This window comes from Acinonyx jubatus, chromosome D1 (genome assembly GCF_027475565.1).
Source record: "Acinonyx jubatus isolate Ajub_Pintada_27869175 chromosome D1, VMU_Ajub_asm_v1.0, whole genome shotgun sequence".
NCBI lineage: Eukaryota > Metazoa > Chordata > Mammalia > Carnivora > Felidae > Acinonyx > Acinonyx jubatus.
Window position 1 is genome coordinate 70,625,788 of NC_069390.1, and position 71,349 is coordinate 70,697,136.

The window sequence follows — 71,349 nt, forward strand, 5'->3', positions numbered from 1 at the left end:
GGAGCATAATAGGTTTGATTTTGTAGAGGACACACAAATGGAAAACCAAGACTCAAGAGAGCTCTGAGATCTGTAGAAAACTGTCTTGGCTGCCTAGCCAAAACTATCCACTTCCAGCTCCCCTTCCTTTGCTCCTAAATTGAGAGAGGGACAGAGAATAGGAGAGGGAGAGCACACACAGTAACCCCAGTCTTGCTGAGGTCTCATTTTTCACCAAAGAGATGGAACTGGAGGAGGTTGACATAATTTGTAGCTCCAGTAAAGGGTCCCGAATGCTATTAAAAAAAAAATGGTAATGCTCATTACCAGTCATTGATTTAGTTCAGGGTATCTAAGCCTGCATTTCCATTACCTTATGTAATTGTCAGGCAATTCTCCTAGTATGCCCTTCTCTTAATTAGAACCCACGTGTCACATCTGTCTTTCCACAACAATTTCTGAATGTTAAGTTAATGAAGAGGAACTAAACATTGTTGAGTGGGGCCTGATCCTAAATACAGTCTGCCTTCATAAATAGACTCACCATGTGAAATTTTCCACCCTCATATTTTTGTTATCTGTACCACTCTAATAAAGCAAATGGAGAATTAAACAGAATGGCTATCTCTTCCAGGTCTTTAAGACTATTGCCAAACAGCCCTTCACATTGTGATAAGATATAATCTAAATGAAACAATAATCAGTACCAAAAACAAATCCTTCCCCATGAAATTTATTCTGCATAAAATTTGGGTCCTTCTGTCTATATCAGTCAAATACAGATGTTCTTCAAATTTCTCATATTTCTATATACTCACCAATATCACTTTTCTATTTACCCAATCCTTTCCTAACTTCTTGAACATCAAAGTCAAGAGAACTCATATGTTTCTTAAGAGACAAGCATTTACTTCACTTAAAAACAATATTCTCTTACAAATCATTGAATGCCCCATCTAGTCCCATATTATAGACTATTACCTCTGTTGTGAATCCAGGCATGCAGCAGAGTAGACCATCATAGGTACTCCATGTCTAATCAAACACTCCTAAGACCCTTTTTAGCATCCACCCAAGTACAAAACTACAAGACAGGTACAGCTTGGCAACTACTTTCTTAGTCTTTCTAGTATGTATAAATGACTAACGGATGCATAAATTAACAGAACTAAAACTAATCATCATATTAACTCCATATTAACACCCATAATGAGGCTAATAGAACACGGATGGCTCTAAGTAGGCAAACATCACTTCACAGATACACCTCAGGTCCCTCATAGGAAAACAGGAAATCTGATTTGTTTTCCTTTGGGAAAGTCGCTGCAACCAGCCAACCCTCTTCTGCTACCTTGTGTACTCACTTATAGAGCATGCCTCTGATCTCACAGATGCTTGCTGTAGCAGTGCTGATAGGAAGTCAGCTTGAGGACCAGGGCTTCCAGGTGAGAGCTTTCAGAGGTCTCCACAGCCAGGTGAGCTCCAAACATATTCTCCTAGTTCTGGAGGAGAATGAGTCTGGCCCCTAGAATCTCCTCATAGTGAGTCTCTGAAGACCACCAATTTCTTCCAAGTGATAGCACTTCAGAGGTCTTCAGAGGAGTGTTCCTATGGATGATGGGATTTCTTCAAACCAGAGGAAAAAATGGATTTAACATCCTGGCTAATCTCCTCCTGGCTAATCTCCATAAACCCATCTCCCCAAATGTCATCTCACCAAGGGCCACCTGATTTCACAACAAGCCAACTGGTAAATGTGGTCTTCATATCTAAATTTCTGTACACCAATGGCTTTTGTCCTCAACTTGCAAAGAGATAGAGAGGATTAGTTTCATCAGTTGGTGATTTCATCCAATGTCTTTGAAAACTGGTTTGAAATTGGTTTCATGAGGTGTGTGCAAATATCTTCCTTTCCTCATGGAGGTAGTGCTTTGTTTCATTGATTGATTTACTGTTGTTGTTGTTTTTTAAGGTCAGACTTTCATGTAGAACATCTCTGGCCACCGCTCCAGGATGGATGTTTCTTCTGTCCCTTACACTCCAGATCAAGCCCCCCAAGTCCTCCCAGCCGCAGCAGGACGGGAGCACTCTGCCTAGTGCTCCCCAGTCCAGTTCAAGGGAGACAGTAAAGAATGGCCCCAGATCAGACACCCCCTTAGGTCAACTTCATTCATAACTTGCATTGCAACAGAACAGAAAAAACAACCAGGATGGATGGGAAAAGGACAGTAAAAAGAAATTTCTTCTTTTTTTAAAATGTTTGTTTATTTTTGAGAGGGAGAGACAGAGTGTGAGCAGGGGAGAGGCAGAGAGAGAGGCACAGAATCTGAAGCAAGCTCCAGGCTCCAAGCTGTCAGCACAGAGCATGACCCAGTGCTCGAAGTCAGGAGCCCTGAGATCATGACCTGAGCCAAAGTTGGAGGCTTAATGGACTGAGCCACCCAGGTGCTCCAAGACGAAATTTCTTTTTAAGGAATAACTGATAGCCCCACTCTATCAGAACTGGATCATTCAATCTGAAAACCTAGCTTTCCTGATGTATTTCCCACCTAACAATCAGCCCCGCGATGCATTTCTGGAAAGAGTGGCAACTATGACCCAGTCTTCAAGTCTTACAAAGTATATGTTTATATACATGTGAAGTGGATGATGCTCCAAAGTGTTCATATGCATGGTTTTTAAAAATCATCTTGAATTCCAAAAGCACATGCACTCTCTCACTGGGGCCCACTATTGTCAAAAGCACCCCTAAGGGCTTAATTTCTCACTGCTTCACCAATTTGACAGCGCCCTCCAGTGCTCCCGGCAGCATCGAAACATACGTCACTTAGGGCAATAATATCTCTTTACCCCAAACGGTCATAAAATGTTGCCAGGAATGAGGACGTTAAAGGGATTTTGTTTTATTGTGGGTTCTTGCATGCTTCCCATGCTGGAAATGGTGAAGACACTGGGGGCGCCCACACTGGCCCAGGCACACCCCTGCAGAAACTGGCGCTGTGCGGGGAGGCACGGGGGTGCCACCAAAATCACTTGCCCTAGCCCTGCAGGTCCACAGAGAACATTAACCCTCTGCCCCTCAGGCAGCAGCTCTGCAGATCTGCTAGTTGAAACTCAGCAGTTTAACTGCAAATCTGCAGAATCTGTCAAGGTAGCCCTTACATTAGCAGCTGGATTCAATAACCAGGGGAAACTGGGTGTAGGCTAGGAAATGGCTGCCACCCTCTTTTCCCTCGGGGTAGTTTAGCCTAAGCCCCCTGGTATGTCAGAAAACCAGCATGATGTCCATGCCATTAAACCTGCAAAATATGAAAAGAGGACTCCTCCTTCTATTCCAGGTTGACCAGGCAGCAGCACCTACAGGGTGAATGCCCTGGATATATATTCTCTTTAATTCAACAGATCTCCATGTCAGTCAACATTTCAGATTCTCTGGTCAGAAATGGAAACTTTGGCCTTTAAGATCACTCACTGTGAACTTGAACTGAGGTCAGTGAATCTTTATTTTTCATGTTTTCTCAGTGGTGTGAATTGGCTTGGAGTGGTTTTGGGTTGTCAGGTGGAAGCATTTGTTTTTGAGTATTCATTGAATCCGTAACTAAGAACACATGAGATAGTGTGGGCCGAGCTTCTAATGACAGAATGTCATCACTTAATGAGTTGAACGATTTGTAGCCTATCTTATCAAATGATACCCCGAATTTCAGAACGTCTGTTTACTGTTTATTTATTTAGCCTTCGGAAATGCTCCACAGTACACCCTTGTGTGTATATCATTGTTTGTGAGAGAGATTGCTAGACGTGATGTTGCTCTGGTAAAGGACATGTGAATGCAAGATTTTGAGCGTTACCACTGCACTGTCCTCTTACGGAGTGGGATGGTCTGCTCTGGCTGGATGGATAGGGATGGGGGACGCTGAGCAGGTTTCCTAAACCACCCACTGAATGAGAAGTGTGTTGGGATGGACACAGCTCAGACCAGGGAAGGGGTGGGGCTACAGGGCTACTGAGGTTCTCTCACAGGGGCCCACTATTGTCCAAAGCAACCCCAAGGGCTTTATTTTCCTCCCAATGCTTCACAATTTCCCTGTTACCTCTGAGATTTTGGCATTTCCTCATTCTGCTCCTTTCTCAACTTTTTAAATAAGGTTCCTTTTTTTAACTATTGTCCCAGCCTTGCTCAATATGTTTGTCATTCCCAATAAGGGAAGATTTTGGAAGGTTCTGGAAGGGAGTTCTGGCTGGTGATGTTTGAGAGTCAAAGGAAGCAAATGGTTCAAACCCCTTCACACATTATCATTAACTCCTTGCTTTTAAAGTGTGCAAACTACCCTCTTCCCTAGTTTCAGCAGCTGTCCTTAAATTGACTTACCACACTTCCTAATGAATCCCTGTTGATGACTTTTGGGGTTCTCAAGTTCATTTGATAGCCTTGTTTCCTTCTTCTGTTTCCCCCTACACTGAATTTGGTACCCTACAGATCATGTAGAGGTCTTGGCTTGTCTGTACCAGTTCCTTCTGGACATCACTGCTCCTTCCCCTTTTCTTATGTAACACTTATTTTTAAGACCAAACTCTGGAATAATTTCCTTCCAGTAAATTTTTTACATTTTAAATAATGTGCTTCACTTCCTATCAAGTGCTTCACAGCCAAGGACCTTTCCTGCTGTTATTACCTACAAGGATATATTAAAACAGAGCCGATGATATTAAAAAAAAATTGTTAGTGATATTTTGGGTGAAAGTTGCATCCAAATTCCAGCACGATTATAGACCTCTTTGATATATGCACTCTATATATATTTTAGAGAGAGAGGGAAAGGGGCAGAGAGAGAGGTGGACAGATAGAATCCCAAGCAGGCTCCATGCTGTCACTGCCAGGGGGCTCAAACTTACAAACCTCGAGATCATGACCAGTGCCAAAATCAGGAGGCAGACGCTTAACCAACTGAGCAACCCAGGTGCCCCTGATATGTACACTCTAGAGTAATTTTGTTAGTTTAACTTTTATTCATTTTAAAGTTATTAATTTTGTTATAAAAATTTCATTACATAAAGACTTTTTATTGGACTTAAAGAAAAATATAGCTGGGTAGAAAAAATAAAAGACAAAAATTAACCCACCAGTATTCAAAAGTTCCTAGGAGGCATTTTATTTTTTTAATTTTATTATTATTTATTTTGTATACATGGTTCCATTTAATTATTTATTTATTTTTATTTATTTTCAGGAGTAGAATTTAGTGATTCATCACTTACATATAACACCCAGTGCTTATCCCAACAAGTGCCCTCATTAATGCCTGTCACCCATTTAGCCCACCCCCACCCATCTCCCCTTCCAGCAACTCTCAGTTTGTTCTCTGTATTTAAGAGTCTCTTATGGTTTATCTTCCTCTTTGTTTTTTATCTTATTTTTGCTTCCCTTTCCCATGTTCATCTGTTGTGTTTCTTAAATTCCATATATGAGTGAAATCATATGATATTTGTCTTTCTCTGACTCATTTAACTTAGCACAATACACTCTAGTTCTATCCACATTGTTGCAAATGACAAGATTTCATTATTTTTTATCACCAAGTAGTATTCCATTGTGTATGTGTTTGTTTGTGTGTGTGTGTGTGTGTGTGTGTGTGTGTGTGTGTGTGTATACATATACATACCACATCTTCTTTATCCATTCATCAGTTGATGGACATTTGGGCTTTTTCCATAATTTGGGCTATTATTCATTGCACTTCTATAAACATTGGGGTGTATGTGCTCCTTCAAATCAGCATTTTTGTATTCTTTGAATAAATACCTAGTAGTGCAAGTGCTGGGTCGTAGGGTAGTTCTATTTTTAATTTTTTGAGGAAACTCCATACTGTTTTCTAGAATGGCTGCACCAGTTTGCATTCCCACCAGCAGTGCAAAAAATGTTCCCCTTCCTCTGCATGCTGGCCAACATCTTTTGTTTCCTGAGTTGTTAATTTTAGCCATTCTGACAGGTATGAGGTGGTATTTCATTGTAGTTTTGGTTTGTATTTCCCTGATAATGAGTGATGTTGAGTATCTTTTCATGTGTCTATTAGCCATCTGGATGTCTTCTTTGGAAAAGTGTCTATTCATGTCTTCTGCCCATTTCTTCACTTGATTATTTGTTTATTGGGTGTTGAGTTTGATAAGTTCTTTATAAGTTTTGGATACTAGCCCTTTATCTGATACATCATTTGCAAATATCTTCTCCCATTTCATCAGTTGTCTTTTAGTTTTCTTGATTGTTTCCTTCACTGGGAGGCATTTTATAAGTGCTAACTGCAATATTCACTTATAAGCTACATGAATGTATAAACAATGAAATGGATATACAAAGAGATAATTGTTTTTTTGTTTTGTTTTTTGTTGTTTGTTTGTTTGTTTTGAGAGAGAGAGGTAATCTCTCTGGAGAATCTAGCTGGAGCAGGGGAGGAGCAGAGGAAGAAGGAGAGAATCTTAAGCAGGCTCCATGCCCAGTGCCAAGCCCTGTGTGAGGCTCAATCTTATCACCATGAAATCATGACCTTAGCAGTAATCAAGAGTTGGATGCCTAACTGATTGAGCCACCTTACATGCCCCAACAGGTAATTGTTTTAACTAGTGCCATCATATTTTAGGAGAAAATTCAGAATTCCACTCCACTTTTGTTGAAATCCAGTATTATTGCTTTTCTTGACCAAATTATGTAGCCTCTTGACATTTCCTGGTCAGTCTTTCCTGCTAGACTATGAGTGTCATGAAGTCAAGAATTGTAATTTTCATCTGTTACCCATGTAATTAGGACAAAGGTTAGAAAAAAGTATTAATTCAATTAATGTTAATACAAACTAGATTGTTATGAACTAAATATTAATTATAATCCCCAGGACACCACCAAGGGAAATAACTCAAACATATGTAGCAAAAGAAACAATAAGGAAATTAAAATGGTACACTAGAAAATTTTTACCATCTGAATAGATGCAGTAAAATACATTTGACAAAATTCCGGAAACCATTAATGATAAGAACTTGTACCTGGCAAACTAGCAATAGAAAAGGAACTTCCTCAATGCAATAAAGGGAAACTTTAAAAAAACTACAGCTAACATAATAAAGATGAAATATTGAAGACTTTTCCTTGAAAAACAAGAATAAGACAAAGATGTAAGTTGTATTTTCTTTTTTTAGTTGGCTATACACCCAATAAGGGGCCTAAAGTCACAACCCCTAGTTCAAGAGTCACACACTCCACCAACTGAGCCAGCCAAGCACTCCAAAGGTGTAAGTTTTCACCAGTTTTATTTAATAGCATACCAGATTTCCTAGACATTGAAAAAAGGAATAAAAGAAAAGAAACAAAGATAGAACAAAAATAAATCATTTTTAATTATAATTGGCATGATTGTATACATTGAAAATATAGAGTATTCAAAAAACTTACTAGAATTAGTGTATAGAGTCAATATATGTAAAAAAAAATTTTTTTCTCCCACTCCAACACAAAAATCATTTGTGTTTCTATAGACCAGCAGGAAAAATGGGGGAAAATGTAAAAATTTTAAAATAACATCAAAAAGCATGAAACACTTAGGAGTAAATGAAACAAAAGACATGTAAGCCCTCTACTTTTACAATAAAAATTATTAAACATTACTAAAAATAATCAACGAACATCTAAATTAATGGAGATACCATGTTCATGCTTTGGAATACTCAATGTTGTTGTCATTCTCCCCCAAAATAATCTATATGAATTCAATACAAATGTAGACAAAAATCTTGAAATCTTTATTGTACACATATATGTAAAAAAAATTGTGGGAGGGGTGCCTGGATGGCTCAGTTGGTTAAGTGTCCAACTCTTGATTTCAGCTCAGGTCATAATCTCATGATTCATGAGATTGAGCCCTGCATTAGGCTCTGTGCTGACAGTGTGGAGCCTGCTTGGAGCCTGGTGGTTTTTATATTATTTTTGCTTCCCTTCCCTTATGTTCATCTGTTTTGTCTCTTAAAGTCCTCATATGAGTGAAGTCATATGATATTTTTGTCTTTTTCTGACTAATTTTGCTTAGCATAACACCCTCTAGTTAATTCCACATAGTTGCAAATTGCAAGATTTCATTCTTTTTTATTGCCAAGTAATACTCCATTGTATACATATACCACATCTTCTTTATCCATTATCCATCGATGGACATATGGGCTCTTTCCATACTTTTGTTATTGTTGATAGTGCTGCTATAAACATTGGGGTGCATGTGCCCCTTTGAAATAGCACACCTGTATCCTTTGGGTAAATACCTAGCAGTACAATTGCTGGGTCACAGAGTAGTTCTATTTTCAACTTTTTGAGGAACTTCCATACTGTTTTCCACAGTGGCTGCACCAGTTTGCATTCCCACCAGCAGTGCAAAAGAGATCCTCTTTTTCTGCATCCCCGCCAGCATCTGTTGTTGCCTGAGTTCTTAGTATTAGCCATTCTGACAGGTGTGAGGTGGTATGTCATTGTGGTTTCAATTTGTATTTCCCTGATGATGAGTGATGTGGAGCATTTTTTCGTGTGTCAGTTGGCCATCTGGATGTCTGCTTTGGAGAAGTGTCTATTAATGTCTTTTGCCCATTTCTTCACTGGATTATTTGTCTTTTGGGTGTTGAGTTTGGTAAGTTCTTTATAGATTTTGGATACTAACCCTTTATCTGATATGTCGTTTGCAAATATCTTCTCCCATTCTGTCAGTTGCCTTTTAGTTTTGCTGATTGTTTCCTTCGCTGTGCAGAAGCTTTTTATTTTGATGAGGTCCCAATAGTTCATTTTTGCTTTTGTTTCCCTGGCCTCTGGAGACATATTGAGTAAGAAATTGCTGCAGCCAATGTCAAAGAGGTTTTTGCCTGCTTTCTCCTTGAGGATTTTGATGGCTACCTGTCTTACATTGAGGTCTTTCATCCATTTTGAGTTTATTTTTGTGTATGCAGTAAGAAAGTGGTCCAGGTTGATTCTTCTGCCTGTTGCTGTCCAGTTTTCCCAGCACCACTTGTCTTTATTCTGTTGGATATTCTTCTTTATTTCCAATTTTAAATACAGTTTTAAGACATTGCATTTTCCACTTAACAATACAGTGCTTATAAAGTGCAATGTTGTATTTCCTTTTCTTGTGCACATATTCCATATTCAAGTATCAAGAATTCCCAGTTTATTAACTATATCAGCTCAACTTCATTGCCATAGCATTTGTTACAAATTTGGGTCCTTCAAATGTTTTGTGTGGAACAATGCTAGACCTATTCTCAGGTTGGCCTAATCAACCTCTTCAATGGTGGGCCCAGAGGAGGCACCACCAGAGGGGGGAGCTCCACCACCAGGGAAACCTCCAGGCATTCCTCCAGGCATGCCTCCTGCACTCTGGTACAGCTTCATAATGATGGGATTGCAGAACTTCTCCAGCTCTTTCTGCTGATGTTCAAATCTTGTCCAGAATCTTCTGCTTGTCCTCATCATTGATTTTACCCTGAAGCTTTTCATCTTCAACAGTTGCTTTCATGTTGAATGCGTAAGATTCAAGTGAATTATTGGAGGACACCTTGTCTCACGGCTTCTCATCTTTAGCTTTGTACTTCTCAGCTTCCTGGACCATGCGCTCAATGTCTTCCTTGCTCAAGTGACCTTTGTCATTTGTGATGGTGATCTTGTTCTATTTTCCTGTACTCTTATCCACAGCAGAGACATTGAGAATGCCATTAGCATCAATATCAAAGGTGACCTCAATCTGAGGAATGCCATGGGGGACAGGAGGTATGCCTGTGAGTTCAAACTTACCAAGTAGGTTGTTACCCTTGGTCATGGCTCGCTCACCTTCATAAACCTGAATGAGCACACCAGGCTGGTTGTCAAAATAGGTAGTTAAAGTCTAGGTCTGTTTGGTAGGAATGGTAGTATTACGCTTGGTGAGAACAGTCATGACTCCACCAGCATTTTCAATGCCAAGAGAAAGGGGAGTGACATCCAACAGCAGCAAATCTTGAACATTTTCAGATTTGTCTCCAGAAAGGATGGCTGCCTGGACAGCTGCACCATAAGTGACAGCCTCATCAGGGTTAATGCTCTTATTCAGTTCCTTCCCATAGAAAAAGTCTTGTAGAAGTATTCTGTTGGATATTCTTTTCTGCTTTGTTAAAGATTAGTTGGCCACACATTTGTGGGTCCATTTCTGGTTTCTCTATTCTGTTCCGTTGATCTGAGTGTCTGTTCTTGTGCCAGTACCATACTGTCTTGATGATTACAGCTTTGTAATACAGCTTGAAGTTTGGGATTGTGATGCCTCCTGCTTTGGTTTTCTTTTTCAAGATTGCTTTGGCTATTCGCAGCCTTTTCTGGTTCCATACAAATTTTAGGATTGTTTGTTCTAGCTCTGTGAAGAATGCTGGTGTTATTTTGATAGGGATTGCATTGAATACATAGATTCCTTTGGGTAGTACTTACATTTTAACAATATTTGTTCTTCCTATCCAGGAGCATAGAATATTTTTTCATTTTTTGGTGTCTTCTTCAACTTCTTTCATAAGCTTTCTATAATTTTCAGTGTATAGATTTTTCAACACTTTGGTTAGATTTATTCCTTGGTATTTTATGGGTATTGGTGCAATTGTAAATGGGATTGATTCCTTGATTTCTCTTTCTGTTGCTTCATTATTGCATTGATTTCTGTGCATTGATTTTATATCCTGTGACTTTGCTGAATTCATGGATCAGTTATAGAAGTTTTTTGGTGGAATCGTTTGGGTTTTCTGTATAGAGCATCATGTCATCTGTGAAAAGTGAAAGTTTGACCTCTTCCTGACCGATTTGGATGCCTTTCATTTATTCGTGTTGTCTGATTGCTGAGTCTAAGACTTCCAATACTATGTTGAATAATAGTGGTGACAATGGACATCCCTGTCGCATTCCAGACATTAGGGGAAAGCTCTCAGTTTTTCCCCATTGAGGATGATATTAGAGTTGGGTCTTTCATACATGGCTTTTATGAACTCGAGTTATGATCCTTCTATCCCTATTTTCTTGAGGGTTTTTATCAAGAAAGGATACTGTGTTTTGTCAAATGCTTTCTCTGCATCTATTGAAAGAATCATGTGGTTCTTGTACTTTCTTTTATTGGTGTACTGTATCACATTGATTGTTTTGCGGATATTGAACCCAACCCTGCATCCCAGGTATAAATCCCACTTGGTCGTGGTGAATAATTTTTTAAAATGTATTATTGAATCCGGTTGGCTAGGATCTTGTTGAGGATTTTTGCATCCGTGTTCATCAGAGAAATTAGTCTATAGTACTCCTTTTTAGTGGGGTCTTTGTCTGGTTTTGGAGTCAAGGTAATGCTGGCTTCATAGAAAGAGTTTGTAAGTTTTCCTTCCATTTCTATTTTTTGGAACAGCTTCAAGAGAATAGATGTTAACTCTTCTTTAAAAGTTTGGTAGAATTCTCCTAGAAAGCCATCTGGTCCTGGACTCCTTTTTGGGGAGATTTTTGATTATTAATTCAATTTCCTTACTGGTTATGGGTCTGTTCAAATTTTCTATTTCTTCCTGTTTCATTTGTGATAGTTTATATGTTTCTAGGAATTTTTCCATTTCTTCCATATTGCCCATTTTATTGGCATATAATTGCTCATAATATTTTCTTATTATTGTTGGTATTTCTGCTGTGTTCATTGTGATCTCTGTCCTCTCTCATTCTTGATTTTATTTACTTGGGTCCTTTCCTTTTTCTTTTTGATCAAACTGGCTAGGGGTTTATCAATTTTGTTAATTCTTTGAAAGAATCAGCTTCTGGTTTCATTGATCTGTTCTACTGTTATTTTGGTATCGATAGCATTTACTTCTGCTCTAATCTTTATTATTTCCTATCGTCTGCTGGTTTTGGGTTTTATTTGTTGTCCTTTTTCCAGCTCTTTAAAGTGTAAGGATAGGTTTTGTATCTGAGACCTTTCTTCTTTAGAAAGGCTTGGATTGCTATATACTTCCCTCTTATAACCACCTTTGCTGAGTCCCAGAGGTTTTGGGCTGTGGTGGGTGATATCATTTTCCTTGCCTTCCATGTACTTTTTAATATCCTCTTTAACTTCTTGGTTACCCCATTCATTCTTTAGTAGGATGGTCTTTAGTCTCCAAGTATTTTTTATCTTTCCACATTTTTTCTTGTGGTTGATTTTGAGTTCTATAGCATTGTGGTCTGAAAATATGCACGGTGTGATCTTGATCTTTTTTACTTGTTGAGAGCTGATTTTTGTCCCAGTCTGTGATCTATTGTGGGGAACATTCCATGTGCACTGGAGAAGAATGTGTATTCTGCTGCTTTAGGGTGAAATGTTCTGAATATATCTGTTAAGTCCGTCTGGTCCAGTGTGTCATTCAAAGCCATTGTTCCCTTGTTGATTTTCTGTTTAGATGATCTGTCCATTGTTGTAAGTGGGGTGTTGAAGTCCCCTACTATTATGGTGTTATCATCAGTGAATTTCTTTATGTTTGTAATTAATTGATTTATATATTTGAGTGCTTTCACATTTGGAACATAAATGTTTACAATTGTTAGGTCTTCTTGGTGGATAGACCCCTTAATTATGATATAATGCCCTTCTTAATCTCTTGTTACAGTCTTTATTTTAAAGTCTAGATTGTCTAATATAAGTATGGCTACTCTAATTTCTTTTGTCGACCATTAGCATGATAGATGGGTCTCCATTCCCTTAATTTCAATCTGAAGGTGTCTTTAGGTCTACAGTGGGTGTCTTGCAAACAGCATATAGATGGATCTTGTTTTCTTATCCATTTTGTTACCCTATGTCTTTTGATTGGAGCATATAGTCCATTGATGTTTAGAGTGAGTACTGAAAGATATGAATTTATTGCCATTATGTTGCCTACAGAGATGAGTTTCTGGTGGTGTTCTCTGTCCTTTATAGTCTTTGTTGCTTTTGGTCTTTTTTTTTTTTTCATCTTTTCTCCCCTCAAAGAGTCCCCCTTAAAATTTCTTGCAGGGCTGGTTTAGTGGTCACAAAGTCCTTTAGTTTTTTGTTTGCCTGGGAAGTTTTATCTCTCCTTCTATTTTAAATGATAGCCTTGCCGGATAAAGAATTCTTGGATGCATATTTTTCCAATATACCACAGTGAATATATCCTGCCACTCTTACAATTCTGGCCTGCCACGTTTCTGTGGATAGGTCTGCTGTGAACCTGATCTGTCTTCCCTTGTAAGTTAAGGACTTTTTTTCCCTTACTGCTTTCATGATTCTTTCCTTGCCACAGTATTTTGTGAATTTGACTATGATATGCCTTGTTGGTGGTCAGTTTTTGTTGAATCTGATGAGAGTTCTCTGTACTTCATGGATTTTGATGTCTGTCTTTCCCCAGGTTAGGAAAGTTTTCTGCTATGATTTGCTCACATAACCCTTCTGCCCCTTTTTCTCTCTCTTCTTCTTCTGGGATGTCTATGATTCTGATGTTGTTTCTTTTTAATGAGTCACTGATTTCTCCAATTCTTAAATTATGCTCTTTTGCCTTAGTCTCCCTCTTTTTTTCAGCTTCATATTTCTCCATAGGTTTGTCCTCTATATTGCTGATTCACAGCTCTGCCTCATGCATCCTTGCCACTGTGGCATCCATTTGAGATTGCAGTTCAGTTATAGCTGATATATATAGCTAATTATATATATATATATAAAATTACATATATATAATTTATATATAATTTATATATAATATATAATTTATATATAATATATATAATTTATATATATAATTTATATATAATATATAATTTATATATATAAATAATTATAAATATATATATAATTAGCTATATATATATATAATTATTTTTTATTTCATCCTGACTATATTTTACTTCTTTTATCTCTGCAGAAAAGGATTCTAATCTATTTTCAACCCCAACTAGTATTCTTATTATTGTGATTCTACATTCTGGTTCAGACATCTTGCTTTAAGTCCCTGGCTGTCATTTTTTCCTGTTCTTTCTTTCGGGGTTAATTGCCTCATTTCATCATTTCCTTAATTTCATCATTTTGAAGGAAGAAAAGGAATTAATAAGGTAAAAAAATTAAAACTAAGAAATAAAAAACAACACACAAAAAACAAGTAAATGATGCTAGTTCCTAGTGTGTTTTGGTCTGCTTGTTGAAAAGAGCTTGATAGATCAGAGAAAAAAAGGTAAAGATAAAAAAAGAAAAAAAGAAAAAAGAAAAAAAAGGAAAATGTTTGAAAATTTGAAAAAATAAATACTATGAAATAGAATAAAATAAAATGATGGAAGTAAAATAGAATTTGAGAATTTTACAAAACATATAGTAGAAAAAAATAAAGAAACATATTTAATAAAAATGAAAAATAAAAATGAATATTTTATCTTTCTGTATTCAAGAATAAGAAAAGAAAAAGAAAAAGAAAAAAATTGAATAGATGGACCAGCAAACAGACTGAAATACGATTGAAATTATATCAGTTTCCCCTAGAAGTCAAACTATGAAGCACTTTATAGTCCATAAACTAAGCAGGCAGAGAGACTTATGGTGTTCCTGAAGAACGAGTTTGGCCCCGTTGTGTGGGGCTCAGTGTAACAGCTCCATTCTCCACTAGATGGTGCTGTTAGCTTACTGGGGTGGATTGTTGTGGCACTTGTAGGTGTGTATACACATGTGCGGGGGTTGGGGGTTTGTGAAAATGGCATCACCTAGCTTACCCAGTCTCTAGTATCAGAATTCTGTTCTCCCTGACCAGTAATTGCGCACCCCTCCTTTGTCTCCAGGTTCTGTTCACTCCCTGCTTTTACACTGTCCATGACCAAGCCGTCAGGTTGCAGGTGGCACCTCCCTCCTGAGTTTTATCTCAGATGGGGCTGTTTCCCAACCCTTCACTTCTGAGGGACTGTGGCTTTGACCTGTTCTGTCCCTCTGGGGGAGGGTCTCACCGAGCAATGGCCAGGTGCTGGCCGCACCCAGGAACATTCACAGGACTGTGCTGTTGCTGATGCCCAGAGACTGCAACTGGTTGCCAGCCCACCCCAGAAAATGTTCACACGATATTGCAGCAGCAGCATTTCAGGGATTATAGAAAATCACCACACATGTCTGGCACCAGGCTTCACCCTAGTGAATGTGGTTGTTTTCCAGTGTCTGCTGGGACCTTTGCCTGTGGGGTGGCCACACAGCCTCTACCAAATGTCCTCCCAGCAGGGGAACTGCCTCTTCCTGTGTGGCCCAAGGACCCCTTGGACCTTGCTCTCTGCTCTTGGGTATTCGCTCTTTCCACCAAAGCACCACCAGGTATCTAGCTGTGGAGTTGCAGACTCTGCGCTCCCCCTGTTTATAGAGTCTTAATTGAATTTAGACCCTCTCCTTTCTCCTTTTTACTTTCTCTCTTTTTTTGTTCAGTCCCTTGTGTACTTTCTCTCCAGCTGCTTCTGGGCAGGGTGGGGGATGCTTTCCCATACTCCCCCTTCCCCCCACCACTCCATCTCCATCCTCTCTCCACAAGCAAAAACAGCTCCTTGCCCTCCGTGCCTCTCTCTCGCCTAGTTCACCTCTCCACACTGCATACCTGCCAAGTTCTGTGGTTCAGGTTGTGCAGATTGTTGTGTTAATCCTCAAATCAGTTTTCTAGGTGTGCAAGATGGTTTAGTGTTGATCTGGCTGTATTTCACAGACAAGAGAAGCAAAAAAACTTCCATGCTTTTCCACCGTGTTGGCCCCTCCAAGTACCAAAAAATTTTTAAAGTTTATTTATGTATTTTGAGAGAGAGAGAAAGATCATGCACAAGGTGGGTTGGGGCAGGGAGAGAGACAGAGAGTGAGAGAATCCCAAGCAGGCTCTGCACTGTCAGCACAGAGCCTGATGCAGGACTTGAACTCACCTGAGCTCAAATCGTATGCTTAACCAACTGAGTCATCCAGGCAGCTAATTTTATGTGTCAAATTTTATCAAGCATACCTATGTATTATCCTTTTTTGAGTTGAAGAAAATGTGACAACATCCTGCTTCTGTTTCCAAATTGGCAATGACATGGTGTGTCTGTTAAAGGACTTCAACTTTTATGCTCTGGAATCTGACTCATTAGGTTCAATAATTTTCATATCTCCCAGAGAGAGGGGTAGGTGGCATTGGTGTTTATAAGAGAAAATGGCTGCTTCTACATCAGAAAACATTTCTGCTCTCAGCTCAACTCCTGATAGAGGTGTGTTTTGGTCAAATTTCCTCATATCTCTTTGATTTTTTTATTGCCCGTTTGAATAGAATTTTAAAAATATCTATGTCTTTGAGGTCTATGATTTTATAAGATTTAACTTTCAGTCACCAAATACATATTGGTCTTTGAGACTTCTAAACCTTTTGAGCTGTTAGGGGCTCTGAAACTTATGAGCAAGCTCTTTTGTTAAGGTGGGGAGGGAGCTTAAATTCAACATCTCCTTACTTGAGAAAATCTGAAAGGAAATATTAGTGAGAAACAAAATATGAGCAGAAAATCTAGGGAAATCTGGGAGAGGAGGGGCATATACTTTGAATATGGAAAGGTAACGATGTAACAGTAACAGTACTATGATTTCCTTCAATCCAATCATATTAGAAAGAAAAAGATCACTCCTTCACTCAGCATTTATCATGGCACTTGGAACTCTTCCTTTATGAGTCTTTCCCCTGACCTAAGTCCACTGCCAAAGGCATCTGGTAATCATGCATATCACTGCATTAGTCTAATCCTATGAAAAACAAAAATCACAGTCACAGAAAGAATGCAGCCTGCAAGAATCAAAAAGAATCAAGAAAAATCGTGTGATTTTTGTAGCCTTGTGCTTGGAAGATCTGTACAGTTTTGGAGAGCTAGGGTAGTCTAGGGATGCTCCTTATATGGAGGGAAGGGAACATTGCCTCATGAAGGTTCAGAGTAATCTGACACCCTTTCTCAATAAATTTGTACTAACATCATTCTTCAAATGATAGTAAGAACAAACTGTAGAGGCTATTATTTCTCTCTGGCATCCTATCATTAAATACTGATATGTAATTCTGTATATATCAACAAAAGTATCTTTTCCTAGAAAATGGGTACTAGACTATAGCTAATTTGTTCAAAATATTACCTATTCACTGGTATGCTTATATTTTCCAAAGCAAGTTTTCTATGGACTCTCTTTTATGTTACTCCCCCTTATATGTTCTAGATTTTAAACACCAGTTAGAATATCTAAACAATTTTAAAGATCTTATCCAATGTAATATATGTGTGTGTGTATATATATATATATAATATATATATATATATATATATATAGTATGTTATCCATATGTGTATATGTATATAGTTCCTAGTACAGTATTTCCGGCGGGGGGGGGGAGTTCTCTTTCAGGGTACATTTGTTGATGTCTGGAAATATTTTTGGTTGTCACAGCTGGAGGTCACTACTAGCATTAGTGGGTAGAAGTGTCACAGATTCTTCAAACATCCTAAAAGACAAAGGACAGCCCCACCAGAATGAATGATCCCATTGCCAATGTTGATAGTTCTGATTTGAAAAATCCGTGGCTGGAGGATTAATAATAACAGTTTTAACCATCCAGTAACTGGAGACAACAGGCAATAAGTGGAAGTCATGCATAAATGGAAAGCTAAGAATGAAAATTAAATGCCATAAGCTTAAGGTTTCTCTAGGATTCCCTGATGTTATAGATGATTAATTTCAATTCCAATCTACGAGAGGACAATATTTTGACCTGGGATTATTGTCACTATGATTTGAGATGTCTGGTCTTTCAATGTGTAAATATAGTTTCAATGCTGCAAATAATACATCTGAGGGCATTCTTGGATTACTTCATTGCTTATTTCCTTATTAACAGTTTGTTCTGGGTACAGAGGGGTAGCCAGGATTGAGACAGACTTCATTCCCACCCGCTGAAGGCTATCGTCAGGGAAGGAGGCACAGAACAGATAGCTACAGGAATTGTAGTTACAATTTGGGTTATGGCTATGAAGAAGAAAACAGGGGGAAGGACTAAGGGAATGGATAATGAAGGACAATCTAAGACTAGGGTGAAGAAGTGGCCTTGGAAGGCAGACTCCAAAGGGAATTAGGGTGTAGTGGGTGGAGATGCTAAAGTGGGAAGACTAGTGATAAATTCAAGTTACTAAATCCAGTGGGAGCAAGCAATAAACGTGGAATGAAGTAAGCAAGGAGCAGAAATTGAGGGTTTTTAGGTTTCAAAAAATATTGAGTGCATTTTCCTACCCGTTTCCCATTTTTTCCATTGGTTTGTTGGTATATAGCTTGTTTTTGTTAATACAATCTTCTCCTAAAGATCTCATTGTATGAACAGTTTTATTGTCTTCCTGCCAGTCCTATACTTTTGTGTTCTTCACTCCTCCCACCAATATGTTTATAAATTGTGTGGGCTAAGACTCCCATCCAATATTGGGTGGAAGCGGTGATAGTGACTATCTTTGTCCTTTTGTCTCGTTTTAAAGAGAATGCTTCCAGGAATTCCCCCATTTACAATGGCATTGCTTATATTCATATAAAGAGTATGCTTTCTCAGATTAAAAATATTTCCTTTTAACCATGACTCTCTCCCTAATATTTTTATTGTGACAACACATTGCATTATTTTTTACTTTCTTTAGGTCCTAGTGGTGTGTTTTGGAGTGTTGGGGTTCAGAGCCAATGGCTAAGAAAGATTTCTTGAGACATCTTCAGTGCAAAAAGATGGTTTTATTAAAGCACGGAGACAGGACCTGTGGGCAGAAAGAGCTGTACTGAGGTTGTGACAGGTGATTGATTATACATTTTCAGGTAGGGAGGGGGTTAGGGATAGCGTAAGTCTTCAAGGTATTTTGGAAGCAAGGTTTCCATGACCTTGAGGGGCTAGCTGTTAAGAAAGGTCATTTATGGGGCATTTATGGGATACCGGGGTGGCTCAGTTGATGAAGCATCTGACTCTTGATTTTGGCTCATGATCTCAGTTTTCATGAGTTTGAGCCCCCCATCGGCACTTCACGGGCTCTGTACTGACAGTGTGGAGCCTGCTTGGGATTCTTTCTCTCTCCTTCTCTCTGCTTCTCCCTCGCTCTCTCTCGCTTGCTCAAAATAAAGAAATAAACTTTTTTTTTTAAAAAAGGAAGAAGTCATTTATTGCTTTTTTTAATATGAAATTTATTGTCAAATTGGTTTCCATACAACACCCAGTGCTCATCCCAAAAGGTGCCCTCCTCAATACCCATCACCACCCTCCCCTCCCTCCCACCCCCCATCAACCCTCAGTTTATTGTCAGTTTTTAAGAGTCGCTTATGTTTTGGCTCTCTCCCTCTCTAACCTCTTTTTTTTTTTCCTTCCCCTCCCCCGTGGACTTCTGTTAAGTTTCTCAGGATCCACATAAGAGTGAAAACATATGGTATCTGTCTTTCTCTGTATGACTTATTTATTTCATTTAGCATAACACTCTCCAGTTCCATCCACGTTGCTACAAAACGTTCCATCCACGTTCCATATTTCATTTTTCTCATTGCCACGTAGTATCCCATTGTGTATATAAACCACAATTTCTTTATCCATTCATCAGTTGATGGACATTTTGGCTCTTTCCATAATTTGGCTATTGTTGAGAGTGCTGCTGTAAACATTGGGGTACAAGTGCCCCTATGCATCAGCACCCCTGTATCCCTTGGGTAAATTCCTAGCAGTGCTATTGCTGGGTCATAGGGTAGATCTATTTTTAATTTTTTGAGGAACCTCCACACTGTTTTCCAGAGTGGCTGCACCAGTTTGCATTCCCACCAACAGTGCAAGAGGGTTCCCGTTTCTCCACATCCTCGCCAGCATCTATAGTCTCCTGATTTGTTCACTTTGGCCGCTCTGACTGGCGTGAGGTGGTATCTGAGTGTGGTTTTGATTTGTATTTCCCTGATGAGGAGCGACGCTGAGCATCTTTTCATGTGCCTGTTGGCCATCTGGATGTCTTCTTTAGAGAAGTATCTATTCATGTTTTCTGCCCATTTCTTCACTGGATTATTTGTTTTTTGGGTGTGGAGTTTGGTGAGCTCTTTATAGATTTTGGATACTAGCCCTTTGTCCTATATGTCATTTGCAAATATCTTTTCCCATTCCGTTGGTTGTCTTTTAGTTTTGTTGATTGTTTCCTTTGCTTTTTATCTTCATGAGGTCCCAATAGTTCATTTTTGCTTTTAATTCCCTTGCCCTTGGGGATGTGTCAAGTAAGAAATTTATTGCTTTTTAATAAAAACTCAGTCATGAGACCTGTGAGATGTATATCAGGGGACCATAAGCTTGGCGTATGATTGCCAACATATATCTTGGGGGGTGGGTGGTGATGGGGAGAGATAAATGAAGTTTCCAAAGGAATTTTTACATGTTAAAGTAGACTTCCAAGATTGCAGCAGTTGGGATAATGTTAAGCTAAGATTGCCTTTTGCCCTGAGCAAAGTGTCATTGTCCAGGCAGCTGAGGTCCCAAAGGAAGCTCACTCTCAAGGACTTGTCAATGAGCTGTAAGTTGTAAGGAAATTTAATTTTTCATTTGCCTTTGTTTCACACATCATTCTCCCCTGCACAATTTTGACCCTTAAATCTTCAAGGTTGCTGAGGGTGGAAGGTCTCTTTTTATGTAACTTCTTCCTGGTGATGAGGAGCATAGAGATGTCCCTAATTATGGGTCAACATTTGTCAGTGGGGGCTTATACATGTAAGAGTTATGAAAGGCAGAAGCAGTTGAATCCCAGGGAGACTGAATGTATGTATCTTCCCGAGTAGAAAGCATTCTCTGTCAGTTTGAAGTTATGGCAGTGAAGGAGTCTCGGCACCAAGGGAGAGACATAGGAGAAAACAGCAAAACATAATTAGAATAAGAAAAAGAAAAGCCCAGATACAAGTCCTTTGATAGTTGACAAAAATCCTCTTCCAGTCCAGGAGTTTAACAAATCAATAAAGGAAAGAGAGGGGTGGTTTAGAGCTCTGATTTGAGTATTCATGTTGGATAGAAACCCAGAATTATTTCTGTGGTTGTCTGGAATGTACACACAGCATTCTGTGTTTATGAGGGCAAGTTCCACCTTATGCTGAAGCTAAAGCATCTAATGCCATTCCATTTTGTAAAACTGCTTTATGCATTTGTGTTACTTAGTGTTTATTAGGGAGATGTTATTTTGAGTGTCATCTAGGCCTTTGACTGTGTATGAATGAAGAGCTTCCTGTGTCAAACAACATCCTCTAATCCCAAAGAGGGAACAAAGATAGATACTAGGTGGTCATGCCAACGAAACACAGAACATGTCCATCGTTGTTTTAAGTGTGGAAGGTTGGCTGGCTGATAATGGTTTTAATAATGCGTCTGTGCATCCAGGCAAAACCCAGAGGACAGCAGCCTATCCAGCCAGGGGGAGCTATGGCCACAAGTAAGAGCTGCATAGCCATTGGATCCCCTTAGGAGCCAGTCAATTAATTCTGGGCCTCCTTCACTGCAGTCAGGATATTGAAGGCCATTGGTTTTGGAGGCCTCCTTTCCACGGGATTGTGGATGCCAGGCTGAATGCAAATAGTCATTAATTTTTAAGGCCCTATCTATTTGCTGAGTTATGTTTACAATAAAAAGATTGTCCATTGTCATTCTGTAGGGACCAAGGGAGATCAAATCTAGGGACAATTTTTCTTAGCAAGGTTTTTGTCACCTCAGTGGCCTTTTGGCTCAAATAAGTGAACTGGTATAAATCCTCTATTACCTTCCATTGGTTATTTTTTGGGCATAAAGATTTTCCCCTCATTATTAACAAGTCAGTCCTGTTCATTTTTTAATATCCTCATTCCTGCACTATGTGAATTTCTTGGTCTGAATAGACTGGAGTTATGGACTTTATTGGAGTTAAAACTGGTATAAGACTTAATATTTGCTATTTTGTGCTGTCTTCTGGGCTGCACAGTCTATAAAATATTGTTTCCTTTATATTCTAAGGTCATATTCTTTTGATGTCCTTTGAGGTGAATTATAGCTACCTCCTTAATTTGGTGTACAGCCACAAGAAGAGTGATAATTTTGGACCCATATTTGATTGGAGTGTTCAGGCTTGATTATAATCCCCTTTTCTTCCAAATTACCTCCTGGGCATGTAGGACTGGAAAGGCATATTTAGAGTCAGTACAGATATTAATTTTGAGGTCCTTTGCCAATTGTAAAGCACGAGTGGGTGTTATTAAGTCTGCTTTTGTGGGAGATACATTTTCTGGGAGGGCTTTGGCCTCAACGGTCTGAGTTAGACTGACTTTGGCATACCCAGAATTTCTAATCCCCTTTCGCCTAAACTATTGCCATCAGTAAACCAACTGTCATCTGCATTTTTAATAGGGGAGTCTTTTTAGTTTGATTGCCTAGAATAAACAAGATCAGTAATCTCTGAGCAGTTATGTTCTAACACGGAATAATGATGGTCAGCCCCAGGCACAAGGGTAGCTGGATTTAAAGTTTGACAGTTTAATATTTAATTCAGGCATATATATAGGCATAGCTGCTATTTAATAAGTCGGCCTCCTATCATCCATTGGTGGCCTTTAGTCTCTAAGACACTTTGGAACAGATGTGAACTCATTATTGTCAGGGACTGTCCCATAGAAATTTTTGAAGCTTCTTCTACGGGGGGGGGGGGGGCTGTTATACACTTGGCTAAGGCCTATATTTGCAATTGTACATCAATAGAGGTAGTTTGTGGGACAAATATGGCTAAGAGATAAAACCATCAAGAAGACCTCATTTTCGAGGCCTGACGCTAACAATATCCTAATTACAAGAAATCACTAGCAAATCACTTATCTCGAGAGACAAGGGCATCCCCAAGGCATCATCCCATCCAGTTATAAGGAAAGTGGGGTCACCCATCATCTCCACAAGTCCATAGTTAACCCAATGGAGTAGGGTATGCTCTGGCTTTTAAGGAACAAATTTATCATTCCAGCCACATAGAATTGGTCAAGGTGATAATTGAATTATACAATTGTTGGAGAATACATCTCATTTTCCAGCTGTTCAAATAATCATATGTCCATAGGTCCTGTTAGTATCCCCACAGAATAACAAGCATGAAGATTGTCGATATATGAGCCTTTGTAGCAATTTCTCTGAAGTTGACCTCAAGTTGTCTAGCTTAGGCAAACAAGAAACACTCAAAGATAATCAGAACTAGAATTTAACATCGGCAAAGGTATGTTATTGAACCATAATTTTTCTCTCTATAAACACCATTATTTCCAGTGGTAGTCAAATCAAGACTAATTCATTTGTAAAATAAGTCCAGTTTTAGCAAACTTGGCCTAATTATTTACATAAGCGCAGCAAGAACACTGATTGGCCATATAGATCTTCTAAAATTTGCTTTGCTGGAATTTTTCATAAGGAATCTAGATTTAACTTTTAGTAGCTTCTCTAGGCCAGAAACCAAGCCAAGTACTTGCCACCAGACATGTCTGCAGTACCTGTAGATTTGGGCAAATTCCTCTTCACAAGGTCCCCATGATATCCAGACCTGCCAGGAAGTGACATTCTTTACTCACTTGGCATGGCTACTGGGTAAGCAATATATCAGGCCAACAATGGGGTTTTATGGCTCCATTTCATTAAGCCAACCTCAGTTCCTTAAAGCTGTCTGCTCATATCTGGGTCTATGCATGTCTCTCTCAACTATGACATTACAGTCAAAACCTTGGTAAAATAGTCCATGTTTCCAGTGGTGTCCTGTTGCAAAGAGAACTGGTTATTATTAACTTACGCAAATAACTGTGATTGCCATGGAAGAAGAATACTCACTGAGACTTTTGTAATTTCAGAGCATTCAGGTAGAGAGAAAAGTTAAATGCTTCAGTTTGTTCACAAATATTTTGTCACATTTGTATAAGTCTTAGATATCCTAAGAGAAATTTCCTTAATCTGGATGAACAAACATTATAGAACCAGCAATGTTTCAAACAAAAGTCACAAAACTATAATCCTCTTCTGCAGTTCATTTAGTTCCATGTTACCAACTCCTGCTCAGTTTGAATGCAGCTTTTAGTTAGTTGTGGAAACTCTTATCCATTTCAGTTTTATGATCTGAAAGATATAAAAATAACTATAAATGACAAATAACTCAGAAATGGAGATAAGAGAGTTCATTAGGATGCAGTTGACAAGGAAATTCAGTTATTTCTGTGACATTTAACATTTTATTTATTTAAAGTTTATTTATTTCAAGAGAGACACACTGCATGCAATCAAGGGAGGGGCAGAGACATAGGGGGACAGAGCATCCAAAACGAGCTCTGTGCTAACAGTGGAGAGCCCCATGTGGTGCTTGAACTCATTACTGTGAGATTATGACCTGAGCCGAAGTCAGACACTTAACTGACTGAGCCACTCAGGAGCCTCTGTGACATAAAACATTTTAATAATCAGAATAGAGTGATGACCTTATATAAGAACATAACACATCAAATAAACAAGCCTAATTAGAGACTTCATTTACAATCTAAATCTTGGGGAAGTTTGTTAAAACCTTGGAAAGTTTTAAAGCACATGCCTAAATAGAATTACAGATCATTGAAAACCTGATAACGTCACACCATAGAAACTGGTTTTTCTGGTCAAAGAAAACACAATTTTGTTTACATTTTCTTGTCAAGAGCAGACCAATGATCCAAGAGCAGATCCAATGATCCAAAGCAGAATTTTGAGCTCTTAGAAGCCTTAATCTCCAATGAAAACTAAGTAGTAACCAATTGTGAACTGTTAAACCAGAATTCTTTGGAAGGCAAATTTGTGAATCAATTAAGCACAAAGCATGTTTTCCAATAGACCCAAATATCCTTAGTTTCTTTACAATAAGTCAAAAGTGCAAACCTATGTTCAGTAATCAATGCTTTAGCACTTTATCCTATTTGGAAAATACCTAGAGGTCCAACTAATTCAATCCAATTTATTATCCAAGCAAAACTTTAAAGTTTCAGGTTACCAAAGACTATCCTAATAATCACCCATGAAAAATTTGAGAGGCAAAATTAGCCATTATTTTAAGTCATCATTTTGCTGACAAATTGCAAAAAAGATAACATGAGCTTATTTGACCTTCAGCAAACCTTGGTAGAATAAATGTTTCATTTAGATTAAATACCAAGATAGAATTCTTGAAGACGTCTTTGGTGCAAAAAGGTGATTTTATTATGGCATGGGGATAGGACCTGTGGGCAGAAAGAGCTGCACTGGGGTTGTGCAGAGTGACTGGTTATATACTGTGGAGTTGGGGGAGGTAAAGTCAAAAGGAAGTTTCTTAAAGGGATTTCCATATGCTAAAAAAGATTCATAGATTACTAGATTACTGGATGCATAGCTATTGTCAGGCTAAGGTTGTTTTTCCCTCTAGCAAAGCATTATCATTAAGACAGAGAGTTTCTGGAGATTAGGCTATTGATAAGATTGCCATTTTCTTGTAATATTACTAAAATATTTGTAAACTGATGGAGATTCTATCAGTTTAACCCTTTGTTTTTTGTCCTCTCCTTTTTTCTTGGGCAGAAAGGAATGCCTGAGAAATGTCACAAATATCCCACCTGCGAGAAGGGGGTTGTGCTAGCTTATGCTTGGCCCTCAGCTTGCCTTATGGTCCCTCATCAAATCTGTTCCCATGTCAGTTTTACCTGGGGCACCTGTGAGGAAATCTGAAGTGTACAGTGTAAGTCCAAGAGGGTGTTTTTTGCTCCTTGACAGCAAGGGTAGAAGGAAGAGTCAATGGCACCAGTTACCAAGTATGGTATAGTAACTGGTTATAGGCCACACCAAAGGTAGTACAGAAAGATGAGGAAAGAGAGGGGGAGGCAAAAGAGGCGACGTGCCTCCAGAAGGCAGAGAAAGAGGGTTCCTGGTTCTAAACGTCACTGCTTGAACAGAGGAGCAGATGCCATTTTGTTTTTTTCCACAAAATTGGAAATATGCAGTCCATGTTGAGCCAGAGAAAACAGGGAATTTCCCCAAAACAAAGGGAGTCTCAGCAGCTGCTTCACAATGTTGGCTAAAGTCCCTGTCCAAGGGAGACTAACCTCAGTTGGCTCCAGTAATAGCCATTCACCCAGGAAATGAATGAGGGAGAAGCCCCAACATCTAATAGAAGGAGCAACAGTGAGAGAGTCAACATCCTTTTTGCTAGGAATGGCCTGTCTTTCCTCCAGCAACCTGGCTTCTATCAGAAGGAGGCCTATTTAGATAATTATCATCCAATATATCAGGGGGGGAGTTTACTGGTCTGGTTACTGACAAAATATGTTCTGCAAGAGGCCCTTAGGTCCAGGTCCTGATTTACACCCCTGAAGGCCTGGACCTAGGGAACCTCCATCCATTTGCTCTGTTTCCTACAGAAGAGATCCATTGATAGATCTTACAGAGGTCATGCAGTGTTGCAGAATATCAGTCTTTTTTTTAATTTTGCAATATGAATTGTTTCCAGTGGGTTAAAAGACATTCCAAGGATGAGTACTCGAGAAATGAAGAAGAGAAGGTTCATTACCAAAAATCCCCTCCCCCCAACTCCTGGATGGTGTTCTGGCCTTCTGGAGGCACCTCGCCTCATGCAAGATAGGAGCAGAGGTTCTGTGTGTCAAAAATGACCAAAGGTGTCCCTTAGATGAAAATCACTATTGATCACATTCTGCCATAAAGGCTCCATAGGAAGGATGCTAGAGTCTCCCCAAACTTCCCCATGGCATCCTAGGCCTGGTGGGTGCCTGGTGAATGGAGTGAAATACCATTCAGTTCGTGTCTAAGCCTTCCCATGAAAGCCTCACTATTGCCTTGCTGTGAAGGTTATGCTGTTTTTTAACACATGGAAAACAATAGAAAAGTTTTACAAGGAAAAATTACTCAGTTTTGTAGGGGACATTGACAGAAAACAGTAAAGATAGAAATCCATTTTGGTCTAAGTGACATTCCAGCACATGTAGTCTTTATAGCCAACTCCTTAGGAAACATTCCCCATTTGGGTTTTAATTGAATCGGATACTGGTTTTGGCTGGCTCCCAGTGGAGGTCTCTTGGCCAGAAGTAGCTAGACCAGAGATGTGGAGGTGATCACATTAGACCAATCAGGAGGACTCATCACACAGGAGTCTTAAGATTGGCAGTTATGCTGCTGACCTAGGTGGCTGTCCCATGCCCAAGACAGACAACATTGTATAACGACAGGAATAAAGAGAGGACATCAAGTTTCTGGATATTATTACCATTCCAGCCATGGAACTAACTTCCAGCCAACAGGCAGCCTTTCCTTTCTGTAGAGTAGCCAGGGCTAGAGGACTGCAGCCTGAGCAATGGAAATGAAAGTGTTCCAAGAAGACCATAGTCCTTGAAAAGCCCCTGAAATGAAAGTAAAGGAAGAGAAGATAAAGCACTCACCAAGTTTGCACCAAGGCTCAGAGTCCAAATGATAAGGCTCAACCCAACATTAGAACACCAAATGATATTGTTGGAGTGTTGGAGTTCAGGGTTGACAGCCAAAAAATAATTCTTGAGACATCTTTGGTGTGAAAAGGTAGTTTTATTAAAGCAGAGGACAGGACTCATAGGCAGAAAGAGCTGCACTGGGGTTGTGATGGGTGACTGATTATATACCTTCAGGTTTGGAGGGGGTTAGGGATAGCCTAAGTCTCTAAGGTATTTTAGAAGCAAGGTTTCCAGGACCTGGAGGGGCAAGTTGCTGTTAGGAAAGGGTCATTTATTACTGTTTAGGAAAAGCTCATTCATGAGATCCGTCAGACATATATCAGGGGGCCATAAGCTTGGAGAATGATTGCCAACATGTATCTTTGAACAGGGAGGGTAGAGATAAAAGAAGTTTCTGAAGGAATTTTTATATGTTCAAGTAGACTTACAGAATCCTGGGGTCAGGATAATGTTAAGCTAAGATTCCCTTTTGCTCTTAGCAAAGTGTCATCATTGAGGCAGCTGAGCTCCCAGGGGAAGTTTACTCTTTCTGTCCAAGGACTTGTCAATGGGCTTTAAGTTGAAAGGAATTTTAATTTTCCATTTTCCTTGTTTCCAACATCACTAGAAAATTACCAGCCTATGTTTGACAATAATGTGATTTGGTGTCTGATAATAAGTTTAATCTCATTAACTGAGTCCTTCAATTCCCTGACGTCCTTGCTGAACTTCCTGTGCACTTGACTTATCCATAGCTGAGATAAATGTTTACTGCTTCATGTAAATGTGTATATGTCAATGATCTCCAATGTTTCTTTTAATTCTGAAGCTTCCAGTTGTCTAAATGTCTAGATTTAGTACATATTATTGAACTGTTTTTTTTTTTTTCATTTTTCAGACAGACAGAAGCAGCCTGAATGGGGGAGAGCCAGAGAGAGGGAGAGAGAGAGAGAGAGAGAGAGAGAGAGAGAGAGAAAGAATCCTAAGGAGGCTTCGCACTGTCAGTACAGTGCCCAACACAGGGCTTGAAATCCCGAAACCATGAGATCATGACCTGAGCCCAAACCAAGAGTTGGACTCTTAACTGACTGAGCCACCCAGGCACCCCTGAATTGGATTTTTTTTTTTATTGTATATTGTCCCTCCAAACACACTGGAACTTTTCACTTAACTTTTTGTTTGAGAACAAGCCAAGGTTTCTTTCACTGAGTGTTTTCTATTATTTCATTTTTTATTTTTTTATGGTGATTTATCTTTGAGAAAGAGAGACAGAGTACAAGCAGGGGAGGGGCAGAGAGAGAGGGAGATGGAGAATATGAAGCAGGCTTCAGGTTCTGAGCTGTCAGCACAGAGCCCAACGCAGGGCTCAAACTCATGAACCATGAGATCATGGCCTGAGCCAAAGTCAGATGTTCAACTGACTGAATCACCCAGGCACCCCTCTATTATTTAATTTTCAAACTTCTCCTTGTCATTATTTACTAGTGTCTCTTCTAAATAATAGCCCCCATTTATCCTCTTTTTGTCTAAGATGAAATATGTATTTCATAATTGGTAAACTGAATCCATTGATGTTAATTCCAATTAACATAAGCCTTTTCAGATTGACTTCCCTCACTTAGTAATCTGCGTTTAAAGTCTCTGTCTACTGCCTGCTTGGCAGCACATTTCATTTACTGTTAAATAATAATGCTAATCCATTCGTGGTAGTCATTGATTTTAGGTGTGAAATCACAGGAAAGTATTTGAAGATATTTTCAGAGAACAGCTTTATTGTGTTAATCTAATCATTAGGGACAGCCTTCTCAGGACATCACAAAGAAATCCAGTGTCTTAGGGCTTTCCGAAGAAATGGGTGTGGGAATTTGTATTAAAAAAAAGATTGTAATCACTAGAAAGTTTACCAAAAAGTCATTCTTAAAAGAAACACTTTTCCAATTTTAATGGCCTTTTCAGATTCTTCAGATCAGGGTACTGTGAATCACAACAGCCTGTTGTCCTTCAGGGAGGCACAGCCTAAAGTGGCAAGACATGTGATGCCAACAAGGTTATTTCATTTTATTTTATTTTATTTTATTTTATTTTATTTTATTTTACTTTATTTTATTTTACTTTATTTTATTTTATTTATTTTTGCTTTAAATATTTATTTTTGCTTCAAATATTTATTTATTTTTGAGAAAGAAAGAGAGAGAGAGCATGAGCGAGTGGGGGAGGGGTTGGAAGAGAGGGGGGCAGATGATCCAAAGTGGGCTGCACAATGACAGCAGTGAGCCCAATGCAGGGCTCGAACTCTCCATCATGAGATCATGACCTGAGCCAAAGTCGGATGCTCAACTGACTGAGCCACCCAAGCACACCTATTTTATTTTCAAGGTTATTTATTTGCTTTGAGAGAGAGAGAGAGAGCAGGGGAGGGGCAGAGGTTTAAAGAGAGAGAGAGAGAAAGAGAGAGAGAGAGAGAGAGAGAGAGAGAGAGAGAGAGAGAGAGAATCCCAAGGAGGCTCCACACTTTCAGCACAGAGCCTGACTTGGGGCTCAATCTCATTACCTGTGAGATCATGACCTGAGCCAAAATCAAGAGTCAAATGCTTAACCAACTGAGCCACTCAGGAGCCCCAAAAGGGTCCTTTTAGAACAAAGTTTGCTGCAATAATTTTCAAAGCCTGTCTGGCAAGCACCAAAGTTAAATAAATAATAAAAATTTACTCACAACCACTTACAAATGTTCTGTCATCTAGAATCAGTGTCTGCTGCACATCTCCAGCATATTAAAAGCTTGCCTAAACGCCACTAGTTTAATTTATATTTTGAACAGAATTATTTGTGTTTTACTAATTCCAAGCACTGATTTTCATAGCCTTTGCTTACTGTTTGCCATATGCTCCATTTCTTACCCTATGTTCTACTTGCACTCTAGATTGTGAGATTTGGGAAGTGGACTATCCAGGCATTTTTGGTTTGTTTGTTTGATTGATTGATTTTTTTTATATTCCCTGAAAAATACCCTTCTCTCAATCACAAAATGTCATTTATCGTGGCATGTCTTGTTCTCTCCAATTTACTACCTACAAATGAAGTTTTAAAAGCCTTCTAAAAAAAATGCTAAGAGATCACACAGTTTCTACTGAAGGCCATGCTTTGAAGGAAACACACATGAGATTTCCTGATTTATTTATTTATTTTTACTCTGGACTATTTCATACTATTGAACTTTATCTACTTTCAAATAACTTGTTTCTTGAATCTCACTCATATGTGGAATTTAAGAAACAAAACAAACAAGCAAAGGGAGAAAAGAAAAGAGACAGAGAGAGAGGCAAACAAGAAACAGACTCTTCAATATAGAAAATAAACTGATGGTTAGCAGAGAGGGGGTGGGTGGAGGATGGGTCAAATTGGTGAATTTCTGGTTCTCCGATAAATTTATGTTGACATTTTAAGAAATGCAGAATTTCTTTTCCAAGGGTGCTGCATAGAAGCCATCCTGCACCCCTCCTAAGGCACTGGGGCCACATAGGCAAAAGGGCCTACATTTCCCTCCTCTCTCTTCTCCCCAACATAGACTTCAAGAAGCCACAGCAACAGATCCCCAGCCTGAACTTCCATCCCTGTGCTTTCCGAGGTATACTCTAAAAGCATATTATTAATGAATATTGGCCTAAGTTAGAGGTTCTCAGACATCAATTACATTAAATCAGCACCAACACCAGCATCTTCCAACTTGTTAGACAGGCAAACTCTCCAGCCACACCCCAGACCTACTGAATCAAGAATCTCTGTGATGGAGGCCCAGAAGTCTGTGTTCTAACAAGCCCTGCAGGTGATTCTGATCCACCTCCTAGGTTAAAGCAGTCTTGATGGTAATTGCCGAGAAGGGTTCTTGCTCAGAAAGGAAACAGCACAGATGAGAAGGGAAGCTTCTCTTGCCCTCTCCCACCCAAATCCTCCTCTTCCTGAACCTGGACAGTTTAGGTAGAGATACAGAACATCGGTTCTGGGTGGTGGGGGCAGACAGGAACAGGCAAGGGAGCTTCCCGGAGGAGAAGACCGACAAGAAGGTGAGAAAAGTTGAGTTGTGTAACACAAGATTACCTTGCTTCTGGTTACTATTTGCTTGTCTTTCTGTGTAGTTTTCCTGAAGCCTTTAATCAAACTTCTAGCCTCATCTCCATCCCCTGTTTGAAAAGAAATGGGACCAACTTCAATAAGCATATTAATGTGGAACACACACACCCATGGTCACCTCAGTGGTGACAGTGGTGATCCCGAACGCCTTCAAAGAATAGAACCGGAGAACTACCTTCTGCACCTGGAGACCTGCCTCCAGAACACCTTGCCAGGTTCTGAGTTTCATTTCTGCTAATGAAGGAGGCTTCATATTAGTCCCGCAAAGGTCTATGAATACTGTAGAGATAGCGGTCTACCTTCTGTCTCCTAACACAACTGTGCACACATATTTTTGCTACTTGCAAAAAGTTCATAAAACATGCAACAAGAGGAAATCACATTAAATCACAGTAACCTATAATACAGAAAGTTTTTAATAATTTTGTTAATATTTGGAAGTAATTTTTTAAATTTTGTGATCCATTGAGAGGAAATGTTATTAAGGAAATTAACCAAAAAATTGGGATTGGTTGGTAAGATTGTTTTTATATATTGAGAGAGGGACTGAGGGGCACAGAGTGAGAGAATATCCCCATGCTGTGAAATCGGTTGCACTTTTTTGCTAGCCTCCTTGGGAAAATGCAGAATGACAAAAATTTCTAAGGGATAAATAATGTTTTGAAATATATTTCACTATTCCCTAATCACAGCAGTATTTCCTCTTGAAAAAGTCTGAGAGTGAGTGTGTGAGTGTGCGCATGCATGTGAGGAGAGAGAACAAAGACAGATATTCCCATCCCTCCCAAAAGATTTGTAATTTTTGAGGAGTTCTTGAACCTGGAGAAAAAAAGCGAGAAAAAGGCCATGTTTTTCAAGGCTGAATGAGATCCAGGGTTCTCTCTTTCTTACCTTTCATCATTGTGAGAAGCTGATTTGAAGTAAAGGCTGGGCTAAGCAGAAGTGAATATTGAAGAAAACTGTCCCTTAGTGGCTTTAAGAGGAACAGTACAGATGGTTATTTTGACTGTTACCTTTCACAGCTTTGGTTTATATAAATCAGTTGCTATAAGGGAGGCAATTCATCACATTTCCTTTTGTTGCCATTCCCTCCCTGCTTTTGAGAGGCTACTACTTCTCTCTGAGGGACAGAGGAGAGAAGTTCCCTCCCTAGAACGTTTGACCCTAGGAGGTTGCTTAAATGCCTATTTTCAGGAAAACTAAGATGGAGCCTGAGGGTGTATGATTAGTACTCCACTTAGGAATATTACACTCATGCTGTGGGGGCCGCATCTCCCAGAAAACGAGGAAGGGGGGGCAGGAACCTATGAGGAGCTCTGTTCTGTATGTCAGGTGCTTGCTCTCAAAGCTGGAACAGGGACTAATCTACATCCAGACCTCCCTAATCTAGGGAGCTATATTCCAAGGCACCTGACGAGCTATAGCTTCATTAAACAATGGGAACATTGAGTCCTGGATGTGTGCTTAACTGGGTGCTTGGTGATAAAGAGGATCCCAGGACTCATGAACTCACTTCTCCATGCTTTACAATGCCTAGAGTCCTCAAACAGCCCCATTAATTTTCCTGTCCTTCTGTGGCTCCACTATGAACCTGACAGGAGTACCTGATCTCAACTATATCTAAAGGCAGCTGACACCCTCTGTGACTCTTTTTAAAGGAGCCACAGGAAAGCTCCAGAGCATGAGGGAGCAATTATGGATTCATTCTAGGGGTTGTAGGATCCCAAGGTAGCATTGTGCCCCAACCCACACATTGAGAGGTAAATGAAAGAGGTCACACTGTCTAAACCCCAGGTTTCAGATTGTTTGTTAGCTGAGACCTTTGCCCATTCTCTGCTGTGATTTTTGCCAGGTTGGGGTGCTGCAGGTAGTGACACTTGAGACGTGTTACTATTGTGGGACATGACCATGGTGGTGGTGGGGGGGGGGGTGTCTTGGAACCCTGAGCGTGAGAAACGTATGAACTCTCCACCCTGGATTACATCCAATGTGTCTGTTTTCCAACATCAGTTTTCCCTTACCAATTTTAAAGTTAAAAAACCTTATAGGGTTTTTCCTGGCCCTTTCACTTATTACTGTCTCAAACGTGGATTTTCTCTCAATCTTATGCTAGATTTTTATTGTTCCCTACTTAAGTCTCTACTTTTCCTCTCATCCCTCTCTTTTTGCCCTTCTCTCAGATGCTCCCTCTCTCTTTTGTTGTCATCCTGTTCATGTAGTTAACAACAGTGCTAGTGAACACCTGTGCAAGGCCCTGGTCCAGTTTCTCCCCCAAGACAGACACTTTGTTTTGCAAACAAGGTAACTGAGGGGTCTCCAGGTGTCTGGGCTGGTAAGCAGTGGGTCTGGGACTCAAACTCATTAGCTGGGTCTCAGGAACTGCACTCTCCATGACAGCACTATATTACTCTCAACTGTCTTGTCCCCTTTGGGTCTTAATGAACAGCAGAAGCTTTGTGCCGATTCTATGAAATAGAATTTTATACCACCTGAGAGTAATTTTGAAATATAAATGAAATGTTGTCTGTCGCTTCCTCTATCAGCATGCCATATTGTCTACAACTTGGCCACTGTTCCCCAAGGATTGTCTTCCTCATGGATTCATGTGTACGTTCAGTTAAAGTAAGGGAAGTTTACTTTGTGTAGGCGCTGTTTGAACCTCTTTTTTTCTCTCTAGCTGCCCACAGTGTCACTGGAAGCCTTTTTGGCTCGAACTCCATTTCTACTTGGCATTGCTTTCCCTAAGTTCCTCGCTAGTCCTGATGCTTCTCTTGTCCCACACTCAGTTTTATTTATTTACCTGGACATTACTTTCCTCTTCTTCTCTTCCTGTTAACACAATCCCACATACCTCCTGTCTTATTAGACATGATCTCCTTACATGTTTGTGGGATCAATCAGAACAGAAGAAACTTCATTCTAGTTATTTGCTTTTTTTTTTTTAAGTTTATTTATTTTGAGAGAGAAAGAGAATGGGGTGGGGGCAGAGGGAGGGAGAGAGAATCTCAAGCGGGTTCCATGTTGTCAGCACAGATACTGATGCAGGGCTCAATTTCATGAACCGTGAGATCATGACCCAAGCTGAAATCAAAAGTCAGATGCTGAATACCCAGACACCCCACACTCTATTTTGAAATGAAGTCATGCCATAGGAATAGGACTGAACATTTTGAGAACCCTCACCTTTTGCCTTGTCCTCCTCCCCTTAAGATCTTACTTTTTTTTTATGTTTGTATTTATTTTTGAGTGAGAGCAAGACAAAGTACAAGCAGGGGAGGGACAGAGAGAGAGAGAGAGAGAGAGAGAGAGAGAGAGAAAGAATCTGAAGCAGCCTCCAGGCTCCAGGCTGTCAGCACAGAGCCTGATGTGGGGCTTGAACTCATGAACCACGAGATCATGACCTGAGCCAAAGTTGGACACTTAACCGACTGAGCCACCCAGGCACCCCAGGATCTTACATTTTTATTGCTAGGTCTCACGCAAGAACAGCAGTTCCCATTTCTTATTATGGGATATTTAGATGATCAACTCATCTCATGTCATGAATGTGAAGAGCAAGAACAGAGCCCTGGAATGTGGGTAGAGACACTCCAGACATTTACACCGGGATCTGGACTGAAGGAGAAGGACTTCAGTGTGATTCTATCAGGCATCATGGCTCAGTAGAACAAGAGGAGAGGTGAATATAGGGACACAGCCAGTGGACCGTGGCAAGGATAGGGTCTTCTCTTTTAGAACAAACTCTTAATATAGACACTAGATGTTAGCAAATAAATGACATATCTCTGAGCTAGCATCAAAAACTTTCATGATACAGGAAAGCTGGAGGTCACAGGAACTAACCTGATTGTCCCTTCAGTGTATGGGTGGCACAGGGACCATGAGAATAGAACACCACTGTCTGAGGGTGGGGCCAAATTTCTCTCTCTTCAGTCCACACTCACTGGTAAGGTCCAGAGTCCAGTAGTGTGATTTTTTTCCTCCATATCCTTGGCAGTGCCTGGCATGGGTCTGTTTTGTTGTTTTGGTTTGACTTTAATGTTAGCTATTCCCCTGGGTGTGTAGTTGGATCTCATTGTGGTTTTCATTTGCATTTCCTTAATATGATGTTTAGCTAATGTAAACTAGATGTAAATTAGATGTAAACTAAGTTTAGCATCCTTTCCTATGCTTATCTGCCCATTGTGTATTTTCTGGGGTGAAGTGTCTGTTGAATCTTTTGCCTCCATATTAATTGGTTTCTTGCCAGATTATTCAGGTTTGAAATTTTTTAACAGATTTTTGTACAGAAATCCTTTATCAAGTATATAATTTACAAATATTTATTTTTATGGAACATGATGTTGGTGTTGTAGCTAAGAAATCTTTGTGTAAATCAGAGTCACAAGGATTTTTAATCCACATCTTCTAAAAATGTTTAAAATAAGTTTACATTTTCCGTCTCTATGATTCATTTTGAATTAATTTTTACATAAGAGGTAAACTCAGTTGGAAGTTAAGTTTTTCTTGTATTTACATGCTCCATTATTCCAACATCATTTGTTGCAAAAACCTATCTCCATTGAGTTCATTTTACACCCTTGTTTGAAAGTCAACCATCCATATTTGTGTGAGTCTATGGACTCCAGTTTATGGACTCTATTCTGTTCCATTGATCTATGTGTGTGTCTCTTTACCAACACTACATTGTCTTGATTATCATAGCTTTATAGTCAGTTTTAAAATTAGAAAGTATGAAAAAAATAAAATTAGAAAGTATGGTTCTAACTTTATTCTTTTTTTTTCAAAAATTATTATTGTTTTTAGTTACTTTGCCTTTCCACATAAATTTTAATAGCAGCTTACCTAAACTACAAACATCCTACTGAGACTTTTGTAGGAATTGTCATATCTGTCGATCAAATTGAAAGGAATTGACATGTTTCCTATGTTGAGTCTTCCAACTACATGCCCCCTCCCAAAAAAAAAAAGATCTCACTCTCCATTTATTTTGGTCTTCTTTGATTTCTTTCATTAGGACTTTATAGATTACACCATACAGATTTCGTATGTTTTGATAAATTTTCCTACATTTTTTTCTTTCTCTTTTTCTTTCTTTCTTCTCCTTTAACATAGTGCAAATGGTTACCTTTACTTTGGCTTTCAAATAATACACTGATGGCATATGGAAACGTGGTTTTGTTGTTGTTGTTGTTGTTTGTTGTTACTGTTGTTGTTATTGTTTCTTTTATATAAACTTTCTATTTTGGACTTGAAGAAAAATTACATGGATACTTCTGAGAGCTCTTGTACACCCCTGAATTTGTTTTCTAGGGCTGGCATAGCAAAATATCACAAACTGAGGGGCTTAGAGCAAGAGAATCATATCGTCTTACACTTCTGGAGCAACTGAAATCAAGGTGTTCACAGGACCAAGCTACCTCTGAAACCTATAGGGAACAATTATTGGTTGCATCCTCCTACCTTCTGCTGTTGGCTGGCAATCTTTGGCATTCTGGTGTGTAGATCCTTGCCTCAATCCTTGGTCTTCACATGGCTGACCTCCCCCTGTGCATGCTTGTCCCTGTATCACATTTTACCTTTTTGTAAGGCCAGTATAATGTGGGGTGAGGACTTACCCTAATGACCTCTCTTTAACTTGATTTTCTCTGTAAAGACCCTATTTCCAAACGATCACATTCTGAGGTACTGAGGAATGGGATTTCAACATTTCTTCTTTAGAGGAGACACTTCAACCCAGAACAACCCGGCACCCAGGTGTCCCCATTGTTAGTGTTTTACATTGGCATGGTGCACGTGACAAAACTAAGAAAAAACTGACGCTAGTACATTACTATCAATTATACTCCAGGCTTTATTTAGCTTTCATCAATTTCTCCATTAATATGCTTTATTTATTTTAGGATCCAATCCAGAGTACCATACCAAACTGAGATGTTAGGTCTCTCTATTGTCTTCTGATCTGTGGCATTTACTCAGTTTTTCCTTGTTTTGTTTTTTGTTTTGTTTTGCTTTTAAGTTTATTTATTTATTTTGAGGGGGCAGGGAGAGAGAATCCCAAGCAGCCTCTGTGCCATCAACATAGAGCCAACACAGGGCTCAATCTCACTAACCTTGAGATTATAAACTGAGCCAAATCAAGAGTCAGATGCTTAACCTACTCAGTCCCATCTTTCCTTGTTTTTAATGATCTTGACAATTTTGAGGTATGATGGCCAGGTGTACTATAAGAGTGTCCTCACATTGGGGTTTGTCTGAGTTTTTATTTCATGATTAGGCTGTGGTTATGGGTTTGCGGAAAGAATACCACAGAGTTTAAGTTCCTTTTCATCTCATCATATAATGCTCTATATGATACCAACAGGCTTTTATCATTGATGAGTTAACTTTCATCACTTGGTGAAGGTAATTTTTACTTACTGTAGAGTTAGTTTTTCTCTTCCCCTACTCTATTCTTTGTAAGTAAATCACAGAGGGGAGGAAGGGAGGAAGGGAGGAGAGGAGGAGGGGAGGGAGAACTACCAAATTGTCTTCCAAAGTAACTGGTACTGTTCATTCTCAACAGCACTAAATGGGAGTTCCTGTCACTCTGCATTGTCACAAGCATTTGGTGTTATCAGTTTTATTTTATTTTATTTTATTTTAGCCATTGTACTAGATACATAGTAATCTGTAATTATGGTTTTAATTCCAATGTCTCTGATTATTACTGATTCAGAATATTTACATATGCCTATGTGCCATCCAGATATCTGCTTTGGTGAAATGTTTGTATCTTTTGCCCATTTTAAAAATTGGGTTAGTTACTTTCTTATTTTTGAGCTTTAAATGTTTTTTGTGTGTATCTCCTGAATACAAATATTTTATCAGTTGTTTGCAAATATTTTCTCACAGGATGTGTCTTGGTTTATATTCTTACAATGATATCTTTCAGAAAGCAAAAGTTCTTATATTGTATAAAGTCAGATTTAACAATTTCCTTTCATGAAGTGAGCTTTTTTGTTTGTTTGTTTTTAAAGAGAGGTGACTTTATTTATTTATTTATACATGTTTGTTTATTTTGAGAGAGAAAGAGCATGAGCAGGGGAAGGACAGAGGGAGACAGAGAATCCCAAAGCAGCCTCCACACTGTCAGTGCGGAGTCCAACACAGGGCTCAGTCCCACAAACTGAACCCGGAGATCGTGACCTGAGCCAAAATCAAGAGTCAGGCGTTTAACCGACTGAGCCACCCAGGTGCCCCAGAGCTTTCGGTGTTTTACCTAAAGTTGTTCTTTCTCGATCGAAGTGCCTTTATACTTTTGTGACAAATCAGCTGACCCTCCCGGGCAGGTCTCTGTTCCACCTTCTCTCTGGTTCTGATGATCCCTATGCCTATCTTTTTGTCAATACCACATTGTTATTGTCCTTGTCCTGACTACTGAGCAATTCTAGTGCTTCTTGAAATCTAATCATGTATTTGGATATTTTTATTTTTAAGATTGTTTCAAGCTATTCTATTGGTTTGGTGTACTATAATACACTTGATTTTTAAAAACTATTAAAATAAATTTTTCAATAATATACTTTAGAGCCAACTTATTTATAACTACAAAAAATTTTCTAGGATTTTGTTAAAGCTTACACTGAATTTATAGATCAAATTGAGAGAATTGTCATAACTGTATAGGTTGTCCATTCTATGAACATAGTTCATTTTTCCATTTATTTGGATCTTATTCCTTTCATCATTGCTTTATAGATTTCACTGTACTGATCTGCATATGTTTTAAGTTTATACCTAGTTAACGTATTTTCTTAAAAGTTAACAATTTTGGTTTTCTCTGACTTCTTTCTCTTAGCATAATACTCTCTAGCTCCATCCATGCTGTTGCAAATGATGATTTCATTCTTTTTTAGTGCTTGAGTAATATTCCGTTGTGTGTGTGTGTGTGTGTGTGTGTGTGTGCGTGTGTGTATACATATATATGTATACACACCACATTTTATTTATCTGTTCATCAGTCAATGGACTTTTGGGCTCTTTTCATAATTTGACTATTGTTGACAATGCTGCTATAAATATCAGGGTGAATTTATCCCTTCAAATCTGTAGTTTTGTATCTTTTGAATAAATACCTAGTAGTGCAATTGCTGGATCATAAGGTAGTTCTATTTTTAACTTTTTGAGGAACCTCTATACTGTTTTCTGAAGTGGCTGCACCAGTTGGCATTCCCACCAACAGTGCAAGAGGGTTCCCCTTTCCCCACATCCTCACCAACACTTACTGTTTCTAGTGTTTTTAATTTTAGCTATTCTTGGGGCGCCTGGGTGGCTCAGTTGGTTAAGTGTCCGACTTCGGCTCAGGTCATGATCTCGCCATTCATGAGTTCAAGCCCCGCGATGGGCTCTTTGCTGACAGCTCAGAACCTGGAGCCTGTTTCAGATTCTGTCTCCCTCTCTCTCTGACCCTCCCCTGTTCATGCTCTGTCTCTCTCTGTCTCAAAAATAAATAAACGTTTAAAAAAAATTTAAAAAAAATCTTAGCTATTCTGACAGGTGTGAGGTGACATCTCATTGTAGTTTTGATTTGCATTTCCCTGATGATGAGTGATGTTGAGCATTTTTTCATGTGTCTGTTGGCCATCTGTATGGCTTCTTTGGGAAAATGTCTATTCATAATTCAGATGTCTTCTGCCCATTTTTTAATTCTTTGTGTTTTTGTTTTGTTTTGTTTTTTGGTTGTTGAGTTGTATAAGTTCTTTATATATTTTGGATACTAATCCTTTATAAGATATGTCATTTCCAAATATCTTGTCCCATTCCATAGGTTGCCTTTTAGTTTTGTTGATTGTTTCCTTTGCTGTGCAGAAGCTTGTTATTTTGATGAAGTCCCAATAGTTTATTTTTTCTTTTGTTTTCCTTGCCTGAGGAGGCATATCTTGTAAGAACTTGTTGCAGCCGATGTCAAAGAGGTTACTTCCTGTGTTATCCTCTAGGATTTTAATGGTTTCATGTCTCACATTCAGGTCTTTAATTCATTTTGAATATATTTTTGTGTATGGTGTATAGCATATGATTTCGCTCATATGTAGGATTTAAGAAACAAAACAAAGGAGCATAGGGGGGAGAAAGAGAGAGAGATAGACAGACAGAGAGGCAAACCAGAAAACAGACTCTTAATTATAGAGTCTGATAACCGATGGTTATCAGAGGGGAGGTGGTTGGGAGATACATTAAATAGGTGATGGTGATTAAGGATTGCACTTATTTCAATGACCACTGAGTATTTTATAGAAGTGTTGAATCACTAAATTGTACATCTGAAACCAATACTACATTGTATGTTAACTAACTGGAAAAAACGTTAATTTATTGGGACATATTTGACATACAATAACCTATAAATACTAAAAATGTGCAATTTGAAGTTTTTCAAACAACTGATAACAACTGATAGGAATTTGCAAACAACTGATAACAACTGATATGAAACCTTCACCAAAATCACGGTAATGAATCTGTCCATCCATCATCTGTGAAAGTTTCTTTTGACCCTTGTTTTTGTTGTTGAGTTTTGACTTTGGTAACAACTCTTAACATGAGATGTACCATTTTAACACATTTTAAGTATTGGTAATGATCTCTAGAATTTATGTGTCAAGTTAATTCACTTTTTGAAGCTTTTATAAATGAGGGCTTTTAACATTTTTCAAATACAAATTTTGAAGCTATAAATGGATTGTTAAAAAAAATTTCATATACAACTTTTTCACTGCAAATATGTAGGAATCAAGATGATTTTTATATATTGACCTTTTATCCTGCCACCTTGCCTAACTCATTTATGAGTTCCAGGATATTTTTAGTAAAGTCTTTGGGATTTCCTACACTCATAATCATGTCACCTGTGAACACATACATTTTATTTTTTCCTTCCCAATGTTTTTCTTTTTTTCCCCCTCCAATCAGATTTATTGGACATAACAAAATTCTACATACAAAGTGACCTGGACCTGCTATTTCAAAACATGGTCCTTTCTTAAATATTTTGATAAATCCATCTATTGAGTGTTTCTATTCATTTCTCTAAAATGAATAGAAAAGTACTCAATGCAGATAATATACATGACCCGCCTACTGGAACTTTAATAGTTCTACAAGATAATTAATGTAGGTAAGATGCCGTCCCTATGACAAACTGTTGGAGAACTAACAGAAGATGTTAAGAGGCCATTTCACACACTGCCACTGTGATGCTGTCATGTTTCTGAATTGTAGTGCTCCCATTATCTGATTCCAGAGACACACCACAGGAATGTGGGGTATGAGGTTACCTTGCTGATTGCTAGGCTAGAACAGATATGACTCTAGCATGTGCATCTGATAGGGTCCCACAGAAGCCCAGATTAAGTCCTTGTGAATCTGTGCTCCAACAATGGAAGAGTTCTTCACTATGTCCTCCAAGTGCTGTGCCAAGTATGCTCCTCCATCCTGCCCACTGTCCCCTGGTCCAGGATCCCACAAGGTGTCCAATGTTTGTCATTTTGTTTTTTCTTGTTTTGCTGCACTACCTAGGACTTCCAGTATAATGTTGAATAGAAATTGTGAGAGAAGACATCTACTATCATCCTAAAATTAGAAGAGAAGAATTTGGATTCTCATTACTAAGAATGTTGTCAACTTGAGATTTTTCACAGAAACACTTCATTGAGTTAAGGAAGGTCCTTTCCGTTCCTAGGTTACTGGAACTTATTATCATGAATGGATGTTGTATTTTGTTGGATGCTTTTTCTGCTTCTATTAATATGTTTTTCCTTCTTTAGCAAATTAATAAGGTAATTTACATGGATTATATTTGAAATGTTGAAGTAACCTCATGTTTTCTTGAATAAAGAAATTTCAACATGCTATATTATCTTTTTAAATATTGTTGGATTTGTTTTAAAAATGTTTTGTTGAGGATTTTTGCCTTTATGTTCAAGGGGGATATAAGAATTTAGTTTTCTTTTGTTGTAAAGTTTTTGTTTGATTTTTGGATTCAATTATTTTCTCAGTTGTCTTTCTGTTTTCAACTTCACTCCTTTCTGCTGTAATTTTATTTGTTCCTTCTTTCTGTTTACTGTATGTATAACTTTTTCTCCCTCTAGTATCTTTTTTTTAATGTTTGTTTATTTTGAGAGAGAAAAGGGGAGAGTGAATAGGGGAGGGGGGACAGAGAGAGATCCCAGTCAAGTTCCACTGCAGAGCCTGATTCGGGGCTATATCTCATGACCATGAGATCGTGACCTGAGCCAAAATCAGGAGTCAGATGTTTAAATGACTGAGCCACTCATGTACCGCTAAAGAACTTCTTTTAACATTTTTCATGAGGTGGGGTTCCTGGTCCTATATCCTCTCAATTTCTTTTTATTCTTTCCATTGTATTTTAACCTGAGAAATTCTTTACTTCTCCTTTACTTTTAAAGAATCTTTCTAGGTCAGTGTTTATTTTCTCTCATGCTTTAAATATTTCATTCTACTCTTTTCTTGCCTACGTGGCTCCTGATGAAAAGTCAGATGGATTTCTTATCTTTGATTTTCTGTCAGCAAGGCATTTTTTCCTCTGACTTCCTTCAAGATTTTTTCTTTCTATTTGATTTTTTAAAGTTTAAATAATTTTAGTATTTATTCCACTTGGTGTTCTCTGAGTTTCCTGATGTGTGGTTTTGTGTCTAACATTTCTTTGGGGGAAATTCTCCATCAGTATTCAAATATTGTTTGTTTCTTTCTTTCTTCTCCTTCTGGTATTCCCATTACATGTATATTATGCCTTTTGTACTTGTCCTACAGTTATTTGATATTCTAAGGGTGTTTTTTTTTCCTTTTTCTCCTTGTTTTTTAATTTTGATATTTCTATGGAGATATCCTCAAGCTCCAATTCCTCAACCATACCTAGTTTACTACGGAGCCCATCAAAGTCATTCTTAATTTGTTACTATATTTTTTTGGCTCTAGAATTTTTAGAAATACTTTCTTAGTATTTTCATCCCCCTGCTTCATTATGTGTCTGTTCTTGTATGTTGTCTACTGTTTCCATTAAACTCTTAGCATAATAATCATAGGTTTTAGAATTTAATTTTGTAATCTGATATTTCCACCATTCTTGCCATACGGGACTCTGATTCCAATGCTTCTCCCATCTCTTCAAGCTGTTTTATGCTAGTTTGTTAGTTGTAGTTTCTTGATGAAAAGCAAACATGGTACACTGGACACAAGGGATTGCAGTAAATAGGCCTTCAGTAATGTGGTAGTAAGGGGGTGGGTGAAGAAGATGGATTCTGTAGCGCTATGATTAGGTCTGTCTTTTAGTGATCCTGTGTCCCTGGTCCCTGTGTCCCTGTGACCTGGAGGTCAGCAGTGCTTCTCAGTCCCCCACCTCTTGGGTTTAACACAACAGTGTCTAGAGGGGCTGGAGTTAGGTAGTCCCTTTCCCAGGGAAGTTGGCTCTGGTTAAATAGTTTCTCCTTTTTAAGGAGGACAATCCTTTTTAAGGACAATCCTCTTTAAGAAGAACAGAATGCTCTGACATATTTCAAAATGGTTAGTTTTCCCCTCCTCCTGCCAGAGCAGCAGCGATTTTTTCCCCCAATATTCACTGTGAGGACCTGGTAAAGTTCCTACAGGTGAAACTCATAAAACTGTGGGTCCTTCCTATGAGTGAGTCCCCCTGGAGTTTTTAACTCTCAGACTTGTCCACACTGAGCCTCCAGCCATTCATCAACTACAGTACAGGTTTCCTACCCCAGCACCATGTCCCATGGACAATTCTGCTATGGTAAATTGAGACTCTCTGTATCTACCTATGCAACCCTCTCCAACTGGGGGGAGCAGCACTTTGCCCTCTGACCTCAGGGAAATTCTTTGATGAATTTAAGAGTTGTTGATATTTCAGTTTTTCAGATTTTTATTTGTTAGGACACAGTGTGATTTCTGAGCTTCTCACATGTTGCACCAGAAACTGGAAGTCTATGCCTCTACTTTTCAAGTTTCATTTTATTTCTTCAAGTGACTCATTCATTATTTATACTTCTATTTTCATTATTTTTAGTGTCTTAGAGTTTAAAATACAGGCATACCTCATTTTATAGCGCTACACAGATACAGAGATTTTTTACAAATTGAAGGTTTGTGGCAATACTTTGTCGAGCAAGTCTATCGGCACCATTTTTCCAGTAGCATCTTCTCACCTCATGTCTCTATCACATTTTAGTAATTCTCAAAATATTTCTAATTTTCTTATTACTATTATATTTGTTATGGTGATCTGTGATCAGAGAATATGACTCGCTGCAAGGTCTGATAATGGTTAGCATTTTTCAGTAATAAAGTAGTTTTTAATTAAAGTATGTAGGTTTTGGGTGGCACCTGGGTTGCTCAGTTAGTTAAATGTCCGACTTCAGCTCAGGTCATGATCTCACATTTTGTGAGTTTGAGCCCCGTGTTGGGCTCCATGCTGACAGCTCAGAGCCTGGAGCCTACTTAGGGTTCTGTGTCTCCCTCTCTCTCTGCCCCTCCCCTTCTCGTGCTCTGTCTTTCTTTCTCAAAGATAAATAAATATTTTTTAAAAATTTTAAAGAAGTATGTAGGGTTTTTTTAGACACAATACTATCACACACTTAATAGACTACAGTATAGTGTAAACCTAACTTTTATATGCACTGGAGAACTAAAAAATTCATTTGACTCAACTCTATTGCAATATTTGTTTTATGGCAGTGGTTCAGATCCAAATCTGCAATATTTCCAAGGTATTCCTACAGACATCTTTAAGTGATTTTATCCCCCCCTTCAGTAATACTGTACCTCTTCAGATGTGATGTCAAAAGCTTATCATTGTCCTAATTTCTCTTTCCTGTGTCTTATGTCATTGTCATTTCACTTTTACATATGTCATAAACACATAGTACATTGTGGCTACTGTTTCTTTAAGCAGTTAGTTATCATTAAAGAAAATATGATAATACCTTACATTTCATCATTATTTATTGCATTTCCAGTGTCCTTCATTTCTTTGTGTAGATCCAAGTTCCCCCCCCCCCCATACACACACACACATGATCTGCTTTCCTCTGAAGAATTTTGTGTGTATTTTTTTTTTTTTTTTTTGTACATTTGATCCACTGGCCCCAAATTCCCTCTGTTTTTCTTTGTTTGGAATAGAAAATATCTTCTATTTTCGAAGGATATTTTCACTGGATATAGAATTGGGTGTTGACTCTTGTTTTCTTTCCATGCTTTAAAGATATCATTCCATTGTCTTCTTTGTTGCATAGTTTCTGGAAAACTTATTGTTATAATTCTTATTTTTTATTCCTCTGTATGTAATTTTTTTCCCCTCCTAATACAGTGGCTGCCTTCAAGACTTTCTCCTTGTTATTACTTTCAATCAGTTTGAATATGACTTGCCAAGGTGTGGGGTTTTTGTGTTGGTTAGTTCAGTTTTTATTTTTTTCTGGTTGATATTTTCTGAATATCATGGATCTTTTTTTGATGACTTTAACAAATTTTGGAAATTTTTCTAAAATTATTTCTTTAAATGTTTCTTCTGCCATTTTCTTTGTCTTTCTGGGAATTCAATTACACATATATTATGTCTTTTAATATTGTCATACTGCTCTTTGCTCGTTCAGTTTTTATTTTCCACTCATGGTACTTCCTCTTTGTGTTTTCCTTGTGTGTTTTGTATTTGCCTATTTTTGTGGTCGCTCATACTTTCCTTGACTCTATTACATGTACTATGAGGCCTGACAGTGACATTTTCTACAGATTTTGTTCCTGGCTTATCTGAGTCTGCCTTAGAGTTTTTGTCTCTCCTGAAATTACCCATGATTCTTGCATGATGTCTACATATTTCATCAAAGACTTTAATATACCAATCATAGTTATTCTAAAGTCCTCATTTCATAGGTCTAACATCTGTGTTGTATCTAAGGCTGGCTATGAGGAGTGCTTTGTCAGTTCAGGTAGATTTTTTTTTTCCTTTTGATATGCCTCATCATTTTTTATTGAATACCTGATATATATGCAGGAGATACTGAGCTATGACAGTAGATACTGTAAGTCTTTTTCATGTTTTTTGGTGAGCACAGTTTCTTCTGCCAGGCCTTTAGTATGATGATTTGTGTTAATCTTGTCTATATTTGACATGGGTTTAAAGTTTGTTATGGCTATGGTTACCAAAGTAAGACTGTGTTAATGCTATGGGTTCCAGAGACCTCCAGTGCCTCTAATAGAGGTTTTCTCATCTTCACACAGTTAGCAAATTGGCTAACTCTTTGCTGTAAGAGTTATCTTTCTTGTGTTGTGCATTATGGGGTATTTAAAGGGATTTGTGGCCTCTACCCATTAAATGCCAGTAATATGCCTCAAGTTGTGACAACCAAAATTGTCTCTAGATAGTGCCAAATTTCCCCAGTTGAGTCAAGGGAGCCCTCAGTTGAGGAGTACTACTTGAAAGATACTCTGTTTACTTCTTGGTTTGGCTCTAGGTCCTCTTCCCAAAGAGACCCTATCTCTTTCATCTCTCTAGCTGTATTGCTCCCTACAAATATCTGTCTATGATCTTAAGGGGCTTTGCACACTTATCCTTGCTCACATTTGGTTTTTATCAGCTAATTAAACAACTTTATCTTCACAGAGATTTCTATGGGCTCCGGTGGAATCTGCCCCAGATAAACATGAACAGGTCCTGTTTTGCTCTTTCCTTGTGCTCTCTATGCAGAATCTATCTTTGCTGTTTGACTCGCTACTTCAATTCTCTAACAGTTTCAACACAGGTCATTAATGTTTCATTTGTCTAGCATTTTTTCTTGTGGTAGGAGGGTGGCAACCAGCTTTCCAGCTCTCTACATTTCTAAGCTGAAATGGAAAGACCCCCTCATTTTTATCATGTCCCTGCATGTCCCAAAAATGTCCTTATTGGCTGGTAGGTTTTTTAATCTAGGAACGGGTCAAAGATGCCCCATCCTAGTTAATTTTCATATTTTAGTCACCTCCTGTATAATCATTTCGAAACATTTTCTCCTAAGAAACTAAGATTATTTGAATAATCCAGGATTGTTGTTTTGTGTAATGTCTCGTAAATGTATTTGTCTAACTTTCCGCCATGGTTACTTGCAGATTAAATGTTTCTGGGAGGGATACTACAGGTGTGCCATAGTCCTTAAGTGGTCCACATCTATAAATGCATGAAATTCATGGCCATGGTTTGGTTACCTGGTTAATGTACCTGCTAAATATTTACCTTGAAAAGGTACTATTTTCTATTTTGCATTTAGGAACAATATTTTTAGTAGAACTTTGTTGGTATACAAATACTCTCTTCCCAAAGTCTTAGTTATTTTAGCATCTACTGACGATTCTTGCCAGATTCAATTATTGTTATGGTGTCTTTTTATTTTTTTGAGTTAATCTGTCCAGAAAAGGTAAGTAAGTGTTCAGTGCCATTCTTGCAAATCCAGAAGGTTTTTCCCATCCTCTTGTTAGGCTCGGAGTATTGGCTGTTGTACTTAAGCTAGTTCACTTTGATATCATAACATGGGAATGCAAATGAGTACTGTATCCATATAATGTCCAGAAACAGAAAAAGCAGATTTTTCTTCCATGTTTCTTCTAGAACAAGAAAACCTCTTATAGACTCTTCTGGGAGCCTTTCTTTCTCTTATTTCATTGGCCAGAATTGGAGCACATACCTGTGCTAACCAATCAAAGAAGAGAAAATAAGGGGAACCCATGATACCTTTGGACAAAAACAATGCCCCCTACTATGACTAGGGGTGAGCCAAAACCTCTCATGTCTTTGTAAAAGAGACAACATGGCTGACAAATCCTGAATTTCTAATGGAAGCTGAAAAGCAGGGCTGGAGGCCATGGCTGGAAAACAAGGACGCAGGCTCTCAGTTTGGAAGACTCTCCTTCCGCCTCACCGTCTTACTCCAAGCACCACCCATCCTGTTATCATGCATGTGTGTATTAGTGAGCAAAAGCTTATTTATTTTATTTCCGTTTATTTCCTCAGAAACATGGATTCTACTTTTGTGCGCTACGCCCCCAGTCTGCTTATCTGTTCCATCTGCAAGGACTATTTCACAGACCCTGTCACCATTAACTGCGGACACAGCTTTTGTACTCCGTGTCTCTGCCTCCTGTGGGAAGATGCACAGCATCCTACCCGCTGCCCTGTATGCAGGGCAGTATCTCCACGCATGGACTTCAAAAGCATTATTTCTGCTGAGGGACAAGCTCGTGCTAAAAAAGAATCAGTTGCCAAGAAGTTACCGAGGTCTGCCAGGCAGGTGTGTTGGATACACCAAGCACTGAAGAATATCTTCTGTCCAACTGACAAGAGCCTGCTGTGTTTGCAATGCTCTCATTCGCCAGGGCATACCACTCACATACACTGTCCAGTTTCACAGGTTGCTGAGCACTGCAGGGTAAGTACTGCCTCTGAATGCATGTGAAATGTGGAGGACTTGATATTTGATAGGCAATGAGTAAAAGTGGTTTTATTTTTCTTCTCTTATGCCTTAAACAAGTAGAATTTGTAAACACCATCTGCCAGGCATGATTCTAAAACCTATGGATACAGCACCGAAGAAACTAAACAAACATCCTTGCTCCTCTGAAGTTTAAATTCTATTAGGCTGGGGGAGAGGAATGATGATGACTTGAAGAGGGTGCTGGTGTTTCAGTGTAACTGGCCAGGTGGATAATCTCTAGTGGCAGTTGACAGTCATTGGCTACTTCTGCCATGATGACAATAAGGCTCTTCAATATGTTCTAATCATGCCATAGAAAACATGATGGCTATCATTTCAAAATTAATATGAATTAAGATCCATTTCTGAAAATGTTCCATGTTACGTATAATATCAGTACTAGATTCCTCAGATAATGGATTTCATTTCCAAATTCAGGAACTCTACTTTTGGTCAGCCTCCCAGTTTTGACTTACTTGCGTTCCCAAAGAAACTCACTGACATCTCTGCTTCCTTTTTTATTTTTCTCATGTCTATCCCTTTATCACTTTTTGAGGTATCTGAAAATTACATATTTGTTTTCCTAGTGCTCAAATTTGTAGTTCTTTTACAGGAGAAACTTCTGATGCAAATGAAATCTATTTGGAAAAACAGGCAGAGAAATCAGAGAAATATAAACAAAGAGTACAACTTACTTAGAGTATGGCAGGTAAGTGGGAAGCCCTGTTGTCATTTTCTTCTTTAGATCAGGTTCTCTGTTCCTCTTTGTGAATCAATAAATGACACAATCAAAAATCCTTAACTAGGCATTTGCATTCTTGACCTGGCTACGATTACATTTCTAGCCACACTTCTCACTATGTTCTGCTTCATACCCTATCTACTAATCAGTAGGACCAGCACCGAGATCTCAAACAATTCCATGGGTTATCTGGTTTGTCTCATCTTTAGTTTTCTTGTCCCTCAGAACTCTTTGCCATCAATACCCAGGAAATTAAATTCTAATAACTTATTTTATCACACTGATGTTTTACTGGTTTGAGAAGCTTTTGTTAACATTCAAAGTTACTAAGTTCCTATGGAAGTCTGTATTTACCTCCATCCTACTGATCATTGCATTCTGCCTTGTGAGAGTGCATTTTCTTGTCCCTGATAATGTATTAGTGGCACATATTGCTTTATCCAGAAAAATCAGGGAAAGGCTTTTAGTTATACAATGGACTCAATGTGAAATCCTGCACTGAAGGTCATGTTTTCATACAGTTCTTATATGTAGCTCTTTTTCTGATCATCTGGTCAGGGAACATTATGATTTAACTTAGGTTCCTCCACTGTCAGTTACCATGGTATCTGTCCAAGCAGAGGAGACAGAAGAGATTAGTAAAAGAAATGAGTAGTAAACAGGATCAAATGTGGAAAGAAGGTGAAGTACTATAAGAATGAATCATATTATTTCAATTTAGTAAAAATAGGCTCTTGGTTGGAACCTATTGTTGGAATGTGTGGTTCAGGAACGGGTAGGAGACAGAAGGGAAGACTCATTGCTTGGATGAATAGTTGAAAATTGCATCCCTGGACACACTGAGTTTGATCACATTTGGTCAATAAGTCTGGCTTTGATGGCAATGAAAGTGTTAGCATAGAAGCTGGATAAAGTCATTATAATAACGATATTTAGTTTTGACATTTCCAAAATAATTTGATAAATGTGTATATGTTTAAAAGCTGTGTGAAAAGAAAGGGAAAGAGAGTGTGAAAAAGTGTCTGAATGAGAGAATAAAATGGAGTCAGGTCCATAGGACAAGGGAGAGAGAGACACAGAGACATGAAGGCAAGGCAAAAACTAGTATTGTGAGATAGTAATGTAGACCAGTAATATCTCTGAGAAGACAAGACAGGGGGACCAGTAAAGAGGAGATGGGTTTAGCCCTGGTAGTAAGAGGCAGGCAGAGCCCAGCACTGGTGGAAGAGAGTGTGTAAGGAATGGAGGTAATTTAAAAAGATCACATGTGATGTCCTCTGTTTTCCTGAGGAAGCAAATTGTTGCTTTTTCCTGAGAGCAGATAGTCAGTTTGTAAGTACAAGCATTGAGAAGAATGGATTATGATTTTGAGATTGTTATGAATCCTGTAAAACAACAAAATTTGATCTTAATTTTCTATTTTCACATGAAAATATGGAAGTTTGAGAGTAAGTAGTTGGAAGCAGTGGTGCAGGCAAACAAATAAATGAAAAGGAAGGAGGGAGGAAGGTAAGAAAGAAGCCAAATATGTGGTTTCTTAGAAGGAGAAAGACCTAAAAATGTATGTAGTACTTCTATGATCTGAATTGCTTCCTCCCCCAATTTGTATGTTCAAACTCTAACTCCCGTGATGGCAATAGGAGTGGGGGCTTTGTGAGGTGATTAGGTCACGAGGCCACAGTCCTCAGTAATGAGACCAGTGCTCATCTAAAAGAGACCCTGGAATGTCCCTTGTGCCATCTGCCATTTGAGAACACAACGAAACGATGGCTATCTAGGAAGTAGACTCTCACCAGATGCCAAATCTGCCAGCATCAATCATAGACTTCCCAGCACGCAGAACTGTGAGAAATAGTTTCTGTATTCATTAGGTACCCAGTCTGTGGCGTTTTTGTAAAAGCAACCCAACAGACTAAGACCAGAACATTGGGCATAGCATGCAAACTGTAGATAATGAGAGAAGAGTAAAACTTCCCAGATACATGACCTAATTAAACCGATGTCACTTCAGGGTTTTGTAAATCTAAGGATGGTGATGATCAAGGCTGAATATCCTAAGGTGTACCAATACCTCCACAAAGAAAAGCAAAAACATTTAGAGAGCCTGGCAATTGAAGGCAAGATAATTTTTCATCGACTCCGGAGAAATGTAGCTAGAATGCTTCAAATGGGGAAACTCCTGAAAAGAATCTATGAGGAGCTGAAGGAAATGTGCCTCAAAGCAGATGTGCACCTGCTCCAGGTAAGGACTGAGGAAGGATGAACATGAGCCTGGCTGGAAATCATTTATATCCACTAAGATCCATATCCCTTTTGACCTCCATTATTTTTCTGGTTCCAAAGTTCAAATTCTGCCTCCTCTGTGCAAAAGCAGCCTTTGCTCCTCCAGTATAACCCAGAGATCCAGGGTCACATCCACCTTATACAGGAAAAGGAAAACTATATAGAAATGTGAGGAACAGATCCAGAAAAAAATCATCATCTCACTTTTTCTACTAAGAGTTTCTAACCAACTGCCACAAAGCAGCTTTTAAATGCATAATTCAATTTTGTATCTGGACTTGTCAGTATGTGGGATGTATCCATTCTTTCTCTTTTGAAATCGTAGATTTAGAGCCCACACACCCTTATAAGAACTTTGAAGAAACCCTTCGTGAATCTCACTGTATATTACAACCAAAGAGCCATTGTTTGCTCTAAGAACATCTTCTGCTTTAAATTTTATCATGATCATAATTTTATCATATAATAAATAGAAGACCATATAAATAGAAGACCAAATCTTATCTTTTTAAGGATAAGGAGAAGGGCAAATGATTTTACCAAGGAAGAAAGTGGAGATAGAGCATTTTCCAGTTCAGTCTCATAGCCTCAGACTAGACTAAACAGGGGAGTATCTTGTGCTCAAAGCTAAGCCTTCCTCTTTCTCTTTACAGGATTTGGGAGACATCATGAAAAGGTAAATTTGCCCCTCCATCCAAGTTATGGCATCGGTGACAGTGGTCAGGTTATTTCTGCTGAGATGGACCCACAACTTTTTATGACAAGTTTCTTTATGCCCTCATTTATTCCTTGTCTAAGACACTTCTCGGTTTTATATTGACCACTCTTAGGTAAAAGTGAGGGTTGAAGCAGGGTGTGGCTTCAGCTGCAAGGCTTAATGCAGAAGTTGCCAAATATAACTGTTTTTCCTGCCTCTAATTTTCAAAATCCTAATTATTTGAGGATTATTCCACATATTCTATGGGAAAGGCAGATAAGCTGAGAGAGAGGTGCCTGGGTGGCTCAGTCCAACTTTGGCTCACGTCATGACCTCTCAACTTGAGGATTCAAGGGTTCGAGTTCCGCATTGTTTTCTGTGCTGACAGCTCAGAGCCTGGAGCCTGAGTCTGTCTCTTTCTGACCCTCCCTTACTTGTAGTCTGTAGTCTGTCTGTCTGTCTCTCTCTCTCTCTCTCTCTCAAAATAAATAAACATTAAAAAAAAAAAAAACAAAAACAAATAAGCTCAGAGAGGCAGCAGGTGGAAGGATGATGAGAAGAGAGGGGAGGGAAAAAGATGAAAACCCCTACAGAGATTAAGCTCTATATATTAGGCCCTGTTAAGCTCTATTTGACACCTATTGGGTTTCAGGAACTAAATGAGAACAGCTGTGTGCTGTCCATAGGGAAGGCAAAGGGAGAAAACACATTTGTGAGTGATCTATCTTACTGAGATTGAAGTGATAAGAGCACAGTAGCTAGGTATAAAATACAAGAACAACTACAACATCCCTCAGTTTGTGGAGTTAAACTCTGACCCTTTGCACCCAATTGTGAGGATTTTGAAGGAGCATCTTCAAGGGAGGCTTATGATAGGACTAGAGGGGTCAGTAAGTGGTTCTGTTTCTTTGCAGGAGTCAGTTAGTGCAGGCGCACTTGCCCCAGCCTGTGGACCCACAGCTCAGTGAGTGGACAATCACCGGGATGTCTGAAAGGCTTAACAACTTCCGAGGTAAGAGGTGGCGCCCTGGTGAGACCCCACTATTTCCTCCATGAGGAGATACACCTGGAGGACCTCTCCTCATTGCTCTATTAGTCTTTGCAGAGAACTGGGAAGCAGGTAAATATGCAAACCCTTGTAACTAACCATATTTTATTGTTAGATACCTGAAGCCAGTCAAAAACAATTAAATATAACACTTATATGACAATTTACAGTGAGTTTAAAAAAATGAAGCACTTGACATATAAATAGTTATTTGTTGGGGGACAGGGAGGCAAGCAGGAAAGGAGCAGAGAGAGAGAGGGGGAGACAAAATCCTGAGCAGGCTCCACACTGTCAGTTTGATGTCAGCGCAGAGCCCGACATGGGGCTCCATCTGATGAACCGTAGGATCATGACCTGAGCCGAAATCAAGAGTCAAACGCTTAAACAACTGAGCCATCCAGGCACCCTGAAAGCACTTGACACATAAAACTGCATATTCATTCAGTGTATTTTAACTTATAGTTGTTCATTGTAGTTATACGTAGATGTTCAGATTCCTGGAAGCACCTTAAATTGTTATTTAAATGTTTATCTAAAAATTTAAGTTAGTGAATGTATTTGAAAAATCATTAGATTTTAGATTTAGAAAGGGATAAAAATGTTTATAAAAAACAGGTACAACCAGAAAACACATGGAACACATGATTTGCTGTGTGGATTCGCTGTCCCTAAGAAAGAAGTAGACAGTGAGCCTGGCTGACAGGAGAAGCAGGCATGGGATGGGATAGGTTGGATTCTGAGTCCGTGATGCCTGAGTTAGAAATTCAGCGAAAGGAACCACTTCTGAAAAAAAAAAAAAAAAAAGGCAAATACGGATTTCCAATTTATTTTCCCATTGCTTGTTGACATGTTACATCTTTGTGTTTGGACAAAGTTATCACTATTTAAGACTAATAAGAATAACAGTATCATATTTTTGAAATGATATATAATATTTATTACTGTTACTATATTTATTTGATTTTGTGCAAGTTGATAAATGAGAAAGCTTAAGTGAGTGAAGGGCCATCTTGGTATTTACTTGGCATCAATGAGCAGGCTCCCAAATTTTCAATGAGCTAATGAGAATAAAACCAGATCCTGCCATCCTACATCTTTAAGTATTCTCAGAATTGTTTTTCATCTAGTTGTATGAATAGAGATTTACTTGCTTAGGCAAGAAGCCCCTTCTCCCGAATGGGTCTCTGGATTTCCAATGACACACACCCTGTATAGTCACTTGTGATAAAGGAGTGTTCTGGGGCAGTTAGTGTGGACTCTGCCATGAAAGCTGTTACATGTTCCAGAATTTTACAAGGAATTACTAAGTGGTAAGTACCTTGAAACTGGCCATGGTGGTGTGGGAGTGTTCCCAGCAAACAAACCAGTTTTGTTTGGTTTTAGAGATTTGGTTGTTCAGCATTTGCTAGAACACTATTGCACTTGTCCCACAGAAATTTTAAACTCTGTTCTTTGACTTCACTGTTTTCATTTTACTTAAGTGTATATTACATTTGATGATAAGATAAGGAATTACCGTGTGCCTCTGTTTGAAGACCTGAGACGTTTGCAGTGCTGTCCCGACCATCAAGACCTGCCCCACAGTCCAGCGAGTCCACAGTATAAGCCTTCCTGGGCAGCTCAGACCTTCACCTCTGGCAAATATTACTGGGAGGTGGATGTGGGAAACTCTCAGAATTGGATTATAGGACTTTGCAGGGAATCCTGGACAAAACGCCATGACATGCTGCTCAACTCTGAGGGTATCTTTCTACTTCTGTGTGTCAACGTGGATGACCATTGCCGTCTCTTCTCTGCCTCCCCGCCACTGCGCCACTACATTCCAAGACCCCAGGGCTTGGTAGGGGTGTTTTTAGATTATGAATTTGGTATAGTAAGCTTTGTTAATGTTGCCAAAAGTTCCCTCATTTGTAATTTCCTTTCCTGTTCCTTCTCCTTCCCTCTCAGACCTTTCATTTGCTATGGACCCAAATGATCAGGAACAGCTCACAAACCTGACCAAGGTCTTAGCAATTTTAACAGCTGGGGAGGGTTCTATCCTGGTGACTTCTTGAGTGGGGAAAATCACTGATGCCTCATGGTCTTGAACTTCATTTTACCTTCAGGAGATACATTTGTTGTATTGTTTTTTAAAGTGGTGACACTGTGAAGGATGTACATTTGTCTTTTCTATTTTATTGAAATAAAAGTACTCGCTTTTATTATATTGTGTGGGATATGTTCACTTTTCATTTGCTATCTGGGCTTGCTAGAGGTGAAAGAATGCATTGATGTGGAAACTAGCTAAATGGATGAACACAGAGCACAGAGGATTCTCCTTCCAGACAGTTCTTGTCAAAACTCAGTATCATGTGGAATTCTCTTCTCCCTGAATTCATCTGGCTAACTTCCCCCTCCATAAGTTCTCAGTTTACTGGACTAGTTTAGGTCACATTATAACAAAGCTCAACAACAGCTTATCCCTTCCCTTTGTAAAACTCACAACAGAATTTGGATCTTTTTTTCTAATTTGCAAATCACTAGAAGGGACGGCCAATGTCACTCCTCTTCGTAGCACATTCCAAGAATGAAACACCAGTCTGGGGACGTGAGAGATAGAACAAAATATTTGGATAAATAAAGGAATGTGTCAGGGCACCTGGATGACTCAGTCGGTTGAACGTTGGACTTTGGCTCAGGTCATGATCTCATGATTTATGAGTTCAAGCCCTACATTGAGCTGGCTGCTATCAGCCCAGAGCCCGCTTCAGATCCTGTCCTTCTCTCTCTGCCCCTCCCCAACTTGTACTCCCTCAAAAATAAATAAAACATTAAAAAAGGAATGTGTCAAAATTATTAAAAGCAAAGGCTATGTATATAACCAACAAAGGTTAAGATAATGTAGACACAGTAAGATAGGAAGTGCTGAGAAATATTGTTGAATAAAGAAATGAATTATGTTACTGTTCAGATTCATGGGTCAGAAATGACTTTTAACTGAAAAGAGATAAATTGTATATAATTAGACTGCCTAGTGTTGCTGTAGGTCATTCTTGGTGATGAGCACAGTATTCCAGGAATGTAGACAATTTTTACCAGAGTGATACTTATACAGACAGTAAGACCTAGATGTTTGGATACTGCAGTATTTTTAAAGAAATTACATATAGTAAAACTATACATATATACATTTTGAAGGATAAATCTCAATCAACCTCAGTTCTCAACCACATAAAATATCAAATGGCCAACAAATTTCACTTCAAAAAATGCTTCAGTCTTAGATCTTAGAAGTTTGCAAAATAGCCAGACAGTAAAGTCAAACTCTCTAGGGATGTGAGGTACAAAATGATGACTATAGCTAACACTGCTGCATGGTATATGGGAAAGTAGTTAAGAGAATAAATCCTAAGATTTCTCATCACAAGGAAAAAGGTTTTTTTTTTTCTTTTGTGTAAAGAAGGAATCGATCTCTGTCTCTCCCCCTTCCTTTCTCCTTCTGTCCCTTCCTCTTCTCTCCCTACTCAAGATTCTTTTGGAAGAGAGGTAATATTCTGGCAATTAAATTCACTTCTGTGAAGATGTAGTAGTGAAGAAACTATCCTAAATTTCAAAGAATTGCCTAGGGATTATTTAAAGCAATATGATGATGCTCTCACCTCTTGGAAGTTTCCAAGAATTGCTGCATGCTTAACAGTTTGGTGTTGACCTCTGGCACTGGTCAAAATGGAATCAATCCCCCAAAGTCTCATCCAGAGATGACAAGTAGACATGCTGAGCAGAGCACCAAAAATAAGGACTTTGTATGTGAGGACTCTGAGGCATTAAGAATAGAATGTGAAATGAGATGAGTTAACATTGGAATAATTAATTACCCATAATGGGGGTGAGTGTTAAGGAGTTCTTTTTCCTCTTCTCTTCCCTAGCATTGACTGGATGAAAGGAAGATCCACTTCTCTGAACTTCACAGCAGGAGCATATGGCAAAAGCCCCCAAAGAAACACCCCCTTCTAGCCAAAGGACCAGGAAGAGAGGCCCCTCATACATCAAAGTGTGGGGAAAAAAATCCTTTTCTTCCTTTTTCTCACCCAGCCCTGACGCAAGGTCAGCCCCAGTGACAAAGCTGCGATGAGTGGCAATAGGCAAAGACCTTTGCCCGAAGAGAGAGCCTTTTTTTTTTTCCTCTGGGGAAAGGGCCTCTGTTGTCCCAGTTCAGGGATTAAATCCCCTTTCTTGTTCTCTTTTCTGTTGCTTCTTTGACTTGAGGACATGCAGAGGACCTGTCTGGGTGGTAGGATTAACTCTGGGAGAGGCTCCAGCTTTGAAGACTTGCCCTTAAACTGTGTAAGAAGTAGCCAGAGACTTCTAACATGGGCTGGATGTCCCCCACCACTGGCACAGTACTCTCCTGTGTATTCCACCAGGTCTCCCCCTAGTGTGTGGCTTGTCCTCTCGGGATGATGAGAACCATCTGTAGCCCTGACTGTGCACAGGTACTTCTCCATCAGCTCTCTGGGGAGGTTCTTTCCCTGACCTGCAGTGTTGTCCTCACAAGCATTCACTGCTTTGCACCCAGCTGTGGACTCCAGCTGTGGGGTCCTCCATGACCCTCTAAGGTGCTTCCTCTGTGCAGCTCTACCTTCCACAGTATTCAGTCTTGGGACTCCAGCCACTTTGACATTCTTGACTTTCCAACCATCTCCTCAGTTCAGGGCGACCCCTGGGCTGTCTGACCTCCTCCCCACTGTGCTACATCTGCAAATCTCCAGGGAGTGAAATGGGACCATCTTTGAGGTCTCCTCATTTGTTCCCTCTCTCTGTGTACTCTCCTCTGCTACTTATGAAACTTGGAAAAATGTTGTTTTATACCACATTTATGGCTTTTTCTTGTCTGGGGTAGAAGAGCAAATCCCATCCCTGCTACTCCATGTTTTCTTAAAACCCAAGTCAGAGGGGGAATTTATTAAACCACAGATTCACATTCTTTGATAGAGAACTATTGATTTTCTTTTCTTTTATTTTTAGCTTCAGTAGTGTGTATCTTTCATTGAATTTACTCATTTCCTCTTGGCTGTCAGATTTGTTAACATTGGTGTTTGCTAGATATTTGTTTTGCTGAATAATCTTTGTAAGCCAGGTTTGGATGTTGTTGGGGTGAAGGAATCCACCTGAATTTCTGGAGATAAGGCTCTCACCTTTTGTTGTACTGCAAGGAGTGGACCCCATTAACAAGTGGTATGGGATGAGTGCCCCTCCATCACATCCCCATGGCAAGAAGTACCTAGTGGAAAGAAAACCTCTTCTGATGGGTTCTAAGTACAGATCTGACTCAAAAGAGATGGGAGCCCATGAGCTTTGGGGCAAACTGCTCGGTGATGGGCCAAGAAAGAAGAGAGGGTCAGGGAATTCCAGGATCATAGTCACAGTGGTCCATCCTGGCTCTGCTTTGCCTGGTGATCTCAGGTTTAGATCTTTTCACTTTGGGGCTGAGGATCCCTGTCTTCAGTCTCCTCCCACCTACCCTTTGTGTGTCGACTGTTTTAGAAGTGGCCAACCAGGACTGCCAGGCACTAACATAAGAGCCTTCCTGATTCCTTTGAGCCCTACCCATTCCTGGTGATGCACGAACGCTGCCCTATGCATGAAGAACCTTGAATGCCTCTCCCTGATATCACTGGCTTCTCTTCACTGTACTCTAAGTACAAGAAGCCAAATGACCCTAGGCACTGTCCCTTTAAGAACAAATACAGCAAAAGCTTTCAAAACTCTCGGTGTCAGCCACCTTACCTCTCTGCACTGTCAGGCATTCCTTTCCTCACTGTGTTGGGCAGAAGAACCCATCTCCATGGCCCCAAATCCAGCACAGTGCTGGTCTACTGTGGGTGGTTAGGGCTTCACGGACGTGCAATTCCTGGTCCCAAGGGAGTCAGGGAAAAGACACTGTCCTAACAGAAACTGAGGCTAGAACAGGAGAAAAAGTTTTTAAAAAGGTTATTGAGGGGCTTCCAACTCTTGATTTTGGCTCAGGTCATGATCTTGCAGTTCCTGGGATCAAGCTCCTCATTGGGTTGTGAGCTGACAGCACAGAGCCTACTTGAGATTCTCTCTCTCCCTCTCTCTCTCTGGTCCTCCCCTACCAGAGCTTTCTCTCTCTCTCTCTCTTTCTCTCTCTCTCTCTCAGAATAAATAAATAAACTTTAAAAAAATAAGTGATTGAAAAATTGAAGGATGGGAGCTAACTCCACCACCATCCCTGCTGTAGTTTCCTAAGTGTTTGGCAAGGGAAAGCAAAGCTGGGAAGCTCATAATCTATATTGTACCATGTTTGACTGCAGCACCCTTGAAGGAACAAGTGGTCCTATGGCTCTGAACCAAAGTTGTGTCAGCACCAGAGGCATCTCCCTCTCCCCAGTGTGTAGTACTCTAGGAGCTGCAATGAACATGCAAGTGCAGATTATCTTTTCAAATTAATATTTTAATTTTCTTCAGACAAATACACAGAAGTGTAATTGTAGTGTCATGTGGTAATTCTATTTTTAATTTTTTAAGGAACCTCCATACTATTTTCCACAGTGGCTGTACCACTTTAACATTCCCACTAGCAGTCTACAGAGTTTCTTTTTCTCCATATCCTCCCCATCACATTATTAAATCTTGTCTTCTTGATGATAGCCATTCTAATATATGTGAGGTGCTATGTCATTGTGACTTTGGTTTGTATTTCCTTGATGATTAGTGATGTTGAGCATCATTTTGTATACCTGTTGGCCATGTATATGTCTTCTTTGGAAAAATGTCTATTCAGATATTTTGTCCCCTTTTTAAAAAGTTTTTTAAGTTTATTTATTTATTTTAAGAGAGAGAGGGAGGGAGGGAGAGAGCAGGGGAGGGTCAGAGAGAGAGGGAGAGAGAAAACCCAAAGCCAGCTCCTCACCATCAGCACAGAGCCCCAGGCAGGGCTCGAATTCATGGTCCGTGAGATCATGACCTGAGCTGAAACCAAGAGTCGGACGCTGAACTGACTGAGCCACCCAGGCACTCCTCTTCTGCCAATTTTTAGGTCAGATTGTTTTATTTGTTTGTTTATATATTTATTTGCTATTGAGTTGCATGTGTTCTTTATATATTTTGAACATTAGCCCATTCCCAGATATATTGTTTTTAAATACTTTCTCCCATTCAGTACATTGCCTTTTCATTTTATCAATGGTTTCCTTTGCTGTGCAGAAGCTTTCAATTTGACGTAGTCTCATTTGTTTTCTTTTGCTTTGTTGCATTTGCTTTTGGTGTCAGACCCAAAAAATCATTTCTGAGACTGAGGTCAAGGAGCTTACTGCCTATATTTTCTTCTAGTTTAAAATGGTTGCAGGTCTTATATTCAAGTCCTCCATCCACTTTGAGTTTATGTTTGTGCATGATGTAAGATGGTGGTATTGTTTCATTCTTTTGTATATGGCTGTCCGGTTTTCTCAGCACCATTCACTGACGAAGCTGTTTTTTTCTTTATATTCTTATATTATATTCTTATATTCTTATATTCTTTATATATCCTGTGTTGTAACTTAGTTGGCCACGCATGGGTGGGTTTATTTTCATGCTCTCTATTCTGTTCTGTTGATCTCTGTGTCTATTTTCAACTCCATACCATCCTGTTTTCATCACAATAGCTTTGTGACATAGTCTGAAATCAGGGAGATGGATGCCTTTAGCTTTATTCTTTATTCTCAAGATTGCTTTGGCTATCCAAGGTCTTTTGTGGTTCCACACAAATTTTATTATTTGTTCTGTTTCTGTGAAAAATGCCATTGGAATTTGTATAGGTATTGCATTGAATCAGTAGATTGCTCTAGGTAGCATGGACACTTCAACAATATTCTTCCAATCTATAAGCATGGATTCTCTTTCCATTTTTTTGTGTCTTCCTCAATTTCTTTCACCAATGGCTTATGGTTTTCTGTGTACAGATTTTTCACCTCCTGACTTAAATTTATTCCTAGGTATTTTATTCCTTTTGATGCACTGTAAATGAGATTATTTTCCTAATTTCTCTTTCTGATACTTCATTATTACTATATAGAAAGTACAGAATTTTCTTTTAATTTTATTTATTTATTTTGAGAGACAAAGAGAGAGCACAAGTGGGCGAGGGGAACAGAGAGAGGGAGAGACAGAGAGTCACAAGCAGGCTCTGCACTGTCAGCACAGAGTAGGACACGGGGCTCGAACCCACAAAACTGTGAGACCTGACCTGAGCCAAAACCAAGAGTTGGACAGTTAACCAACTGAGCCACAAAGCCGCCCCAGAAAGTTAACAGAATTTTGATACTGATTTCATATCCTGCAACTTTACTGAATTTATTAGTTCTAACAGTTTTTTAGTAGAGTCTTCAGAGTTTCCTATGTATAATATCATTTGCAAATAATGACACTTTTCCTTTTTCCTTTTTAATTTAGGTACACTTTATTTCTCTTTCTTGAATAATTGCTGTGGCTAGGACTTCCAATACTATGTTGAATGAAAGGGTGGAGATTGGGTTTCCTTGTCTTGTTCTTGATCTTAGAGGAAAAGATTTCAGCTTTTCACCATTTCAGGAGAAGATTCAGCTTCAGCCTTCATAGATGGCCTTTATTATGTTGAGGTACACTCCATCTATACCTGATTTGTGGTGAGTTTTTATCAAGATTGGATGTTGAATTTTATCACATGCTTTCTCTCCATCTATTGAGATGGCCATATGATTTTTATCCTTCAGTTTGTTAATGTGGTATATATCATATTGATGAATTGTGGAATGTTGGACCATCCTTGTATCTCTGGAATGAATACCACCTGATCATAGTGTATGGTCCTCTTAATGGATTGTTGAATTCAGTTTGCTAATATTTTGTTATAGATTTTTGCATCCATGTTAAACACAGATATTTGCTTGTATTTTTTTTTCTTGTGGCATCTTGTCTGGTTTTGGTATTGGGGTAATATTGGCCTCCTCATAAAATAAGTTGGGGAGAATTCCCTCCTCTACAATATTTAGGGAGGTAGAGGAAGATTGTTATTAGTTTTTCTTTAAATGTTTGGTAAAAATTACCATTGAAGCCATCTATCTGGTCCTGGACTTTTATTTGTTGGGAGATTTTTGATTATTGTTTCAATCTCTTTACTAATAATCTAGAAAGGACTAATCTAGTAACCTGGCATTCAGATTTTCTATTTTTTTATGATTCTGACTTGGTAGGTTGTATGTCTCTAAGAATTTATCTATTTCAGGGTTACAGGTTATCATATTTGTTGGCATATAATTGTTCATATTATGATTAAACTCATTTCTTACTTCCTTCCTCATTATCCTCATCTGGAAATATAAATCGTTTCTCTTTATTCTACTTATAATTATTGTGAAGACTGAAAGAGTAATTAATTTAAGCTCCTGACATTCATGGAATTAATTTAAGCTCCTGCCTACACATGGAATGCTTTCTATAAATGCTGGTTGATTTTTTATGATGTATCCTCACCAATATTTTGGTGAATTGTTAAATATTAAGAATTAATGTCAATTCATTTTAAGACACTTTCATAAATTCATGCTCAAGAACACATTCTATGCTACTGATTTTCTGCAATATAAGGAAATGAAACACAAATTATTGACACGTCATTTCAATTTAGCTGGTTTTATTTATCTCTCTGCAATAAAGTTTGCTACTCCTCCTTATTGTTGTATTTATCTTAATCTTTTTACGCTAATACACAATCAAACAAATAAAATATAAGTGTGATTAAGTGTATGATGCTACTAAAACATATAGTACATTCATATGTATGCATATGTGTGTTCATATTGCTTCTGTCAAATGATCCATCATGCAAATCATCTGTCATTAAACTCCTGGGTGAGATTTACCACCCATGGGTGGGCTCAGTTATTCTCAGACTACCATAGATATCCTCTCATTAACAAACACATTGCCAGACTTTTAATCAAACCTGTAGATCTGAAATACTGATTCTATTTATTGTATCCTATAACTTCCAGTAAGTGAATTAAATATAATAATATTCAGTATTATGTATATGATTCAGGATAAAAAATATAATAAAATATGTTTATTGTTATAATAGTTTAATATACCATTTATTTCAATCTTTTATTATTTGATTAACTTGAGAACCATTTTTAATGAAATTTGTCTCTTCATTATTATCATTAGCAAAAACTTGCATGGGTACATATAAATTTAGGCTATCCGTAACTACAGGTATTTTCATTAAAATTATTAAAATTTCTAAAATATGCAGTCTTATTATCTCTGTCAAAGTTCTGTTTCAGTAAGTATCTTTGTGTCTAATTTGCTGAGCCTATCAATTTTAAAGGCAGCCTAATTCACATTTCTATTAAATAACACTCCTGAGTATTCTCATTTGATTTTGGTTACATTTAGTACATTTTTTGACAGTGATAGAGCATATTCTTATTTGCTGCCTTTTAACATCTATGAATTTACTCATTTATTGAATGTCAATTACATGTTAAACTCAGTGCTACCTACTGAAATATATCTATACATTAGCCTGGCATATATCTTCTCATAATGGGTAAACAAGAGGAAGAGGAGCAATATTAGCTTGTGGACTTTACAGAGAGTATAAGGTCTCCTGAGACCATACAATCAGGAGACCTCATTTAGTCCAGAAGCTTTAAAAAACCGTTCCATGAAGAAGACATTTTAAAGCTGAGACTTGGTGAAGAAACACGCCTTAGCAGATGCAGAGCAAAGAGGAGAGAATTCCAGGTCTGCCAGTGAGAAGAAACCTGTGCTCTTGCTTTAACCCATGCAGCGGAGTAAACCCACTCAGGTATTCTTCGCCTCCAGCTACCTTGGAATCAAGTGAAAGGACAAGACGTAGAATAAAGATGGCATCAACCTCTAAGAGAGATTGTTTTTATTTAAATACAATGGAAACAAATGTATACGCTTGTAATTATCAACCTTTAAAAATAGTCAATGGGTTGGATAAAGGAAGACGTTGAAGACCCTCAAGCAGGCACTTCGCTGAGCTGACACTTGCGGTCACTTTCTGACATGTCCCTCCTCACGAGGGTGCAGAGCATAGAAAGGGTCGGAGAGGAAGACAGAAGGAACGTGAGAGGAAACTGCAAATGAGGGAGCAACTGGCCACGTTCACAAAGCTCACCACACCACACTCATAATCCAGGAACACCCCCACGTGGCCCAGAGGCCTTTCTACATATTGAGGCGACAGTGGGGAGGAGCTAAAGAGACGACACTGGTTGTCCTCTTTGATACAAAAGAGTAGAAAAATCCCCTCTGAGTCAAGCGCCATGTCATTCCTCATTGTCCAAGAATCATCGCAAAATCCAAGGGCCCAGTTCCGACAGTTCCCCACATCCACCTCCCAGTAATGCTGACCACAGGTAAATGTCTGGGCTCCCCATGCCAGAAAGTATTTTGATCTTGTTGCATTAGTGACAACGTCAGGATGATCGCGACTGAAGAGCCAACGTCTCAGATCTTCAAACAGCGGCATGTGACAGGTCGTTGTTTCATTTTCAAAAAAAATGGGCACTGCAGGAGGAAGGAAACAGTCCCATTAACATGGAGTGTTACCAACTCCTGGTGGACGTGGGCTTTATATCGTGTCTGGGTTTCTAGCTTTCCCTGGAAACAAGGGCCAGGGCAGTGAGGAAGCTCTAGAAATCTACTATATGCCAGGGCCTGTCTTCATAATGAGCAAATCATTAATGAGACAAAATAGAAGACATTTATGAATTTTCTTAAAATGTATAAAGAAGAGGGATATTTTGCTAAGCTCTGGTTTTTTTCCTCTGAAACTTTTAAAATTGGGACATCATTAGTAACTGACAGTAACAGAAAGGAGTAGCCAACTTCTCTTCTCAGAAAATAAGAATAACTCTAAATAATAATAATTCCTAAAGAGTGGTCACTTTGCCTCATATTTAGGTATTTTTTACCAATATATATCAAGATAAAATAACCGGAAAGAAAAATTCATATCTTTTACAAGTAGAATGCTTGTGAGAATTTTCAGCAAATGTAATTTTTGAGAAGAAAATTATGCAATAAGTGGTTAGCTTACTTTGTGGGGTTGTGTAGAAGTATTCATTTTCTGTTCTTAACACTATTGATTTATACAAAGTATTTTTGTATTATGTGAATAAAGGATGTACTGTGTAGAGTGCGTTTATTGTGAAACATTCTAGAAAACAAAACTCTCTACTCATCTCACAGCCAGTAATCACCACATAACCCAAAACCTGGAATATACTGAATGTTCATGCAGATTTACGTGTTTCATACAGTTAACACCAAATCTCAGCATGATGCACACATCAACTATCTTTTCCTATTGCTTACTTCCAGGTAGCTTATCATAAACTATTGTACTGGGTTTTTCTCCAGATATTATTTGTTGGTCCACATATATTATTTTTCCACAAAGGCAAATTGGGTTACAAAATGCCCAGGTATGAAATCATCAATCGTACAATGGAGCAACATAACCCGTAGACACTAGCTGAGGAGAACGTACGGCTATCCCACCAAAGGGCGGTCTATTACCAAGAAAATGGTTGAGTCTCTCTATCAGCCCCGTGATGGGCCATGAACTGAGCCGTGGATCCACAGGTTGGGGCATGTGCAGCTGCACTGACTCACTCCTGCAAAAAAGAACTGTCAGTTACTCTTTCTGAGTTCATTTTCATTACAATGGTTATATTTAATGTACGTCCTGGTGAAGATGCTTCATTAAAATCCTCATAGTTAGCATCGTAAATAGTTATGAATGTTAACTCCACAAACTAGGAAACTTAACAAATATCCATTTATTTTATGAAGAGCAAACTAAACCCAATTCTACCTCCTAACACTTTGATCCTGGCATAATATTTCAGGATCTGGTTCTTCACAGCCAAGCAGGGGTTCTGCAAAATGGCTCAAAACTGAGGACATTACAGAAGGGCACTTTGATTTTTAATCCACACTGGTCACCACCGAGATGCTGTGTCCATATAAGCACAGCAAGGGGGTGAGGAGCTTAGCCCGGGCAGAGATTCTGCTCCCAGGTCCCAGCTTCCGTAAGTGCCACAGGCAGCCTTTCCACGTGAAGCTGGAGTCAGCCACGTGCTGCGTGGGAGCCCAAACCCTACATGGTCCTCCCCCCGCCTGCCCCGTGGCTTTCTCTCCCTTCTCCCACTCTATGCTTCTCGGAAACACCTATTTCTCCCACATAAGCCTGTCACAGCTTTGGGCCACATCCTCAATGTGTTCTTACGTTTCTAAGCACTAAAATCGTAAATGGCGCTTTGTCTACACGCAGCTTGTCCCAGAACTGCCAACCGCACGCGCTTCCACAGAGCCCTGTCCAGCTCCACCTTACACAAAATGACAAACGCGTCTCTACCTTATGAGACATGGAAAAATAAATATATTATAAAATGGGTTCTATTATCATAATAAATTATGCTCCTATTTCAGCACCAATAGCCTGATTACTCTTAAACAATTCTCAAACGTTTAATATAGGCGTAAACTTACCTTTTTAAAGTGTTTTCATGTTTTCAAAATGCTGCAAAGAGGGGCCTGTTTTAGTCATCTTAACAATAGTAGTAACTTATTTTCTATTTTTACCAACACTTTATGAGGAAGTTGGACATAGCATGAGTAAAATAAGTTAGTTGTCTAAAAGTCACACATTGAATAAATGATTGATCCCATACTCAAATATAGATCTTACTGACAGAAAATGAAAGAAAAAAAAAAAAACCCTACATTTTGGTGTCCAAGATGAACACTAAATCAAGAAACATTTACTCATCTCTGAACTGTACTGACAGTAATCTATTATAAGATATCATGATAGTGGAATTTAGGAAACAAAACAGATGAGCCTATGGAAAGGGAAAACAAGAGAGAGAGTGAAACAAACCATAAGAGACAATAGAGAACAAACTGAGGGTTGATGGAGAAAGGTGGTGGGGGATGGGATAGATGGGTGATGGGCATTAAGGAGGGGACTTGTCGTGATGAGCACTGGCTGTCGTGTAAAAGTGATGAATCACTGAAACCAATACTGCACTGTATGTTATCTAAATATAATTTAAATAAAATTTTAAAAAGAAAAGAAGATATCATGATAAAATACACAATATTCTGGTATTCAGTGGATCAGAGTTTAAAGGATGATATAAAACAAGTTTTTTTAAAACAGTAAATTCTTTTAATGAGAAATGTGTAATGTGCCATGGAAAGAGAGAAAAGAGAACCATCTGATAGTTCACCTTTGGTGACACAACCATGCTGCACGCATTGATAGTGCGCACAAAGAAATTTACTTGTCTTAATGTCTAGCATATTTAAGAACATCCTCTCCTCACAGTCTACATCATTTTTATTTTCATTTATTTTTATTATTATTTTTTAATGCTTAGCCATTTTTGAGAGAGACAGACAGACAGAGGATGAACAAGGAAGGGGCAGAGAGAGTAAGACACAGAATCTGAAGCAGGTTCCAGGCTCCAAGCTGACAGCCCATAGCCCAACATGGGGCTCAAACTCATAAACCGCAAGATCACGACCTGAGCTGAAGTCAGACACTTAACAGACTGAGCCACCCAAGTGCCCCAACAGTCTACATTATTTTTAATAAAAAAAACTTGACCTACTTTATTATTTTTTAATTTATTTATTTTGGGAGAGAGAGAGAGACAGTTGGGGGGGCAGAAAGAGAGGGAGAAAGAATCCCAAGCAGGCTCTGTGCTATCAGTGCAGAGCCTGACATGGGGCTCCATCTCACAGACTGTGAGATCATGACCTGAGCCAAAATCAAGAGCCAGACGCTTAACCAACTGAGCCACCCAAGTGCCCTAAAGTTGACCTATTTTAAACTAAATGTTGTATACTTTGTTTGGATCTTATCTACTACCTTCATTTTGAAAATTTCAAAGCAAGTCAATTTATCTCCTCCATCAACCCTAAAACATTCAAGACATTAGTGATTTTAAAAAGAGACTAATATTGTACTCATAATTCAATTGGACTTATTATCTAGAACTCCAGTTCTCTATGAAATGATATATACCTCAAGTTAACATGACTGTCAGCAGCAAATGATGACTGTGTTTTAAGATACAGATTTTTCTTTACTTACTATGGGGTTACATCTGAATAACGCCACTGTAAATTGAAAATATCATAAGTTGAAAACACATTTAATACCCCTAACCAGCTGAACATCATAGCTTAGCCTCACGTACCTATAAGTGCTCAGAGCACTTACATTTACAATTGGGCCAAATCAGCTAATACAAAAGTCCATTTTAGAATGAAGTGTTGGGGCATCTCGGTGGCTCAGTTGGTTAAGCCTCTGACTTAGGCTCAGGTCATGATCTCACAGCTCGTGTGTTGGAGCCCCGCGTCAGGCTCTGTGCCGACAGCTCAGAGCCTGGAGCCTGCTTCAGATTTTGTGTCTCCTTCTTTCTCTCTCCCCCTCCCCCACTCACACTCTGTCTCTGTCTGTTTCTCAAAAATAAATAAACATTAAAAAAAAATTAGAATAGGGGTGCCTGGGTGGCTCAGTCGGTTAAGCGTCCGACTTCAACTCAGGTCACGACCTTGCGGTCCGTGAGTTTGAGCCCCGCGTCGGGCTCGGGGCTGATGGCTCAGAGCTGATGGCTCAGAGTCTGGAGCCTGCTTCGGATTCTGTGTCTCCCTCTCTCTCTGCCCCTCCCCCATTCATATTCTGTCTCTCTCAAAAATAAACGTTAAAAAAATTTTTTTTAAATTAGAATAAAGTGTCAAAAATCTGCTGTAATGTATTGAATACTGTACTGAAAGTGAGAAGCAGACAAATGGTTTAAGTGCATCAGAGGTCAATCGTCACGGTCGCTGGCTGACTGGGAACTGCGGCTGCCTCTGCTGCTGCTCAACGTCACCAGAGAACCAATGTTAGGGCACATTGCTGGCCCGTGAAAAGACCAAAACACAAAACTTGAAGTTGTTTCTACTGGATGTGCAGCATTTTCTCATCACTGTGAAGTCAAAAAATCATTAAGTCCCACCATCTTAAGTCGGGGACTGTCCATAAATTGATTTGGCTGCACTCAAGAGTCCTTATTTTCATGTTCAGTGGATGCAGAGAACCTTCCCATATCTAAACTTCCTCATAGGGAAAAGTAACAGTCTTCTCTAGGTCACTCCAGTTCCTAAACACTTGACAATCTCCCTCTGAAAACTGAAATCCAAGTCTGAAGCTGAGAACATTAAGAGACATTTTAAACACTCAACCTAACAATGAGTGTTTCTGGGATAATTCAGCACATTGAATCGACCGGCATTTTAAATAGACCTGAGATACAAACATGTACTTAAATATGCACATACACAGAGCATAACATGAACAGCTTGGTAGGCATGGATAGATGACTTAGTATCTACAGAAAAATAATACAATTAGCATATATGTATTGCTTTACCTACCAAACTGCAAGCTATCTGGTGCCAAATTATTTTCTGTACTTCACGATTATATATGAATAATCAACGCACACAAAAATAACAGAGGAAAAATAATCATACTAACTCAAAAAATAAATACAAAGAGAAGAGGTTGCATCCTCATAATGGACTAAATTTAAAGTAATGAAACAATTTCTACTATTACATTCTTTGGAAACAACCTAAACAAACAGACATGTGGATTATCATTCCTAATTTTAAGAGAAAATAACAGAAGTTTCTTTCATGAATATGAGTACTCACCCGTGGTTACTGGTAATGGAGATTTCCATTCTTGTTCCGTACGTGATTCCGGTAAAGTCGGTTCAAGGATTAGGCGCTCACCTTTCAGTAGCAGTAAATTTCTGAAGTCTCCACAGCCCAGCCAACTCCAAACACAGATTCTACAGAATAATGAACTCAGCCCTTTGCCTGATGTTTTATAGTCTTTGAAGACCACGCCCATTTACCCAAAGTGCTTCAGTTATTGAATCTTGGGAAAGGTGTTGGGTTACATGATTCGATTTTTGCAGCCTGGTAAACACACCCTGAAGATTATGGCTGATTGGCAACCTTCTTAAACCAACTTATTCAAACTTCCACATTCGATCTCCAGTAAGAAGCCACACCTTGAGTTAACCTATGTGATCCATATGGGTCTGTTGTTTTTAAAATAAATGGATCCCCAAAATATATTCTTCCTATCTGCTTTTCAGAAACTATATTACAATCTTAATTGCACCAACCCATTACTACACACTGTATTTGGTTATCTGTGTGAATCTGTATGCATTCCTTTTTTTTATGTCAACAAGTAGTAGTTGTTTTTTGTTTTTTTCACTACTTTCCTGATATTTGTTCAGAAAGAAACTTTATCCACATTTGGTTTATCAGTACAGTGTGATCAAGCCCCTAGCCAATAATACCACTTGCTGGTCTGGCAGAACTATCCTTCTACTGTTTTATGG

General features: G+C 38.9%; 2 protein-coding genes and 2 pseudogenes across 2 annotated transcripts; 1 reads left to right on the forward strand and 3 right to left on the reverse strand.

Moving 5' to 3' along the window:
* Window positions 1–9,049: 9,049 nt before the first annotated feature.
* On the reverse strand, window positions 9,050–31,854 carry LOC106983101 (heat shock cognate 71 kDa protein-like; annotated as a pseudogene).
* A 9,951-nt stretch (window positions 31,855–41,805) lies between these two features.
* LOC128311642 (ragulator complex protein LAMTOR5-like) lies at window positions 41,806–47,729 on the reverse strand (annotated as a pseudogene).
* A 914-nt stretch (window positions 47,730–48,643) lies between these two features.
* Window positions 48,644–55,844, forward strand: LOC106983108 (tripartite motif-containing protein 77-like). Its single transcript, XM_015081287.3, has 6 exons — window positions 48,644–49,054; window positions 49,713–49,808; window positions 51,853–52,083; window positions 52,778–52,800; window positions 53,736–53,833; window positions 55,351–55,844. The coding sequence occupies exons 1-6, from the start codon at window positions 48,644–48,646 to the stop codon at window positions 55,842–55,844; spliced, it is 1,353 nt and encodes a 450-aa protein (XP_014936773.3).
* An 8,914-nt stretch (window positions 55,845–64,758) lies between these two features.
* On the reverse strand, window positions 64,759–67,435 carry LOC106983119 (tripartite motif-containing protein 77-like). Its single transcript, XM_015081298.3, has 3 exons — window positions 67,424–67,435; window positions 66,449–66,546; window positions 64,759–65,434 (listed from the first exon to the last, which is right to left on the reverse strand). Exons 2-3 carry the CDS (start codon window positions 66,522–66,524, stop codon window positions 64,941–64,943), a joined length of 570 nt encoding a protein of 189 aa, XP_014936784.2. The 5' UTR covers window positions 66,525–66,546; window positions 67,424–67,435; the 3' UTR covers window positions 64,759–64,940.
* Window positions 67,436–71,349: the final 3,914 nt, after the last annotated feature.

Coding starts and splice junctions, on each gene's coding strand:
- LOC106983119 (XM_015081298.3), bottom strand. CDS start 66,524: ATGCCCCAACCTGTGGATCCACGGCTCAGTTCATGGCCCATCACGGGG. Junction 65,435..66,448: donor GAGACTCAACCATTTTCTTG/GTAATAGACCGC, acceptor TTCCTCCTGCAG/TGCCCATTTTTTTTGAAAAT.
- LOC106983108 (XM_015081287.3), top strand. CDS start 48,644: ATGGATTCTACTTTTGTGCGCTACGCCCCCAGTCTGCTTATCTGTTCC. Junction 49,055..49,712: donor AGGTTGCTGAGCACTGCAGG/GTAAGTACTGCC, acceptor GTTCTTTTACAG/GAGAAACTTCTGATGCAAAT. Junction 53,834..55,350: donor AAGGCTTAACAACTTCCGAG/GTAAGAGGTGGC, acceptor ATTTTACTTAAG/TGTATATTACATTTGATGAT.